Raw genomic sequence first — 72,089 nt, 5'->3', positions numbered from 1 at the left:
CTGCGGAGTGCTGAGAAAAAACTTTTTTTGGGAGGTGATTTTGTGTCTGGGGTCAGTTTGTATCTCCATGTCACTGGGCTTCCATTGAAAATGGCTTGTAGCCTATCGCTTTGTCGCTGCTAGTGTGAAGGCAGCATTACAGAGATTCACAGCTCATGCATGGCATTCAATGACAACGTTACAGTGCAAGGGGAGGACACTGCATGGTATTACCACAGGGCTATGCAGATCACATTCACCACATTATTTAGATTGAAGGGTTTGTTCAACTTGCTGTCAGCAGTTTAATTCCACTGGGACTCATTCAACTGATTTGCTCTGAATGTTTTGTTTGACAGGTATGTCATTGTGTGAGAGCTAGCTTGTTTAGTTCAAGATTTTTTTTTCCCTAACGTTTTGCCCAATAAACACACATCAGACCTTGTCAAAGAAAAAAGACATTGAACAAAAAATCTGTTTGAATATTTATCTACATCATTTCTAAACTGTAAAATATAAGCCTGTAACGATCATGAATTCACGCTGAGGCTGTTATATCGCTGACAAACGTTCCTGTTGTCGGTCCAGCGAAACTGAGAAACAGCGAGCTGTGTTTGTTCTATGTGGCATGGGAACAGGCGTCCTGAATACCAGACATTAGTGTACACACACACACAGACACACAAACAGTCTTCAATGAGCCGGCGGTCGGCCACTATGATATACACACAAAGCCCTGACGCAATCGATCTGTGTGGTGTCCAGTGCTGCCAGATTTTGCGAGAGAAACAAGCAACCAGGTCTATGAAAACAAGCCCAAAAGAAGGGACTATAGGCCATATGAGCACACACACACATACAAGCTATTTGAGCTTGTAGATGGGCAGTTTAAAAAAATGTCTAACACAAAAATGTGAGAAATGTGGAATGTTTTTGAAACCGTAGACAAATACATATTAATTTGGGGGTTCTTGACATGAAAATGTTTCGCGGAAGCACTGGTTTAAACAACATTAGGAAGCAAGCCCAAATAAGCAACTATACACTTTAGAAACAAGCCAAAAAAACGCAACCACTAATATTTACAAGCGATCGACTTTCCAGAAAGACAAGCCCAAAGTCGCAGATAATTAGCAGACATGGCAACGCTGGTGCTGTCTCCTTGAGTCATGCGGTCAGGCTGACCGATTTATGCTCCTTCACATGACGGTGTCGCGCACCAAAAACAGACGATCTACAAGCTCTCAGCGCATCACCGTGCGATGCGTTGTGAGCTTGTAGGTATAGGCTTGTATTGTTGGTGCACGACGAGTGTCGACGACACCGCCATACGACGGAGCATATCGTCCATCGGGTGGAAAACTCATATGTCCAAAACTGTAACTTTTCAGCATTCAAATTCAAAAACAGCAAAGGTGGCAGATCCACAAGCTTGAAACGTGGTGCGAAGCGACGCGTTTTGAGCTTGTAGATCTGCTACTTTTGCTGATGCTTGTGTGTAAAATATGGAGATAAGAGGTTTCCTTCCCAGACAATATATTAAGCATGAGGCTCCCACACCAAACCACCCAGTCACGTCCATTATATGCAAATACAGACATACACAGTTCCACTTCCATGACCATGCATGGCACAACCTCATAAACACACACACACATCCATTAAAAACAAACACATACACGGGGCTCCTGGCTCCGTTTGTCTGCTCCTGATCCAAAGGGCCAACAGACGCCTCTGTGTCCTTCTCTCATCATCAGGGCCAGTGTGTGTACACACACACACACACACACACACACACACACTAGATTTATGAGGCTGCAGAGTACAGCCAAAACACTGCCTCCGACCCTTTCCCACAATCCTCTCTGCTCCTCTGTCTTCTTCCCACTCCCTCGTTGAGTGATATGCAGCCGCTGAGTCGGGAGCCTTTTTACAGTGGGGTCGATGACACCGGGCCTTGGTCAAATAGAATTTGAAGAATAGTTTGTAAAAGTTTGTTTTAGAGCATTTTATTGCCAGTTGGGAGGGGAGGGGAGGGGAGGGGCTGGCACCGACCACACAATACGAGAGACGCGAGGCCGCCAGAAAAGCCAGATATTGACTGGAAAAGTGTTTGGAAGACGATTTATCTCACACACACACGACTGTACGGGACGTGTGCTGATGTGGTACGCGGCGTACACTAGGGGTGGGACGATATGGGTATCTCACGATACGATATCTATTGCGATATTAGGCCCTTGATAACGATAATATCACGATATTCGATATATTGCATGAAATTTCACCAACGATATATTACGATAGTCCTTGTATTCAATTCATAAACACTTAAAATAGCACCAAACAGTTCAAAATCATCATTACAGAAATACAGAGTCGGAAAAACAACGTATCACAAATATCGATTATTTATCGCGGGACAAAGTATCGTGATATATCGCGATAACGATATATCGTCCCACCCCTAGCGTACACTCCATGCATCTGAAGGTGAAATATTATTTTGGTCATGTCAAAATAATTTGTACAATTTTCAAGAGTTTTCGAAAACACAAGTGACATTTCATGCAACAAGTTGCGAGCTTGTATCTACTTTGGCTATTCTCAAACACCCGAAGTATAAAAGAACTTAAGTGGTGAATCATTATAATATGAATATAACAATGTAATAATATTAAGTCAGCGCAGCAATGAACACATTTATTCATCTCTGAGCTGAGCTGGTAGCAAGACAGTGGCCACGGTATTTATACAATACTATAATATAACTGACAGTATTCTAAATATCCTAATATTTAATACTGTAGTACAGCAACACTGGGGGTCAGTCACAATTTACAATTTAGGCATTTAGCAGACGCTCTTAATCCAGAGCGGTTTACAGTAAGCAAGGTAAACACGTGGTTAACAGTCAGTAGGTAGACTGGCCGCTTGGGAATCAAAAGGTTCCCAGGTAAGGTAACCCCGGTTACTGTCAAAAGTGTCCTTGAGCAAGACACTGAACCCCTAACTGCTCCTGATGAGCAGGTTGATGCCTTGCATGGTTTCCTATCCGCAATCAGTGTGTGAATGGATGAACGTAATGCACATTGTAAAGCACTTTGGATAACAGCAGCATTTACCATTTAACCCATTAAAACCGGGAACGCATCTGTGTAACCACTTTAACCATTATTTTATTTTTAAAAAATAGCAGGCTATGAGCCGAGTGCATCACTATGAGCTTGTAGATCTGCAATTGTTTGTGAAAAATCGTAAAATTTTGAGCAAATCTATTTTCTAAAGCTAACATTTGCAACTCAAATCTTTGCTTCTGGGGGTCCCTAGAACTAAATATTTTGAGATGGGGGTCCACGTAAACAGCACACAGGTAGACAAATCTTGGCTTGGTTTCAAAACCAAATTCATTCAAATTTTGGACAGTGTGGCTCCCATGAAAACCATCAGGGTCAAAACCCGCTCGGTACCATGGATGAATTCGGACATCCTTACTGCCATTAAAGTCAGAAACAAAAAGTGCTTCATAAAGGTAGGATCAAACTCGCCAAATGTTTTAACAAAGGTCTCGAATCCCACGTAGCTAAACTTGAAAAAGAAAAAAAAAAGCTAAGAAACGAGGTTAATGGCATGCTCCTATTAGCAGAAAAAAGCTTCCTCGATGACAAAATTGAGGAAAATCAAAGCAAACCACGAGAGCTTTGGAAACTATTCAACAACCTACTAGGCTGCAGCAAGAAATTGAAAACCAGGTTTACAAACATAAGCCTCAAGGTAAATGACACTCTCATCACATCCAAACATGAAGTGAGTAAAATCCTCAACATATTCTTCACGACCATAACCTCAGATTTGGTTGAAAAACTCTCCCCTCACTCTGGGTGCTATGGTGAAGAGTATCTTGACTCATTTTACGAAAAACAGGGTGTACGCAAAGATGATTTTAAACTCTCCCCTGTGAAAACTGAAGAGGTGTTTAAAAAATTGAGTGCTCTTCATCAACACAAAGCCACAGGCCTCGACAATATCCCCGCCAAATTTGTAAAAGACTCAGCCGCCTCCATTGCTCCAATCATTACCCACATAATAAACCTCTCCATCATACAGGGACGGGTCCCTAACGATTTAAAAAAAGCAAGGGTGACCCCTCTGTACAAAAAAGGAAACAAATTAGACCCTGGCAACTACCGCCCTATTTCTATTCTTAGCTCCATCTCGAAAGTCATGGAAAAAATAGTCTATGAACAGGTCGATAAGTATCTTGCCGAGAAAAACCTAATCTACAAATTCCAATCTGGTTTCAGAACAAACCACTCCACTGACACATGCCTTCTCTATTTGAACGACTCTATCAAACAAGATGTCGACAAGGGCAAATATTGCGGCATGGTCATGCTGGACCTCCAGAAGGCCTTTGACACCGTTAATCACCCAATTATGATCAATAAGCTCAAAGCAATAGGTTTTGATGATACGTCAGTGAACTGGATGAGATCCTACCTGGAAGGGAGGGAGCAAGTGGTGGAAGTAAACGACACCCAGTTCCCCCCCCTCCCTGTGACTTGTGGTGTCCCACAAGGAAGTATACTAGGACCTTTACTGTTCCTGATATATGTGAATGATATGTCATCAGCCTGCGACTGCAAACTGTTCCTGTTTGCAGATGACTCTGCCCTGCTAGTCTCGGACAGGGACAGGCTGCAGGTTGAGAAAACTCTCAGCTCCGAACTCAACAAGATCTGCATCTGGCTCTCTGACAACAAACTTTCATTACACCTGGGTAAAACTGAATCCATCCTCTTTGGGTCCAGTCCTAACCTTAGCAAGGCAGAGAGTTTCACGATCAAAGTGGGTGATGATGTCATCAAAAGAAAGGATGAAATTACCTACCTGGGCTCCATCTTGGAGGCAAACCTCTCTGGTAACAAAAACGCTGGTGATCTGGTGATCAAAAATATCAACCAAACAACACGCTATTTGTGGAGGATTGATCGTCTAGTCAGTAAGAATACTCTGAAGATTCTTGCAGGGGCCCTCATTCAAAGTCATTATGATTATGCATGCACTTCATGGTATCACAACACCTCCAAGGCCTTAAAAACAAGGCTCCAAACATCCCAAAACAAACTTGTAAGGCTACTTCTTGGCCTCAATCACAAAACCCATCTAACCCCTGCTCATTTTGCTAGGATTGGATGGCTTAGGGTTGAGGACAGAGTACAGCAACTTGCTATGGGCCTGGTCTTCAAGATACACCACAACATTGGGATCCCCCTGTATTTGTCAAAATACTTCCAAAATGTTAATGTCCATGATCATAACACCAGAGGCAGCTCCACAAATCATGTTCAACCCAGATTTGGCTCAACTAAGGGAATGAACTCGTTCTCATGCTATTCATCAATGTGGAATGCCCTACCAAAAGGAGTAAAGGAGTGTAAAACCCTACTCACTTTCAAAACTGCCCTAAAGATACACCGTCAGGAGGCTGCAATTCGAAAATGGCCCCTGTCTAAGTCTTAACCTACCCCCCCCCCCTCCTTCATTTTCCTCTTTTGTATATATATATATTTTTTTCTCTCTTCATACCAGTAACCTGAAAGCTGATTGTATGACATTCTGTATAGTAGTGTGTATATCTGTCTGCCTCTTATATGTCATCATGATTTGTGTGCATTCTCATCTTAAACAAGCTGCGTGCTTAATGAGCGTTCCAGTTTAGTAGACCTTGTATTGTGAATTTGTACTTCCATGTACTGTTATGTACTGTCATGTACTATTCTCATGTCTTACTAAATAAAATACATCAATCAATCAATCAAACGGCTAAATACATATAATTTTGGGGGTCCTTGACATGAATATATATAGCAACATACGTTTTTTTTAAAAACTGTTAGGATTTAGAAGACATTTGTAGATGCGTTCCCGGATTGAATGGGTTAAAGGAGTAGTTCACCCCAAAAAATACTTATTTTCAATCAATCACACACCCCAAGAAGCCTTGAATTCATGAAGATTTTTTTGTTTTTGTCGCTAAGCCAATAATGTGATGACCATTGAGTCTCCTACTGACCGATGACCAAATCGTTTACCATTGAGCCAATAGAGCATGCCTGCTTGCTCAGGGGATAAATTGAATCTTGACCATCAGGTCAAGATTCGTGTCAGACTCTGTGTCTAGGTGAGAAATGACCTTTGACACAATCTAAATGTCTCAATAGAAGAGCAGGGAGATAAATACAACCATCCCAATAGTATAAGTTATATTGTATAAACATACTAACAGATTGGACAAAATTACATTGTATTCATTAAAAGACAAGTTACATAGTGGCAAAAAAAATCGGGACCCCACTTTGTGAACCACTGCTGTAAAAATATAAACCACAAAAAAAGCTAAAATATGCGACACATTGTTATTAGCTCACAGATCGACTATTTTCACTGATAGGCCGTACGTCTAAGCCAAGGGGCAAACCCCCTTTGCTGGAATTGAAGCTCACTTCCGGGTTCTCGCTCAGCCTGCTGTTCCTATTAATGGCCCAGCAGATGTCGCTATTCCACCTCCTACCGTTTGCAATACATTATAATAACTTTACACTTGATTTTATTACCTTAGTAAACCTTTTCTGTTTCTAGGGTTTATACTGGTTCTACCGAGAGAAGACCCCCCCTCGCTGCGGTTGCAGCCAATAGACCATATTCACACGGCGGCCATGTTGGCATTTTGCATTGAGAAAATGGGGTGGCAACGGGGTGGCATTTCATTAACTTCATTGCAAAATGGCCGCTGTGTGAATATGGTCTATAGCATTAATTTCCGGTTGCATTTCGGACTGATATTGTCAGGATTGAGTAGCGGGTAGGGCCCAAAAGCAGACGAGCAAGGCAGAAGTATTCAAATCAAAGGATTTATTAAATAAACTGAGGTTTCCAAAAGCAGGGATATAGAACAGTAGGCATCAAGCACTAAGCATGAACTCACGTGACACAGGTCTATGGACCAACAAGAACACAGTGCAAACTCAGGACTTAAATAGACAGGGGATAACAGGACGCAGGTGAACTCAAACTACAATCAACACTGGGATTGGCTGGGGCACAACAGGACACAGGTGGAGAACAATTACAGATACATACTGGTGAGACAAGACGGGAAGCGATAACAAGGCAGACAGGAAACAAGACTACAAAATAAGGTACACAACATCAGGGCAGAAGGCAACAGCAACCACCAATACAAATATACAATTAAAACGTGAAGTATTCAGAAACATACAGTATGCACTTTAGGCCTAACCGGCCTAAAGTGTCCACGACCTGCATAAACGGGCATTCAAGGTCTAAATAATAACGTCGGCCTAACCGGCCTAAAGTGTCCATGACCATATAAGGGCATTCAAGCTCTAAATAATAAAGTCAAAGTCCACGGCCCGAGGAGCGGACCGTGACAGATATAGAAAGATGGCGGATTTGAAATCGCTGAAAAACAGGCTTCATTTACGGTCTATAGAAACCAATGGCGTCACATTGTCCATATTTTTTTTACGGCCTATGGTCTAAGTATAATAGGGCTTAAGTGGTTAAAGCACTTGCGAGGCTGGATGCCGAGGTTTCACATGCAGTTCAGAGGATGTTCCCTGCCAAGGCTGGCGCTGAACGTACAGTAGAGGTCGTCCTGGGAAAGCGCCGTGGGTCAACAATACAACTCGGAGGAATTCCGACAAAGGGCGTGAATGAAGGTTCATGCTGGCTCGCGTGTCACCCCCCCCCCCACCCCCACCCCTGTGATTCACAGTTTGGATGTCAACACCACACACCCACCCACCCACAGACACACACACGCAATCATTTCTCTTGATCTTTGTCCATCTATTTCCCTTCTGGTGCCGTTCTTTTGTTTTGCTTTAATGACATATTTTTCTCTTGTTTCTCTGCCATACAGTTTGCACGCGCCAATGCATTTTTACAATCTCTAGGGTAGCTCTATATCGTCTCTGTCGGGTGGAAATGTCCAAAACTGTTACTTTTAGGGATTCAATTTTTTTTTTTTAATAGCAAAAGTAGCAGATCTACAAGCTCGAAACGCTTTGCACCACGTTTCGAGCTTGCGGATCTGCTACTTTTGATGCTTTTGTGTGATGCTGTTGTATGATCAAGGAAAGCGTTAATTCACGAAAAAACACAAAAAGTTAAAATATGGAGATAAGAGGTTTCTGCTCGACAGCGACGATATCTATCACTAAGATCTATCCTTCTCACACGTGTGCCAAAGTACACTCACACGGACACACACACACACGACACAAGGTCATACACACACACACACACGTCTACATCATTATCTCAGAAACATCTGTCATGGGTGGAGACCTCATGGAGCCAAAAAAAATTAACACTGAGAAGAAACAAAATATTGTGATGATTATCATGAGCCGTGAATATTATGTATCAAGGAGACAAGAGAGCAAAACGACAACGATCTTTATTATGTTTTGCCAGTCTCACCAGAGGCAAAGAAATAAACACGAACCTTCACATCAACTCAATTTCTCCTCTTTAAAAAATACAAAATGAGGGAATTTTTGGCGGCGTTACAGGAAATTACGAGTTGAATTAAACTCTTAAACTTAGACTCTGTCCAAAAACAGAAGGCCATGAGAGTGGAAACAGAAATTGAGGGAATGTTGGCAGCAACATCTTAGCTACCCCCCTCGCAATTTTTTTTTTTTTTAATGTCTTTATTATTTCACTAAAATGGCTGGCCTCCCTCGTTTGGCTTTTCTCTTCGCGTTTCTCAACCTCTTCTCTTAATGGAAGTCATTTGTCAAACGGGAGACAGATAAACATACTTTTTGGCCGTGGGGTTTGAAAAGTGAAGATTATTCTGTCCCTTCATCATCTCCCCTGAAAAAAGGGCTATAGTTGTTAGTCCTCTGTCTACATTCATTCAACCATTCTTTATTCCTCCCTTCAGTTCCAGTTCTTCTCCCCCATCATCGTCCACGGAGCCTGCTTGGCAGGCAGCTGCCCCGGCTGACAGACTTCCAACCAAAATGACAGCTTGTCTGTCTGTCTGTCCTCCCTGCAAGTGCTCAGATGCACATGCACACACACAATCACACTTAAATTGCAGGTTCATGCACATAAACAGTACACAATACTTGCACACACATTGATGACAAACATGCCACACTGATCAGTGTGGCATGTGTGATCACACACAGTCACACAGTCACACACACACACACACACACACACACACACACACACACACACACACAGTGACTGTGATTAACTTGGCTTGACTACAGCAATCTGGCTCAGCTGATGGCCCGTATTTGACAATCAATGAGGGCTCCAACAAATGACAAACACAGGGCCAATGGAGCTGCTCCGCATATGAAGAGAAGCGACATGTACAGTACGTTTCTCGCCAAGCTCTGCATATAAGTAGGGACATGCTCTATCTGCCACAGTTTCTCTCTCTCTCTCTCTCTCTCTCTCTCGCTCTCTATCAGTGTTGCCATGTCCGCTTATTATAAGCGCATTTGGGATTGTTTTTCTGTAGTCACATGTAAATATTGGTAGTTGTGAGTTGCATTTTTTTGTTTTGTTTGTTTTTTGTTTCTAAAGTGTAGTTACTTATTTTTGTTTTGTTTAAACAAGTGGTTCTCTAACACGCGCCCCCCCCTCCCCACGCCCTTATGCCAGGGACCCCCAGCCCATACTAGATTTGTGTTGTCAAAATGTTTCAAAAAATATTCAAAATCTTCCACTTCTTTCAAGATTTTCTTTTGAAAATAGCTGATCTACAAGCTCACAACGCGCCGCATCGCGATGCGTTGTGAGCTTGTAGATCTGCAATTTTCAGGTGGGTCAGTAGGCTACAACAACAGAAATGTGTGTGGGGAGGAATTAATTGGCATAATGACTAAATTGGGTAGAAAAAGGGGGTAAAAAGTATTGGCTAATCTAAATTAAAAATCAAACAAAAAATGATCTGCTTTTTTCAAATATATAGGTTTAAAGTGCTCACATGGCCTATAATAGTCTTTGGGGCTTGTTTTCATAGACCTGGTTGCTTATTTCTCACACAAAATTTGGCAAAACTAGTCTCTCTCTCTCTCTCTCTCTCTCTAATTAGAAGCAGTGTCCATCCTGGGAAGCTGGAGTTGTGTGTCATCACTGCGTTTCTTCCTGACAGATAGTGACAGCAGACACCTCCAGCCCATCAGCCGCTCTGCAGGGCTCAGCGGGACCCAGATTCACAACATCAGGCTGTCTCTGTAAAGTGGCAGAAACCTCTTATCTCCATATTTTAACTTTGTGTGTTTTTTCCCCCATAAACTAACCCATTCAATACGGGAACATATCTGTGTCATTTTAGATTTTAGCTATAACCATCCATTCAAAAATAGCAGATATACAAGCTCATAGCACGGCACAGAGTGCCGCGCTTGTAGATCTGCTTTATTTTTTTATCGGGATTTTTTGCAAATCATTGAATATATGTTTTTTAAAGCAAACATTTGTAACTCAAATCTTTGCTTCTGGGGGTCCCTGGAACTAAATATTTTGAGATGGTGGTCAGCGGCCAAATACATAATTATCATTTTGGGGGTCCTTGACATGAAAAAGTTTGAGCACCAATGATATAGCAACATACGTTTTTCAGAAACCTGTTAGGATTTAGTAGACATTTGAAGATGCATTCCCGGATTGAATGGGTTAACGCCCTAGTTGATCCTACTACAGCGTCACACAAAAGCATCAAAAGTAGCAGATCCACAAGCTGGAAACGTTTTGAGCTTGTAGATCTGCTACTTTTGCTATTGAAAATGAATCCTGAAAAGTAACAGTTTTGGACATATGAGGTTTCCGACCCGACAAAGACGGTTTGCCGTTTTTATTTTTGAAGACATATTGGCTTCCTTCCACTAAACCCATCCTCACAGTTATGAGTGTGGTTATATTATTATATTAAAAAAAGGATGCCAGAAACGGAGCCATTATTTATTTCCCTGACCCTGTATCCATCTTTCCATCCACACATTTCCTTCCTCTGGAGAAGAACCTGGAGAAGAACCACAGAGCAGGAGATAAAGGCGCAAGGGCTGTCATGGCAACAACTGGAACGGAAGGCACAAGACCGAAGGGGATGGAGGAGTTTCATCAATGGCCTATGTTCCTCAGGGAATTTAAAGGCCTAATCATTGAACAAAATGCATTTCTTTGGGATAACTTGTCTTAAAGTATACTACATTAGTTCCATTGATCCAAGCCGGAACACAATCAATTGATCATTAAAATAAACATGCTCTGAAAATGCACAGAGCTATCCAAAGCGTTCGCGGCCCACCCATCTGACCACTTAACACGTTAAGTGGTCATGCGCGCTATGAGCTTGTAGATGTGCTTTTTTTGGTGATTTTTTTTTCAAATCTTTGAATATACATATTTTTTACTCAAATCTTTGCTTTTGGGGGTCCCTGGAACAAAGTATTTTGAGATGGGGGTCCGCGGCCAAACACAATTGTGGGGGTCCTTGACATGGAAAGGTTTGAAGACTGCCTCAGGTCTTAATGGGTTAACTAGAAGAGAGCGAGCGCTCAGGAGAGCAGAACTGGGCCAGGCTCATGCCTACCCAGAGCTGAGTAAGTTGTGGACATACCACACTGCAGTAATACCACTGTAGGCTGAATGACAGCAATATAAATAATGTTCTCTTTGTACAAATGCGAAACACCACAAACGCAAAAAGGTTGTACCACATGTATGTCACATAAATGCTATTCCCCCCGCAGCTTCCTCTGGTCCTGATGGCTGCTGCAACCCACTGATGGCTGCTGGACCCCCCACCCTGACAAGCACATAACCTAACTACAAGCTCACAACGCCTCGCAGTGTGTGACGCGTTGTGAGCTTGTAGATCGGCTATTTTCACAATGTTTGCCTCTTTCTTATACAATTGGGCCAATTTGGTATTAAAAAGGTCTAAAATCATTAAATTGAAACTTTAGAAATGTGCAGATACCCTGTATTCACTTATACTTTATGTTGGTTTGTTTACTGTTGAGTAAGAAAACAATGTTGCATGACCCCCGAAAATAAGTTGGGGACCCCCCTGGGTTCACAGTCCCGACCCCCAGTTTGGGATCCACTGCATTATTCCATAACCTATGCGACACAGAATTCCGTCAAAGTATTTTTCCGTGGAAAGGCTCCATGAGAGAAACTCACCAAATGTCTCAATGCCCCACAGGCTTTCTGAATGCCCCTTAGCTACAATTCTATGCTAGACTGTTATAACAGAAAACCTCAACGATTCACCACCAGGTCTCTCTCCTCCTAGTCTCTACAGTTCTCTGTGATGCGGTGGTTTCAGTAAATCTGGTCTGTCCAAATCGATTTGCCGCCACTGTTAAGTGTCTCACTCGTCTAGCAGCTTTGAAACCCTGCAGTGCTTTCCCACCTGTTCAGCACAGATAGGCCGCCATCATGACACACGCGTCGTTGCAGTGAGTCCCGAGCCTTCTGCTTTAAAAGGTCCTGTGTGCTAATGAGTGAATGTTTTAATGAATTCACGCTGACAGCTTTTTATTATTTGTTTTAACTGGAGAGTTTTATGGGTCCAATGGGAGTAAAGAGTGTGGATGCTGCCGTTCATGATGGAGGCCCCATGAAGCACAGACGCTCTGAAACCAACTGATAACGGCTGAGAAGACGGCGAGCGACAATGGGGGCTTACGAAACGTCTGTGTGCGCCTCCTCCTCCCCAGGTTTACTCCCCATTGTGCCGAGCATCCCTTTTGTTTCTGTGCAGGTTTCTTTTTTTTTCTTATTCTTTTAAGAACCTGAGCACTTCTGCAATTTAGTTTCTGTTTAAAAGTTATTTTACTTTTCTTTTGTTTTTAGAGGAGACTTTATCCTTGAAGTGCATTTTATTTTGAATACAAATTAGTGCATTATACGTGGATAGAGCATTTCTAGAGAGGAAAGGGAGTGAGAGGCAAGTGGAAAATAACTGATGGTATTGGGTCTCACCTCTAACTGATAATGAGCTCCTAATCTGCTGAGCAACTCAATAAAATGGTAGGACCTCTCAAGCGGTAAGAAGAAGCCAAATCAAGTAATAATAGCCACCCCAGTTTCCGCTGAACACGGTTTAGAATCACACACAGGGACCTGTCATTTGTCAACCTGTGTAACAGATTAGAAACATTTTTGTAAGGTGTGAGAGCCCCATTAGGGCCGGCATCAAATTCCGACATCTTGGCCGCGAGGCTGGTTGAGGCTATGTGTGCATTATACACCCGGGCCTGTCCCGGAGTCAGGAGGAGATGGATTAATCCTAGCAGCTTCGCTTGGCAGTGGATAAAGTGGCTGGCGAGACAGCTGAGAGAGTGTGTGGGGGGGGTGTCTCACAAAACCAAATTCAAGATGGAGTCCTGGAATCGCTTTCGATAAAGCCATGCGTTGGAATGAACACTAAAGGGGAAAACTCGTTATGGTCTGACAAATTCAGCTCCAAGTGTCCAACGAATGTCAAAACAGCCCTCTCTCAAATGGAAGTCTAAATAAACACAATGAAGGACACAGGGGCGGAGAGGGGAGGGGGTGTTAGTAACTTAGCCGCATTAACCCCGGTGTCCCTATTTTTGACACATTTTCCCAATTTCACAAAAAGTTGCAAAGATAACAGATCTACAAGCTCACAGCAGATCTACAAGTAGGCAGGCTGTTTTCTCTATTTGTAGTAGGACAAGGTATATCGTTGCTGTCGGGCAGAAACCTCTTATCTCCATATTTTTACGAGTGCCCTACTTGATCATACTACAGTGTCACACAAAAGCATAAAAAGTAGCAGATCCACACGCTTTGACTGAGGCTTACGTTACGATTGTGCCACACTGTACCAAGTGGGAGAGTGCACAATAGAACTCCATTCTTTTACAGGTCCATTCTGTCGACCCGTTCTGTCGGTCTGGCTGTCTCCCATTTATATCCATGTACGTCATCACCATTCAGTGGCAGCTCAGTGGCCTTGTGGCTAGAGTGTCCGCCTTGATACTGCAATTAACAATTTAGGCATTTAGGAGACGCTCTTAATCCAGAGCGATTTACAGAGCAAGGTAAACACAAGGTAATTCATCAAATGCATAGACAGTGTAGTGCATTGGTTCTCAAAGAGGGGTCCGGGGACCCCCAGGGGTCCTTGAGGGAGTTCCAGGGGGTCCCCAGCTAAATTATGGATAGTTAGGAACAAAATGGACCCTTAAGGGTTTGTAACTCTGAGAGTGTACGAGTTAAATTAACATTGATTTTATGTAAATTGGGGTCTCAGAGATAGACATGCCATGAAATGGGGGCTGTAAAATGGTTGAGCCGTAAAAAAGAGCGGTAAAAATGTCTTACGGGGGTCCTTAGCATATCTTTTCAAATGGGGGTCTGCAGGCAAATAAGTGTCACTTTGGGGGTCCTTGACATGAAAAGGTTTGAGAACCACTGGTGCAGTGCCTCAGTAATCTGGATCATAGGTAAACCAAGAATATCAGTCTACGATTTACAATTGTCGGGGTCCTATCCCCAGCCAAGTCATGCCAAAGACTATAAAAATGGTACCCTATGCCTCCCTGCTTGGCACTCAAGGGTTGGACTCAGCAGGGTACCTGCGACATACTAGCGTCATGCCCAGGGGTTCCCAAGGCTACTACTGACTTACTATGTCATCAACACGACGTCAACGCGACATCATGGACCCCGGCCGTATCTCCATATTTAGCTGATCGGTCGTATGGTGGTGGGTACCGCACTGGTTACTCTGACAATGGGTACAACGGGTACTCCGACAAGAAGTACAACAAGTAGGCATCGTTCCCGAGAAGGCCGGTGCCCATTTATAAATAACCCAATAATGGGTAATGGGGTACGGCACTGGTACACTAACAACCGGTACAGCGAGTACTGTGACATCAGGTACAACGGGTGTTGCATAATAATAACAGGGTGGTGCATGCATTCCCAACTTGCATCGTTGCCGACTGATCCCTGAGTAGAGTGTAGGTCAGGGGTCTTCAACAGAGGGTCCGGGACCCCTAGGGGTCCTCAGAGTTACTATAGTTACCACAAACTCTTTGTGTGGTAGGAACCATTCTTCTTTCTTTTTATACATTAAACACTTGAACCCTAGCATCCCAACTCTGAGGGGAACATAAGCCGAAAATAGCCGATCTACAAGCTTACAACGCCGTTGTGAGCTTGTAGAGTGGCTATTTTCGGCAAAGAGGTTTGGTGTAGGGTGGGGAGCAGAACGCGTACACGTTTTTGTGGGTTTAAGTGGTTAACTGTCTGAAAATACACATTAACATGAATCCAACACAACCCAACACTACACAATGATAGTGCTGTCAAAAATGTCTATGAGAATGAAGCAATCTATTACATCTATGAACAAGTTTAATCTGCAACACAATTTTATACAATATACGGGGGGTCCCTGCTTCATCTCTCTCTCTCTCTCAGCTAAGGGGTCCTTGGCCTGAAAGACCCCTGGTATAGGTAAGTTACCAGACCTTTGCAATTGAGGTCCTCCGGCTATGAAATGATTTGCCTGGGGCCCTGAGGCCTGCAGACCGGCCTCCTCTGAACTGTTTCCAGAAACTCACTTTTACTGCATAGCTTAGCAATGCTACGTTAGGCTGCATTGCACCACGTGATTGCATCACGTAGTAACCTTTGTTTAGAAAAGTGCTTATTATCATCATAATATCCTTCCAAAGGGCCAGCAATAGGCGCACAGTCACATTTTGAAACCTATCAACGTCTGAAAAAGGTTGTGGATGTGTGGTCTTTGGAGTGCAAATTTAATTCCTCTGCTGTATTTTAAAAAGGCAGACCCCGAGCGCTCTGTTTTTTGAAATGCCAAGAGGATTTATGATGGCCATAAGTGGGGTCGGTGCATTAGGGCCGACTCCTTTGAGTTTTGCCATTTCCATTTCAACTCGCAATTTGTGGAGCAGAGAATTAAAGTATTACAGAGGAACGATAGAGCGAGCACAGGACAAAGAGAGAAAGAGAGTGAGAGAAGGTGGTGCGGTGTGGGGGGGGGGCGGTGGGTGGGGGGTGGGGGGAGAGTTGGATGAGGAAAAGGGAATAGCAAGAAATTATATTGAGAGAGAGAGAGAGAGAGAGAGGCATGGTATAGCACTTGTGATATATACACTGCAGACAGATTTGTAAATAACCCATTAAGCTGAAGCCGATTCTTAATGCCTTATAAATCAGTATAGTTCTCAAACTTTTTCGTGCCAAGGACCCCCAAATTGATATGTATTTGGACCCCCATCTGAAAATGTTTTGTGCCAGGGACCCCCAGGAGAGAAGAATTTGTGTTAGAAAAAAAGAAATCTAAATTATAAAAAAAAATGTCAAACACTTTCAAGATTTTAATTTTTTTTTCAGAAATAGCAGATGTACAAGCTCACAGTGAGCTTGTACATCTGCTTTCCCTCAATGACCCTTGGGGGTCCCCGGACCCCACTTTAAGAACCAATGCAGCACAGTTCTTGTGAAGGATATACAGTGCAGAGAGATTTTTGTAAATAAGCCACTTTCAGGCCGGTTGAGCCTGGATGTCAATAACTTGTGGCGAAGGCACAGATGGAGAGCAGCACAAAAAACAAACAGCCTCACTGGGAGTTTTACTGCATGACTGGACGGAACACACGACAAGCTGCATGGAGGCTGCTGGGGCAGAGGGCAGATGGTGCTATACTTTGAGGTGGGGGAGGGAGGAGGGTGAAACATATGATAGACCCGTTGAGAGAACGAGTGAACATGCATTGATTGTTGCCAGGGAAGCTGTCAGAACCTTCCCTAAAACATCCGGGACAACGCTCCACACGTCCCCAGACTCTCCATTGCAGTTAGAACTGCAGACGCACTCCCAATTTTCCCGGTGTAATCTGAAGACTCACCTCTTCAGACTCCACTTTAGACCGTTGCACTTGCCGTAGCACTTGCCCTAGCCTTGACAACCTTGCAGGCTTATGCAAAGGTTAAAATGCAATTTAGATAGCATGTTACTTCAACAGATGCCAGGTTCCTTTGTTGCCCTGGCATCCTATATTTGTATAGTTTCAATGTACACATTTATTTTTGATATTATAATGTTTAGACTGATGATTACTGAGGCACTACACTGTCTCTATGCATTTGATGTATTACCTTGTGTTTACCTTGCTTACTGTAAATCACTCTGGATTAAGAGCATCTGCTAAATGCCTGGCTAAATTGTAAATTGTTTGTGTGAGAGGGCATGCAAAACAGCATTGCGTGCATCTTTGCATGCATTGCAAATAGGGTTGGGATCCGGTTCCTTAACAGTCCAAAGGTTCCCTTTAATATATGACTGGTATTATTTATATTTTTTTTGACAAACACAAATTCAATCATATATACAATATTGCATACAGTACATATTGTAGTGGTTCTCAAAGTGAGGTCCAGGGACCATCTGGGTTACTTGAGGGGGTTCCAAATGGACCCTTACAGGTCTGTAACTCTGGGAGTGTACAGATGGAAACAAATGGACCCGTAAGGGTCCATTTGTTTCCATCTGTACACTCCCAGAGTTATGGTGATCCTTGAAATTTAAAAGTTTGAGAACCACTGGTATTGTAATTGTAGCTTTTTGCTGTATTATTTTAAGAGAGCTTGAGAGAGGAGAGGACAGTGCAAGGCCATCGGAGGCCTGTCAGAGCCAGAGCCATCTTCTTCATGCACACTCCTAAATGTCACGCTGGGGGCGACTCCTCCGAGACATTATCATGGTTTATTCAGTGAAAAAAGAATATAACTTCAAAGTGTGTGCCTATATGCACTTTCTCTTCATTACTCGCTTAGCCTGGTGGTTACACTAGACGCTCGCCTCTCCTCCGATACGTGGGTGGCGAGCACGTCTACATCAGCTAATGATGACCACTGTACAACCATATCGTTGCTGTCGGGCAGAAACCTCTTATATCCATATTACTTTTTGTGTTTTGTTCATAAATTAACGCCCTACTTGATCATACTATAGTGTCACATAAAAAGTAGCAGATCTACAAGCTTGAAACGCAGTGCTTTGCGCCGCGGTTCGAGCTTGTAGATCGGCTACTTTTGCTATTTTTGAATTTGAATCCGGAAAAGTAAACAGTTTTGGACGTATGAGGTTTCCACCCAAAAGAGACAATATTCATATTGCCACTGTAACCTACTCTTGATCCGATATGGAACTTTCCAGAAAGAAACTATAACCCATTCTGGTCAAATCGGTAGAATTAGTAAAGTGTAGAAGGACCAAAGGGTGTGAAAACAAAGACACAATGACCAGTACCATAAATAGACATACCATAAACACAATGACCAGTAGTTACACACCATCATAGGCATCCGTCCGTCGGTGATGACGATGGGTTGCGCCTGAGGGGTACATTTTTCTTGCAGCGGCGACTGTGGCTGTACAGCCCCACTCTGTAGTGACAGTCTCTATTGCAGTTGGCGCAGACGAATGGGGAAGGGTCTGGTACTGGAACAGGCATGGAAAAGGAAGGCAAAAAGAATAGTTGAAGCTTGCGTTTTTGTTCATTTAAATATCATCTAATTATCAGTAAGTGATTATTCGATTCATTGTCCATATATGTGCTGTAAAATAAACCAGAAAGCCAGTGGTGGACAGTAGCAATGTAGCCTACCTTTACTTGAATACTGTACTTAAGTGTATCTTTTGTATATTTGTACTTTACTTGATTTTTTTAAGTATCAGTGTTGATACTCCAAAAATGTACAGTAATCAAGTGTACTTTATGTGACTGTCCACCACTGCAAGTTTGACTAATTTGACCAGGCTGATAATTCTCACCTGTCATTTGAGATACCTGTCAGAGTAAGGGTTAAGGCTAATTGGGAATCTTGTGAACATTCAGGTAGAACATAGGATCACACTTTTTGATTGCCTGCTCCTGCAGAAGCCATAGAAGAGTACATCAGATGAAACATGCTGCTCCTCTTCTTGACCACATCACCACACAGTTTGATGCCCAATTTACTTCCCTGAGTCATCTCCTCAGCCCTGCTTGGGCTAGTTCCATCTGTCTAGTGACAGCGCTACCGACTGCGTCACCGTGCCAGTTTACATTTCTGACTAATTAAGTATTAAATCAATGAAAAATCAAGCCATCACCAGAGATGACTGTAGAGGAGCAGAAAGAAATAAAGGCCAAGCTTTCTCAAGAAGTGTGATCTTCTGAGGTGGGAATGTTCACATGTTTCTCAATTAGTCTGAACTATTCCGTGACTATAACAGGCTCCAGAGATGATTTCACTTGATTATACAGTGTGTGCATGAGGGCGTGTGTGAGGGTGGGATGTGCTCCCCTAGTGGTTGTGCCCCTAAGCAACCAGCCTGCCATGGCCATACTAATATCACTGTGTCTATGCAAAGGGCTATTCATTTTTGGCAGATTTGTCTGGTTTCCACGCTAATAAACAACCGCATGGGCTGCTTATGCCAGCGGCCGGCCCTGGACACGTGACCAGTGTACAGGGCCACACGTGACAATGACCAGTACCATACAAACACAACCATCCAACAGTCAGAGAACAGGTGAAAATGTTATGAAACATAATGATAATGAATAATATGAAATAAGAAAGCACGCCATTCATTTCCCTTCTTCCCCGTCTGTCTCATGTCTGAATGAATCCTGGAGGCAACAGAACCAACCAACCGTCTGAGTGGAATCACACCAACAACAACAGTAGCCTACAATAAACTGGACCTGAAAATAATGGCTGTGTGCTGTAGGTGTTGTTTTACATGGAGGTTGAGTGACATCTAGTGGTGAAATGCCGGTATGACGTCTAGTCTACCTGTAGAACGGCTTATATTTTTTCATTGCACAAGTTCACATTAAAATATCCATTTAGGCCTAATGGCTACTATGTCCACAATGCAAATCGTTAATAATAAAGCTAGTAGCCTACTAGCTCCATAAATAACCTCTCACTCCGCTATACAGCTCCGGAGCTGTATAGCGGAGTGAGAGGTTCTTTATGGAGCTAGTAGCCTACCAAAGCGACTTGCTAACAGTGGTGTAAAGTAACTAAGTACATGTACTCAAGTACTGTACTTAAGTACAATTTTGAGGTATTTTTTACTTTACTGGAGTATTTTAAATTCAATGCTTTTACTTCTACTCCACTACATCTAAAGTGCAAATATTGTACTTTCACTCAACTATAATTATTTGAAAGGTTTAGTTACTAATTACTTTGTAGATTTAGACTATTATTACAAAACACACAATCACTTCAGGCAGCCCTATACCTTAGGCCATCTACTGTACAAGATCACAATGCGTCACATCTGCTATTTGAAAACTTGTGAAATGGTACCTTCTGCATAATGAGTACTTTCTACTTTTGGTACTTTGAGTACATTTTGATACTAATACTTTTGTTCTTTTACACAATTACATTTTTAATTCTGGACTTTTACTTGTAAGGGGGTAGGCTATTGATACTTTTACTTAAGATAAAGAATGCAGTACTTTTTCCACCACTGCTTGCCAACATAAAGATATAATCTGTCAATTAGAACCATAGCCCAATTAATTAAATAACAAGCAAATTAGGCCTATTATCTCCTTATATTACAGAACTAGGGTCTTTATCGGAGGGGAACATATTTATTCAATAGCTACGCCATGTCACACCACAGCAAATGTGACAAAATCGTATAACAGGCACAGGCTGACAAATAAAACCCAAACCCTTGACAGTTGACACCCAGTCTAGATTAAGGCTAGGCTAGCCTCAATTAAATGGCTACTGCTACAACAACAAAGGCTACAATGTAACCTACTTACCAGATGTTGTCTTCTTGAGGAGGCATTTCATTCTAAATCCACAAGTTTTGAAGCAACAGCTGAACTCCCTGCTTAACTGAACTGTTGCATAACTTCTTTCTTTCGGTGTTGACAAACTTGTTTGTATTAAAAAGTAGTATGAGCCGACCGACAGTTGTGTTTAAAAATTTAAACAATGTCAGCCTACAAAATAATAAACAGGAGGGGTTTTTTTACGTTTGGGGAAGGTTGAAGTCCCAGTCTTATAATCAGACCAGTAGGGTTGTTATTATTAAGTTTTTCACATCTTGGCGTGTATAGGCCTACAACCGACTGCACACTGCAGTGCACACAGGTGATGCTTGATGATGGATAGCAGTATAGAGTCCTATTGGTGTTGCCAGATCTTGCGAGGGAATCAAGTTCTACAAAAAACAAGCCCTACCAGGAAGCGACTATAGAGCGTCGCAGTTCCCGCCCACTTCCTGTTTTTTTTGGTGCCGGAAGAAAAAACTCAATGCATTTTTCCATTGACATTTCCAAAAATATTTATATCTATTAATTTAAGCCTCGAATCAAGCCATCATGACATGACATGAATCATGACCATAAACGTTTGATTCTGTGATTTATTTTTTGTTGAAAACGGCAAAACAAAGGGTATTTATTAAATATAGTATATCATATAATTAAATATAAAATAAAAAAAAATCACAGAAAAAAACGTTTTATGGTCATGATTCATGTCATCTCGTGATGGCTTGATTCGAGGCTTAAATTAATAGATATAAATATTTTTGGAAATGTCAATGGAAAAATGCATTGAGTTTTTTCTTCCGGCACCAAAAAAAACAGGAAGTGGGCGGGAACTGCGACGCTCTATAGCTAGGCCACACGAGCGCACATGCACGCACGCGCACACAGGCACACAAGAGTGGACACCAAGGAAGAGTGGGCCTCAATATTACATTAGCTACTGTGTCTTAATTGTTAACATGATTTGAACATGCATGGTGCATCATTATCAGACCTATATGGCTATAAACACACCATATATTTAGGCCTACATGAACTTATACTTATAGCTGAACACTGATGCCTAAAAGCTTAATGAAACACATTATGATAATATAATTATTTCCATCATAAATGATAAAACATCTACTATCTCTCTCTCTCTCTCTCTCTCTCTCTCTCTCTCTCTCTCTCTCTCTCTCTCTCTCTCTCTCTCTCTCTCTCTCTCTCTCTCTCTCTCTCTCTCTCTCTCTCTCTCTCTCTCTCACACACACACACACACACACACACACACACACACACACACACACACACACACACACACACACACACACACACACACACACACACACACACACACACACACTTGGGTGCATGCTGAAGTTATTAATGGACTTTTCTAGTGTAGCCCATGTTAAAGTCATTAATTAGAGAATCAGAACTGTAGCACTTACAAGCAGGTGCAAAAATGAATGCTATTTTGACAATCTTTATGTTCTTCAACTAATGTAGCCTATTTTACTAGCAGGGGAGAATAAAGGTGCAAAGTGTGTTCTGTCACAGCTTTGAAGTCTCAGCAACTGTTTTGAAGATGAGGGATCTGTTAGTTGTAAAACAATGTACATGGGGTTTAGCTGGCTCCAGCCCCTTGAAACGAAATGAAAATTCAGGCTGAGTGTCAGGCTACATTGGTTTACTTACATGTATCCTCTGCAGAGATGTTTACAAACTTGACCTCTTTAGCTTAGCCTACCTAAAAATCTGTGTTGGAAAAAGCACTCATCTTTTTCAATACTGCGATGTAGAAACATTGTAAAAGTCCAGTATTCAAAAAGTTAAAAGTAGTAAAAGTACAAAAGTATTGGTATCAAAATATACTTAAAGTACAAAAGTAAGAGTAGTCATTATGCAGAATGTCCCGTTTCACAAGTTTTTTAATTTAAAATGTATACAAATCTTTTGAAAATAGCCGATCTACAAGCTCATAATGCATCGTATCGCAACGCATTGTGAGCTTGTAGATTGGATCAAATGGACAAAATGTATATAGGGCTGAAGTGGTTAATGTATGTTTTGTAATAATAATCAAAATCTACAAAGTAAGTTGTAACTCAAGTTTTCAAATAATAGTGGAGTAAAAGTATAATATTTGCCTCTGAGATGTAGTGGAGTAGAAGTAAAAGTACTGAAAATTGGAAATACTCCAGTAAAGTAAAAAATAAAGTAAAGTAAAAAATACTTAAGTACAGTAGCCTATACTTGAGTAACGGAGGTTACTAAAAATACAGAAAATGGAATTGTATCCTGCTTCACACACAGGCTCACATGTTGCAACTCAACCCGTCTTTTCATGGGTTTCTACCTCTTGCCTTCACCGGTGAAAGCTCTGTTAAATATTGCAAACCAGTCATTCCATTTGAGACTGACAGTGCCAGTGGTTGTTATTCATAGTTACCTACATACACACATTTGAACCTTCCCCTGCTAATACATAGATGTGTTTGCCAGTGCTTCTGGAAATGCATAATTCATTTAATTAATTCAGCCATAAAACAGCAGGTCAGGTGACATGCGCTTGAATATCACTATTTTGTTAGCTATTATTGTTATGAGAATTTAAAGCCTAAAATGTATTTGCTACCAACAAAAGTCACTCAGAATCATATCATAAATAATATTATAAACACTAATGTAACCTCACTTGCAGTCAAAATACTGCTAGGCCTACTACTACATGGTTTTATATCTGCCTTTTTTAGTATTGCTCAGCGCCATTTAATGAAAATCATACATCCTCTGCACTCTTTTAGGATCTACGTAATTGTGGCCTGCCCACATTTAAAACAGAATGCTTTCCTTCTCTCATTCATAGATTTCAGCATAAATACTCAATGAGGTTGCCAAAGGGTGTACTCTGATGTAATACTAATTGTGGCCAGACGGTGGCATCAAATGATAAGATATAACAGCTCCCACACATGGGCTGTAATGGGTGTCTAGTTAAGTCTAATGTCTACCAACTCCATGTAAGAAAATGAGAGTCAAGGAGAAAGTAGGATGAGATGCACTCAGTAGAGTGAACACATAGGGAGTGTGCGTGTGTGTGTGTGTGTGTGTGTGTGTGTGTGTGTGTGTGTGTGTGTGTGTGTGTGTGTGTGTGTGTGTGTGTGTGTGTGTGTGTGTGTGTGTGTGTGTGTGTGTGTGTGCTCTGTGCACTAGGCTACTACCATACACACATCGGAGATGGACAACGTAGTGAAAAGACTCATCTCTGAGGGCGCTGTTGTTTCCTTTGTTTTGACTATGGGTTCCCAGATTGTGAAAAGACTAACCATAAACAACACTGAAGACAGGAAGACAGACATCTCTGTGAAACCACAGTGCTGTGCGGATCTGTGCATCTCATCATTCTATTCTTGGTTGGCATGAGTTTACACAGCATCACTGTGAGATTGATAATGTCGTTTTTGATTGAACTGCAAATACAGAAAAAACTTCACAATCAAAACATGCTTTTTTATTGTCATTCTGCATAATGTGAATGATTGCATGATAGTACACAAAATGTTGTGTTCTCTAACATGACCCACTGACATCGACTAAAAAGAACTGAGGTTGTACGCCTTCGCGTCTTGGAACCACTTCCTTTCCACTTCCTGCTTCCCCAGCCCCCAGAGTTTGTGCAGAAGACTTGTTCCACTGCTGCTCGTCGTCAGGAAATACTCCTTGTTGTCTGGGTATTTTGAGGCATTGTATCGGCCCATAACCAGAGACTGGCAAAGCCGACAGAGCACCAGAATGTAGAGGGAGTCCCTCTCGGCCTCTTTCAGAGGCCAGACACTTTCCCAGCCGGACAGCACCGCTCCTCCCACGTCCAGGGGACTGGGATTCTCCAGCGACAAGTACATGATGGAGATGGCGACATCAAACACGCAGCAGTTTATGCTCAACTGGCCAAAGTCCAGGATACCGGAAACTTCGTAACCACCATTGGTAGTAGGTTGCACGACGATATTCTGGTCACTGAGGTCCCCATGAATTACTCCTGTGGGGGGGGGGGGGGGTGAGATAGAGAGAGAGAGAGAGAGAGAGAGAGAGAGAGAGAGAGAGAGAGAGAGAGAGAGCGAGAGCGAGAGAGAGGTTTCTTTAAATTAACAATAAATAATGCCATACTATGCAGAAATATTAGCATAAAGTATACAGACAGAATACAGACAACAAACGCCATTCAATAAGTGGGCCAAATGACAGCATCAAAAATATGGATATTTATTTAAAAAAAAGAGACTTCACATTTTGAATTTAGAAGTCAGAAGCTCAAGTTAAGAGAACTGGTTTGAGAGACGACAACAGAGTTTGTTAAATGGATCTTGAACTTGTCTTTACCCTTTTGAAAGGAGCTGAATTTGGGCTGCACACAAGTCTTGTACTGTTTTATGATGGCCTTTATCACCTCCTGCAGGGGGTCTCCATCCATCACATGGAGGTACGGCTCCAGGAGATGGACGTTGGACAGGCTACAGAACATCTCATCTTGTTGTAGAACGCCAAGGTGTGGAGATGTCATCTGAGAATATAGCAGATTATTTAACCACTTGAGTCCTATGCTTCTTTGTATGACGGTGTCGCATGGCCTAAATAATAAAGCTGATATACAAGCTCATTTCATATTTCATATTCTTTCAATCACAAAGTGGTTGCATACTATAATGTATTGTGGGGTCTGCTGTCTGGCTTTAATATTTGTTTACCTAATGTTATTCAGATTTGATACGGTAGAAAGGAATGGACATAATCCAATGGCAGAGTCAAAAATAAATAAATGTACAATAAACATACAGATGATAAACCTTTGATTTCTCTGCTGTGGGGCAGAAACCACCTATGTCCAAAATATAAACTTTTCAGGAAATGAAAAAACAACATGTTTTTAGAACACAATACTACCTCATCAAAGTTGTAAACCCACACACAGATGTAAAGGGTGTTCAATAGCACTGATTTATTTTTAAAACATTGCTGGAGATAGCTGGTTTCTGCCCGACAGCGACGGTTTACCTGTTGCAAGACTTTATCCATGGTGGCCCCCAGCCTGCCCACTTCATGGAGAATCTGTGGCGAGGCAGGGATCCGTGAGAGAGTTGTTCCAGACATGTAGCTCAACAGCCGGACACAATATGTCTGGCAGCCAAATCCACAGTCTAACGAGAGAGGTATACAGTACATTAGGGATGGGGCGATAATCGTTATTATCGTTTACCGTGATAAAAAAACGCACACAATAATCGTATCACGCAGATTTTAATGTATCGTGAAATTCCGTTATGCTCTAGGAATAATTCGCTTTTATTGAGCTGCAAATTCAGTACCACTTAAACCCTCTATACTTAATAAAACAGACCAGTAAAGAACACATTTGGTACGCTCTTATTTCACTCTACACAAATAGATCCGCTTCACTTGTTTAATCTGTATCCTGACTGAGTTCTCTATCCTGATTGGATAAAATTGGTATCCTGAACTGAAAACGCATTTTCTGTTTATTGAAGAGCTGGAGAGACATGGAGGCTCCTGTTACTGAACAAACACTCTATAGCAATGAGTACTATCAGAATATAGAACTATTTAACACTTATTTTGACCAAAGAAAATCACTTACCCTACCTTTAATTTACACACAAAAAGTCACAATATGGAGATATTTTCTGCCCGAAAGCGAAAGCGACAATACGTAACGCATGTATCCCGTCAGATATGTACCCCTGAACCATGTGATTGAGTTGTCCTACCTATTTCCTCCAGACTCATGAGCTGTCCCGTGGTGGTGGGCAGTGTTGTTTGAGTAGGAAGGCCCTGCTGCTGTAGGAAGCCCATGGCCTGCCTATGTACCTCCAGCAGCCTGGGGTTCTGGCTCTCTGCAGAATTAATGACCTTGAGGACGTAATCCCTGCCATCTTGGTCCACCACACGGAAGTTCTGGTCCATGTAGCTGGTTAGATCACTGACCTCACTCACCGTCAACCCGTACAGGCGGGCGACCAGCTCTGTAGCCTGGGACTGGGTGAGGTGAGGTTGAGAAGCTGTTGGCGGATGTGCAATTGGGATGAAAATTAATAACTGTATACTGTAACTTTTTTTTCTTCTATTATACTCTTTTATGCACCACATATCTGGAACAAACTCCAAGAAAACTGCAGGTCTGCCCCCACTCTTATTGTCTCCGCCAGGCCGAAAGGCATGGCCGAGACTATTTTTGCACCCTGTCCATCCGTGTGTGTGTGTGTGTGTGTGTGTGTGTGTGTGTGTGTGTGTGTGTGTGTGTGTGTGTGTGTGTGTGTGTGTGTGTGTGTGTGTGTGTCATAGACTGTATGAAAAGAATGGACGAAGCTACGCCATTGGTTTCTACAGGCCATAAATGAAGCCGATTGTCCAGGAATTTCAAATCCGCCATCTTTCATTATCGCGTCATATCGCGTCATATCCTGCATAAAACAAAAGAAGTAAAAAACAGATACCTACTGTACAGTTACAGTGTAGAAGAGAAAGAAAAAGAAAAAAGAAAAGTAACTCAATCAAAGGCAGTGTTCTGTGTAAAGCACATTTGAATTGCAGTGTTGTTGAAATGTGCTACACAATTAAAACTGCCTTACCTGCCTTGTCTACAAGATCTGAATCAGTTATGCAATGACACAAGTTGCTGATGGAAAAGCAGTAAGTACACTTAACACTCATCTTGTGTAGATGCAGACTACAGTCAGTGGTAGACTGTGGTAAGAGCTTCCTGAAGGTTGAATATATCTCAAGGCTTCAGTGTTAACTTTGTCTTACTGGAAAGGAGGATGTCCTTGTAGGAAAGAAGCCAGTCAAACAACATTGTAACATTTTTGTCCATGGTGGCCCCTGGCCTGCCGACTTCAAGCCTATAAGGAAAACTGACACAAAAATTACAAATATAATAATAATTATGCTTTAGGCTTATGTATTTAACTCAGTGAAACATGTGGACATGGAAGCACACAAAAACTTGTTTTTTTCTTCCATTCAGAGTGATAGATCTGATAAAGATATATTTCATTTGTATGTATTCACATGCCCCTTATGTGTGAATTTGGTAAAAAGGGCCTCTCTTGCGTCAAATCGCTGAGGAAGATTTGACACCGAAACACTGAAATGCGTACTGCCATGCCTTTATCCATTAAGACCGGGAACGCATCTGTGTCATTTCAAGATTTATTTGGCTATTCAAAGATAGCAGATATACAAGCTCATAGCTATGAGCTTGTATATCTGCTTTTTTTTTTTTAATCATGAAAAAAATTGCAAATCTTAAGCGAACATTTGTAACTCAAATCTTTGCTTCTGGGGGTCACTGGAACAAAATATTTTGAGATGGGGGTCCGCGGCCAAATACATATAATTTTGGGGGTCCTTGACATGAAAAAGTTTGAGCACCACTCATCTAGCATCACACGTTTTTCAGAAACCTGCCAGGATTTAGAAGACATTTTGTAAAATCGGTCTCAGGTCTTAATGGGTTAAGAACTTTCCAGCACTGGGTCTGGGTCACTTCAACACTTCAGGTCAGAGCCAGGGCCAAAGTGTTATTGGAGACACTCGGACACTGTACCAATGTACCACCACCACCATCATCATCATCATCCACCTTCATAATAATAATAATAATAATAAATTTTATTTGTAACGCACTTTATATTTGAAACAAATCTCAAAGTGCTACAGGATTAAAAACATAAAAAGAAAAAAAAAGAAAACAACAATAAAAGTAAAACAGTGAAATGAATAAACTTCAGATCAAGTCAGCAGGCACAGTAGAAGTTTAAAAGGATAAAACAACTACATCTCTGTCTAAGCAAATGCCTTGTTAAAAAGGAAGGTTTTTAGGCCCTTTTTAAAAGTGTCAATCGACTGTGGTGCTCTCAGATGGTCCGGGAGGGCATTCCACAGTCGAGGAGCAGCTGAGCAGAAAGCCCGATCCCCCATAGTGCGGAGATTCGTCGTGCGGGGCTCCAGTACGTTTGAGTTTCTGGAGCGGAGTGAGCGGGTGGAGCGGGTGGAGTTCGGGGGTTTGATGAGTTCCTTTAGGTAGGAGGGGGCATTGCTGTAGATGCACTGATGAGTGAGGAGGGAGACCTTGTATTCGATTCTGACGGAGATGGGGAGCCAGTGTAGTGAATGGAGGATGGGTGTGATGTGTTCGTATTTCCGCACTCTCATCAGGATCCTAGCAGCACTGTTCTGGATGTACTGGAGCTTTTGGATGCTCTTGCTAGGGATCCCGATGAGAAGTGCGTTGCAGTAGTCAAGCCTTGAGGAGACAAAGGCGTGGATGAGTTTTTCGGCATCTGGCAGAGTGAGTGTGGGGCGGAGTCTGGCTATATTTCGGAGGTGGAAAAATGAGGTTTTACAGAGGTTTTTAATATGGGAATCGAAAGTCAGGTGGGGGTCCATTTTAACACCGAGGTTGGTGACTATGGGTGAGAGTGAAAGGATCTGGCTGGAGAAAGTGATGCTAGTTATTGGGGATGATTTGACCTGGTGTGGGGTGCCGATTTGAATGGCCTCTGTTTTTGTACTGTTTAGTTGTAGGAAATTTTGAGTCATCCACGCCTTTATCTCCTCAAGGCAGGTGGTCAGTGTGGATGATGGTGTTGAAGATGGTGACGGCAAGGAGGCAGAGTGGGTTGGGTTGGTCCTGATGTAAAGTTGGGTGTCATCAGCGTAGCAGTGGTAGGAAATCCCATGCCGGCTGATGACACGACCAAGGGGGAGTATGTATAGTGTGAAGAGGGTGGGGCCGAGAACAGAACCTTGGGGGACGCCACAGGTGACAGGCTGTGTCCGGGAACTTGCCCCTCCCAGGGAGACACGCTCGGTTCTGTCTGTGAGGTAGGATCATCATCTACCATCATCATATTCATCCTTCTCATCATCACCTTCCCTCTCATCCAATGACAGGAGTCCACATGTGCCCCGGAAGCTCACCACTGTCATATCCATTATGTCATATCTCTGCTGTCCGGCAGAAACCAGCTAACTCCAAAATTTTCATTTTTCAGGAAATGAAAACATTGGAGTTAGGAGGTTTTGTTCATCATTGATAAGAACAGCTGAATGGACCTCCAAGCTCACAATGAGGTTGGAGGTCAAAAGGGGGTGGAGCCTGGAGTCAGCGAAACCAGCTAACTCTGGTGGACTTCACTGGTTTAGCAGAAAATGTGAGGATCCAATGGAGTTAGCTGGTTTTGTCAGAAGCGCTTTTTAATGCTTTTCGTTGGTTCAATATTTTTTTTACCAACACACAGTCGTAAAGGGTGTTCAATGGCCCTGATTTATGGAAAAAAAATGCAAAAGCGTCAAAATGGAGTTAGCTGGTTTCTGCCGAACAGCAACGATATGTTTATGTTACCGTCCAGATAAGGGTCAGTTTATAACTCCCTGCAATTGACTGTTTGAGGAGGGAGAGCAATTAGCCTAGTATCTCTGTGTGTCCGCTAACCTCTGTCCAGCTCTCTGGAATAAAAATGTAGTCCAATTACTTTACACAATGGCTGCCTGTGTCTCTGAAGTTTTCTTATGATCTCTGTGAAATTAATCTGAATCTCATAAGGGTGATAAGAAAACATCTCTATCATACTCCTTTAAGTAAGTATCAATACTGCAATGTAGAAACACTCTGTTACAAGTAAAAGTCCCGTAATCAAAATTTACTTGAGTAAAAGTACAAAAGTGTTGACATCAAAATATACTTACAGGACCAAAACTAAAAGCACTCATTATGCAGAATGTCCCATTTCACAGGTTTTCAAATGTCTAAAATGTATAGGCAACGCGTTGTGAGCTTGTAGATCGGCTATTTTCAAATAGCCAAAGTTTAAATAGAGCTGAAGTGGTTAATGTATGTTTTTCTTTATATAATTCAAATCTACAATTAACTAACTACGTTTTCAAATCATTTCATTGGAGTAAGTACAATAAAAAAGTACTTAGTTACTTTCCACCACTGAATAAGATGAAGAAAAGACAAGAGGAGGAGGAGAAGTGGCAGCATACTGATTATTCTCCCAAGTTTCATGAAAATACACCTTTGGTTCTCAATTTTGACCTTGAGGCTTCACTGAGACCTGGACCTTTGACCTTTTTGATCTAAAAAGTAATAGAGTCTTTGGGACAGCCTACTGATCACTCCTAACACCTATCATGATTTACTAACATCAATCTATTTTTCTGCATTTCACACAGCAGTATCTAAATTCTATGATACTATAGACCACTTAGGGGAAGAAAACAGTTGAGAATGATCACACAGCAGTGTCCTTAACAGTACTATGTATTTACTATTTACTATTTGCCAAATAAGTCAGCAGCCGCACAAGATACTTGTGGGCCGAACCCACAATCTGTCAGGAGAGAGGACAAAAGAAAATGACTTTTTTAGAGCAGTGGTTCCCAAAATCTCCCCGGGACCGGATTATCAAAATGTACATATACTGTGCAGTATGACGACAAGTCGACAAGAATACAAGTGTTTGACCTAGACACGAGTTATTTCTAAAACGCTTAACACATCATAACTGCATTGTTTTGGTCCAGGTTTTTGCTTTAAAAAACATCCTCTGCCACGGCAACTTCCTATACTTCCTATAGTACACAACATTCACATTCCCATCAGTAGAGAGTACCAATCTTCAAGTTATCTTGTAAAACTTGTTCATAATTACACAAACGTTCCAAAACGGTTACAGTTCAATGTCAGAGTCAAGAAGGATTGCCTTAAGAGGATTGCTCAAATACCATAAAAAGCCCTGAGGGCTAGATACGAGGTGGAAACCTCCTCATAACCTAACATTTCGCCAATGGGCTTTAACATTTTTAGATATTGTTTATTTAGAACTGTCAACGGCGAGGTTACATGGAGCAAGTGAGAGGAACATTGATATGTGGTCTAACGTCGCAGATAAGCTTAAGGGCTTGGTTTAAGTGTTGTACACAGTGTTGTGACCTTGCACAGGTATAGGCATGGTGTTTGGCCCTTGCATTGCGAGACATTGTTGGTCCTGGGAGGGGTGGGTGGGTTTATTATTATTTATTTTTTTATTATTATTTTATTTAACCTTCTGTGTTGTTTTCAAGTTGTGTACAGTATGTGTTTGTATCTTGTTTTTGTTGAAAATGTATTAATTTAAACATAATTATATTGCTGATATGATAATAAAAACAATTGATAACAAACAAAAAAAGCCCTGAGGGCTCAGGGCTTGTTTCCATTGTGGTCAAAGTCAAAGTCCTACCTATGTCCTCCAGGCTCATCAGCTGTCCCGTGGTTGTGGGTAGTGCAGTCTGTGCAGGGAGCCCCCTCTGGTGGAGGAAAGACATGGCGTGGGTATGCACGTCCAGCAGAGTGGGGTTCTTACTGTCCTCTGAGTTCATGAACTTCAGGACGTACTCTCCAGTGACTATTTTTGGGGCTTTTCTGCCTTTATTCAGATAATTCCGTAGAGTGTGACAGGAAACAGGGAGAGAGAGACAAGGGAGTGACATGCAGCAAAGGCTGTCGGGCTCAGGAATCGAACGCGGGAATCGAACGCTGTTGGGCATTAGAGCCTATATGTGGTAGGTGTTACGGATAACATCTCAGCTAAAGATCGCATAGTGGACATCATCGCTGAGAGACTCAACGCTCTGCGAGGCGAAGTGAATATGTTGAGTGTGGAAGAGCCAGAAGGGAGAGGCAAATAAATTGTATTGCCTCGCTTAAACGGATCGAATATGGATTAATTGGATTAATTTGGACCAATTTGTTTATTTCTGAATCAATACATATTCTGTTCTTAACAATACATGTTGAATATAGGCCTATGTAAACCCCTTTCTGTGTCCTGGTTCATTTCTCCCATTACCAGGTTGTCAGCATTCATATACTGTATGCCTATAGCTCCTAATCTGATCTCAGTCACGTTGTAATGATTGTCAAAGCCATTTATGTAAATGTGTTTGCAGCCTCTACCCCATTAGCTATATCATTATGGAAATGGAACATATTCACTAGATATTTGACCAATTATGTTCTGCTTGGTTGCCGTTCTTATTTTCTATAGAACCACACACACACACAGCGTTGCTTCATCTTTCATCTCGTTAATTCTACTTGCAGGCTACAAGTAAACAGTTCCCTGTTTGTTCAATGTGAGGTACTTGAGAAACATAATCATTATTGTAATACTTTTTATAATGACACACACACACAGTGCTCTCTGACCGGAGTGCCATCGGCAGGTGAACACAACTCTCCACCATCAGTTATAAGACTTCAGTTACACTCCAACATATTATTGCTGTCAACAAAAACGGCAGAAACCTCTTATCTCCATGTTTTAACTTGAGATCTACAAGCTCAAAACGCAGCGCAAAGCAATGCATTTTGAGCTTGTAGATCTGCTACTTTTGATGCTTTTGAATCCTGAAAAGTAACAGTTTTGGACATATGAGAGACTATCAACTGTCGGGTGGAAACTTTGTCCAAAGCAGTTACTTTAACTTTGTCCAAAGCAGTTACTTTTCAGGAAAAAAATAACCTGTGTTTTAAAGGATCCATACTTTTCATTGGCTCAATATGTATATAAAAAAGCCACAGACACACATCAACAATTTCAATGTTTAATTTTTTTTAAATGGTAGCAAAAAAAACCTCAGAGCTTGTAGATCGGCTATTCTACAGTGTAGAGTAGACATATGATGAGGTAGAGCATTCATTTACTAAAGAAACAGTTGAAATATGGAGATTGGATAATTATGGAGGTTTCTGCCCGACAGCGACGACTTTCTTGTCTTCATGGCATGAAACATAAATTAAGTATACTACTCATGCTGATGTAGTGTAGTAATCTAGTTGATGAAAGATGTCTCCTCAGATGTACTGTATGTACATCAAGTAGCCGATCGACAAGCTCAAAATGCGTCGCTTCACGCCGTGTTTCGAGCTTGCAGATCTGCTATACTTTTGATACTTTTGTGTGACGCTGTAGTATGATCAGGGCAATGTATAAGTAGGGAATGAATTTACGAAAAATCACAAAAAGTTTAAATACGGAGGTAAGAGGTTTCTGCCCGACAGCAACGATATACAATGTCAAATTAAGACACTATCTTAAAGACTTTATTAAAACTATACTCTCCTCACACACTACCCTCAACAAGACAGTTCTCAATTAGAGCGCAATATTTGAATGTGTTGTGATACCAAATCTCTCCAGCAGGGGGCACAGCACTATCTAAAAAAGTATAGGGCACCTTGGTGTCACACACAACATAAGACAGACAAAAAGAAGGGTAGATTTATAACTTTGGTTTGGGGGGAAAAGGTTGAGAACTACTAGGCTAAAAGTTACATTCTATCATCAGAACATTCTGTTCCAAACTACAATTCAAATCTCTTTGAAGGATATAAGAAAGGGAATGACTTTTGTTAACAGAATTGAACAATTACAGACTGGATTTGACTGACAAGCTTTAAGTATGTTATTTCTTCCCTAAACCATTGCTCTTAAAATGGTAAATGGCTGTAGGGAACAGTTTTTCTTTTTTTGAGAGCAATATGACCATATGAGAGCAACCTACATTGCTCTCATATGGGCCACGGCAGCAGTGTTACAGCAGCTGCCTGAAAATCTAGTATTTCAGATAAAAGAACAGATTTGAAATAGGGCTTAAGTGGTTAATTCATAATATATTTACGTTACGGTCCAAAGGGTCCCTTCTTAGAAATGCAGTGGAGTCAAAAATACAATATTTCAACTTAAAACGTAGCAGAGTGAAAGCCATCAGCTTGCAAAAAAGACAAAAATCTAATACTTTTTATTTTTTACCTAAGTACAGTACCAAAGTAAATGTACTTGTAAGTTACTGTCCACCAGTGCTTTTACACAGACAGAAATACCTCCATGTGCCCTTCTCTTCCTGCATTTACTGTATCAAAGCTCTGTTTGAACTTTCAAAGACTTGACCTCGTCAAATCATTTATTCGTTGTTGTTGCTTTCCCAACACAGGGCACGTGAGGTCCTATTAGTCTTGCTTGTATTGAACAATAAGCTGCAGATTCAGCTGATTAATGCCTGGTCACCTGTCATAAAGTAGATCATTAACTGGTGTGATCTTTGACTTGGATTATGAAACGACTCCCATTTAAAGGAGTATTTCACACCAAAAAGTACTTATTTTCCATCAATTACACACCCAATGAAGCTTTGAATTCATGGAGATTCTTTAGTTTTTGTCGCATTCGGGAGCCAATAATTTGATGACCAGCGGAGTGTGACTCAATTGAGTCTCCTACCGACCAGCCACCCCGTCATCAAATTGTTGACTCAGGAATGCAACAACAATTTTTTTATCTCAAAATATTCTTTTTTTTTTGGTGAACTGCTCCTTTAACGGAACTATTTCTGCACTTGCCCAACTGGTAAAACAGGGGAGTAGAGGAGACTGGAAGAGGAGAAGGCATGACAACCAAGGAGAATAGAAGGCTTAACAAGAGAAGGGTGTATACCGTTGTGTATGTTTAATATCTGACGATCAAATGCAGTGAGAAAATATTCACCTTAATGATTGACTACATGTAATTTAATTTATAATTTGCCCTTTGTTCTCAAGACCTTTCCTCCTACAGTATTGTAAGATCTAATTTAAAGCCAAATGTACATTCACATAGGCTACGGAATGCTATTAATACAATACTCCCTCTAACAAAACTGGGGAAAAGCTTACACCTCACACAGCTTAATTCACAATATAATCACAGAGCTATTAAGAAGAATAACTATGCTGATGCCAAGAGGGACATTTTCTTGCTGACTACCAGTTGAGGAATGGATGTGCGACGTATAGTGTCAACAACAGAACAGACTGTTTACATTCACCTGTAAAAGCTCAGAGAAATTAAATTAAAACCATTGGAAAACCATTAATGTCTTTGTAAGATTACAAAAATACATACTTGGCGCTTGGGTGGCACAGTGGTTAAGTGCCTGCCCACCGTGGTTCGAATCCACCGCGGTGCACCCGGCTTTGTTGAGCATCTCTATACGAACACAATTGGCCCGTGTTCAGGGGAGGGCAGCCGGGCGAGGAAGGTGATGTTTGTTACTACACGTACTCCTACGGGCTGGGGCGGCACCTGTCAGCAGGGAGTGTTGGGCGGGGGAAGTAGGACGGAGGCCCTACGTCCTCCCGGTGGGGGCTCCTCACTGGTAGGTGAGTCAGTAGGATACAACAGCAGTGACAACACACAAATGTGTGTGCGGAGGAATTGGTCATGTCAAAATAAAAATATATTTAAAAAAATACATACATAAAGCTCACTTCAGAGGCCATCCTCAGACATAGGACCAGAGACAAGGGCATGGCTATATGTTGTCCAGACAAGGACCCTTTATTGATTCTTTCTTTGCCGACCCAATGGCAGGTCCAATTTGGTTCCACTCTCAGAATTATGGGGGTCCTTGAAATTAAAAAGTTTGACAACCACTGCTCTAGTGTCGCCATTTATAATTGCACAAATGCTTTCCAAAAATTGAATGGGTGGATTTCCACGAAACTTAATGTGCTCAGCCTACTGAGAGCACACACTACGTATGTTATTATCAAAATATGGATTCTTCTATGTGGAACGTTGTATCTAAAAATCACAGCACAATCATTTTCTATTTTTGGCATTACATTTATAATGGTAAGCAATGAGATGTTACTTTGTTCCTCTCCTACACACCTGAGGCCAAGTGTAATTATTTATTAAGCATTTTAGTTTTTTCTCAATTAGTTTGGCAAATCTCTTGGAACTATGAGTTAACACAGCCGTCTGAACAGACTAGAATTTTTCAAAACAGCCTAACCCCACTGCTAAATGAAGCATAGCTTTCATTTCAGATAGCAACTTTATAAAAAATTAAAATTATTTTGTAATCACAACTATACACACAATATCTTGAGCTATATCCACAGAGGAGTACTGAAGCTAAAATGAGTTTATCAGAATGTTCAGCAATCTTTTTTTTTTAAGTAATTAAAAACGAATAATCATTATCATAATTTGTTCATGAACAATGATTTTATCTATATGCAAAAATATACTCTGTTCATCAAACTTTGGGAAATACCGCAGTATGTAATATTTCACATCTTTACACATCCGTCTCTGTCAGGCGGAAACCTCATATGTCCACAACTGTTACTTTTCAGGATACAAATGTAGCAAAAGTAGCAGATCTACAAGCTCAAAACGTGGCGATTCGCGCCGCGTTTCGAGCTTGCCGATCTGCTACTTTTGATGCTTGTGTGACGCTGCCGTATGATCAAGTAGGGCGTTAATTTACGAAAAAACACAAAAAAGTTAGAATATGGAGATAAGAGGTTTCTGCCCGACAGCAGCGATGTGAAAAGTGCATTAATTCTGATAATGTCATACAGTATCTGTCACAGTTACAATATTATATAAACATGACAATTTCTTCAAAAGAAAAACCACAATGCATGTTTACTCTTGTGTCCACATTGATTATTCATCACCCACCCTTTCATCATCACAGAGAATGGTTTCTCTGGCCATGACCCCTAGGGAACGGACTCTCGAAGCTATAGATTCCTCTTAGTTGTTAGTATATGCTTTTTATGATTTATAGATCCGCTGCTCCAGCTACTCTCAGGCGACTTGACATACAGTCTGTTATTCTGCCCTTATAGATGGATTACTGGTGATTGTTAAGGTTGTGCACTTTATGAGAAGGTGTGATAAACATTGGTTTATCTTTTAAGGCCTGTGTTGCAATGCTACTTCCTGATATTTCATCAAAAGAAAACCTTTCGCACACCTACAGTATATCTCGTCTGTCGGGTGGAAACCTCATATGTTCAAAACTGTAACTTTTCAGGATTCAAAAGTAGCAAAACCACAAGCTCAAAACGCGTCGCTTCGTGCCGCATTTCGAGCTTGTATATCTGCTTCTTTTGATGCTTTTGAGTGACGCTGGAGTATGGATCAAGTAGGGCGTTCATTTACGAAAAAAGACAGTTAGAATAAGAGGTTCTGCCCGACAACAACGATATTAAAAGTCTTAAGCAAGTGCGTAGGCAATAAAAAAACAAACAGTGAACAGCATCGACAACAAAGAATACCCACGCACTTCCCCGGCAGTGCGCAAGTAATCTTTTATTGTTGATGCTATTGCCTATGAGTGGAAATGTAACTCTTATTTCCTGTCTGACCTGCGTGGGCGACTTGGGTCCATCATGGTCAAACAGAGCTTTGTAAATGAGTCAGCATTCTCTGTCGGTGGCCCCAACAACCTCCTGGAATAAGTCTCAAAACTCTAAAAATCTGTTCCCTATATACCAGTGGTTCTCAACCTGTGGGTAAGGACAGGGGTGTCCCAAATTATTTTGGGGGGTTCCCAGATGATTAGCTTAATGTGCAATATTGTTTTCTCACTCAACAGTAAACAAACCAACATACAGTATAAGTATATACAGGGTATCTGCACGTTTCTGAAGGGACTATTTAAGGACTTACCAAATTGGGCAAAGTGTCAAATATTACATAAGAAAGGGGGGGGGGATTCACGGCCTGAAAAGGTTGAGAACCACTGCCCTATACCACCATTTACCATTTCAGAGCAACCGTTTTGAATATTTCTGCTCCTGGTAGTATAACTGCTTTAATTAACTTATCTATGGATTCAGGTGAAGCAATCTTATTGTATTTATTTATTTATTTATTTTAATTTGCATTTATAGTGTATTGGATTGTTATTGTCATTTAATTGCATTCTTGCATTTAATTGTATTATTGCATTCTAATTGAATTGCACATTGTAATATTTGTAATGGTTGTACCGTTTATTTTATTGTAGCTCAGCTACATTGTAAATGAAGGCTATAACTTAACCCTCAACCCTGGAATAAAGCCCAGAGGTATATTTACAGAGAAAGGAGGGGGCAGGGGGCAGAGATGTTCTTCTATTTTGAGGACAGGAATTATTTTAGGTTAGTATTCTACCTCCTGTTCCTCCTTCATGTCTCTACCTACCCCATCTCCCTCAACTGCTCCCACCTCCTCGATCTGGAAACACTCTCATTATCTTGCTCCATTCTTCAGGCTCCATAGCTTTCACAAAAACAAAATTGATTTTTAGCAGACACTCTTGTCCAGAGCGACTTAAATGCTAATTCTGAGTAAATGGCATGAACCCTGTAGCCAAGGAACAAAACTACTTCAGGTGACTGATTATTGAGTGAACAATTTCGCAATTACACTAGCACTCACTGGCACAACCTTCTTGTGATATCACGGCAAATACAAGGCAAGGAATCCTTTCTGCTATTTTGTGTGCACACCTTGTCTGAGCAAGCTCGCGATGGATCTTTTTGCTGGTTGCAGCCAGTGGAGTATTTACTCCACCACAGAAAGCTCCCGCAACATGTACTGTACAGATGTCCCTCCTTTTGAGATGGCTGTTGCAGATGACAAGTTCTTTACTGAAGGAAGACAGATGGAACTCAGCCCTTTGGATAGTCGTCATTACCGGCTGGAGAGTTGTTCCCTGTGTGCCAACCTGGAGTGTCTCAGTCAAGAAAAGGCCCTCATCACCCCTGGACATAAACTGGTTGCGTAGCTCATTCAGGGCATCACACAGAGGATGGAGAATGTGAGCTTGAGTGGGTTCTTTGGGAAATTTGGTTTTATGTGGCCTTCCTGTCCTCACAAGGAACAAGTGGGTACTCTATTAATATGTTTTGTTTGTGTATTTGTTGGCTGGTTCTCCCTGATGGAAGCCTTACCCACACCTGGTGTTGCATCCGGGTGGTATTGAGGAGAGGCGGTTGTCTTTTGCTGCCCTCCAGGTGTTGTAGCTCCATCGCTGTCCTTTCCTCCTGGCTGCCACAAACACATCAGCCAGTGACGCAGCCTCTGCAGCTGATGGAGGATCATGTTCCTTGATCCATATCTGCAGCTCAGGGGATAGCATTTGTAAATATTGTTCCAAACTGATAATTTCACCAACATTATTAACAGTTTTTCGGCTCCACTTTTGTTACGGCTCCTTTAACCTAACATACAGTTCCTGGCCCGGCTGGCGCAGCCGTCTGGGGACCTAGGCCACTAATGCCGCTTGACAGCGTGTCGCGGGTTCGACTCCCGATTCCGATGACTTTTGCTGCGTGTCACTCCCCATCTCTCTCTCTCCCCATTTCCTGTCGGTCTACTGTACCTATCAATAAAGGCAGAAAAAGCCCCCCCAAAAAGAAAAACCTTACATACAGTTCCTTGGGGTTTTCACCCGGTTCAACATCTGTATAGTGAAATCTCTGCCTATTAGGTCTCTGGATTCATGTAATATTTTCTTAGAATGGCATTTTTAACATTCTCGTAGTCATCATGAGTCTCATCAACATCCATATGTACATATAGACAAATCCACAGATGCGCTGCCTGTAGCTGCCTGTAGGCGGCCATTACTGCGGTGTCACGTCCGCGGAGCGTTGACACCGCAGCAATGGCTGCGCTCAGGGCAGCGCTCCGTGGATTTGTGTATAGGCACTTCTCGCCTTACCAGTAAGCAGTGGAATTAGACGGAAAACCCAATCAGATTTAGGCCACCTACATGCTGCTGAAATGTTTTCTAAAGTTATCAGAACATTTTCAATATCATCACTCTGTCTGGATAACCCTCTGGAGACAATGTTGCTTCGGCCTGTGGACCAGGTACATCACCTGCAGTGCGCTCTGGGCCTGGGGACGTATGAGCCTGCACCTCCAGCTGCTGGAACAAATTTTTCAGTGCATCATACAGTAGCGTTGAAAAATACCGGCCAGGTCCGCCGGTGTTGGCTCTCGGCTGGTCTCCTCAGTGTCCCCCTCCAGTGGCTCCAGAGTAAGGACTATCCTCCTCCTCCTGTGTTAGTTTTGGTGGTCCTCTTCCTCCTCTGCCACGATTCATGGCTCATCAGGGTTTGGAAAAACAAAAAAAGGTGAAAAAGAATTACTGAAAATCTCCTGTGTTCTCCACAGGCCACCATCTGTCAGGGACCGAGTTGGTCAGTTGGAGAGACACAGGGAGACTTCATGTTTGTTTAAAATACATTTTTTTCTTTCTTTTTTTTGTTTCAAATAAATTTCAAATAACAAAACTTAAATAACTGAACTGAGCAACACAACTGATGGACCAGATTGTCACATGCGGTGATGATCGTACTGTATATATGGGCCGGTCAGACCAAGCTGTGAACAAAAAGGGAGTAAAGACAAAGGCTACAACTTAAACACGCTACAGAGACTGTGGCGCAGTCCAATTGTCCCCATCAGCTGCAGATATGGAGCAGCTGGTTCCCCTTTCTTTGGCCAGCCAATCATCTCCATTCTCCAGCAGCATCCCGCAGAACTGGTAACTCAAAGACAACTCAGTCAACTCCAATGCAAATTAATAACTCACAGATAAAACAACTAAACAATAAACTATGTTATTTCGACTGGTGTGGTTATCTATATGTTTGCATGTGTGTATAATGTACTACTGAAAATAAATATAAACTAAATATGAATAAACCAAAAAGAAAAGTCACCATACAGTATAGGCCAGAGGTCTTCAACAGGGGGTCCGGGACCCCTAGGGGTCCTCAGAGTTACTACAGGGGGTCCGCCAAATCTTTGTGTGATTTTTACATTAACCACTTCAACCAAGCATCCCTATTCTGAGGAGAACTTTAGCTAAAAATAGCAGATCTACAAGCACACAACGCCTCGCGCTGCGAGGCGCTTGTATATTTGCTATTCAGTCAGCTAGTCAGGTTTACTAAGTATTGTTTAAGTGCATGGTTAAATGTCTGAAAATACACATTAACACGAATCCAACATGATAGTGCTGTGAAGTCTATGAAGTCTATGAAGCTGCCGATGAAATCTATGAAAAAAATAATATTTTATACAATATATAATGGGGGTCCCTGCTTTATCTCGCTTTCAGCCAAGGGGTCCTTGGCCTGAAAACGTTGAAGACCCCTGGTATAGGCTGTCTCAATGTGTGGCTGCTGAGGCTTTCAACACAAAAAATAAAGCCACAAACCAGTGAAACAGCGCCCTCTAGTGGCAGTGACGTCCGACTTCGGTGCTCTATAGACGGGTTTCCTGTTTGTAAACATGAGAGGATATGCGCGCGCAGTGGAGGGGTGAGCCTATAGAGGGCGCTATTACCCGCAGCAGCTCTGGTCAAATCTACATTCATAAAAGAAATGGTCTTCACCGGGTTTAATGAAAGTAGATTAAATTATGCAGTTTGTAATATCTTGTTTACTAAATAAAAATGATTTGTCGGAAGTTGGATTTGTTCGTCTTTTATATACAATAGCAGCATTATGCCTATTATGCCTATAATAGCAGCATTATGCCTATCTAACTCCCGAACACAACAACAGAGTGAAGGGCACTTCCGGGTTCGTTCTACCCCGGGCATGCGCAGATTGCGCATTCAGCTCTGTGATGACGTCGCGCGGAAACCTATGTATGGAGTTAGCTGGTTTTGTCAGAAGCGCTTTTTAATGCTTTTCGTTGGTTCAATATTTTTTTTACCAACACAGTCGTAAAGGGTGTTCAATGGCCCTGATTTAATCAACACATGGGCTGCAGTGGGTGTCTAGTCTTACTGTCTACCAACATGTAAGAACATGAGAGTCAAGGAGAAAGTAGGATGAGATGCACTCAGTAGAGTGAACACATAGGGATGCGTGTGCACACCCACACACACACACACACACACAATGGCCCTGATTTAATCATCACATGGGCTGGGCTAACCTCGCGTCACCAGTTTTTCCACCTCGGAGGAAAGCCTGGTATGCGTTACTAAAGACCCATATGATCCGGTCTAGGCCACGCCTACTGGGGAAAAAAAAGAAAAAGGATCCTCTTTCCGGATTGTCGCGATCCGGTTGTGCGGTGCCGCTTTGTTTTGGTTCCCCAATCCCTATTTAAATGGAATAGAATTTCCCCGTGGGATAATACGGATAATACAGACGCTAAATAGTCTCCGGAAAGTACACTTACATTTATGTTTAAAAAATAAGCGAAACTACGCCGCATCAAGGATTTTATAGGACGGACCTATTTTGGGAGAGACGTTTTTCCGGTTTGTCGCGATCCGGTCCGCTCCCGACTAGTCTCGCGTGGCCAGACTGTTGCCTCCCACAATTTACAAATGTTCCCGGCATACATATAGCATTTCTACCTTAAATACAGAGACACAGTAACCTGACACTAGACTTCAGGTTAGATCAGTGTGACGTCAGATGTTTTGAGTTTGAGGTAGTTAAAACCCACATTCCTCAGATGAACTCACACAGTTCAGATCAGCAGCGTCTTTTCTACATACACATGAAGGTAATATGTCTTTACTTTATATCCTACTAGTAGGAGATAATACAGTATATCTCTTGACATGTCCTGAGTCACACACATGAATCATAAATCATTGTTATTATTACAAGTTTGAGTCATTTATGTGACTGTAGAATCGTAACCTTGCATGTACAAAACTAGCACCATTAAGAACCTCTTATAGCAGAGTGAGAGGTTCTTAATGGAGCTTGTACAAAACCATACATTTTCAGGAAATGGAAAAAGGAGCCTGTGTTCCAATGGATCTATTGTAGTTAATCTTTTGTTAATTATTTTCATTGGTTACATTAAAGTTTGAATACTTTTTTAATAAGAATGGGAAGGCAACAAGAGTCAGGGCAGAAAAGAAACACCTCCATTGTCCGCTTGTGTGTGTGCGTGTGTGTGTGTGTTATTATTTAAAAAATTCAAATGGTAGCCAATATGTCCTAAGTAGGCCGAACATTGTACAGTTGGAACAGAGTTTGTAGCTAAAAATATGAAGGACTAGTTAGCCATCAAACAAGAATAAATGACAAGTCATATTATTACCAGCTGCATGCTGTATTTTCTCTCTCTGTGTGTGTGTGTGTGTGTGTGTGTGTGTGTGTGTGTGTGTGTGTGTGTGTGTGTGTGTGTGTGTGTGTGTGTGTGTGTGTGTGTGTGTGTAATGTTCTCACAAACATAGTATAATTTGAGAAATGGCCACTGTGAGGAAAATTTCCCTGGTCCTCACATGAGAAATGGTTTATATGGTTAAAATAGAAATCTCCTCACAACAAAACTATGTTGACAAGAAAATGTTGGTGTAACTAAGAGATTCACTGGGAAATATGTGTCTTATGTGTTTATATTATTAACTAGGATGCAATAGTTGCATGCTTGCATCTGATGGTCAGGAACTGTACATCCCATTTCCCGGACGGGTATAGTTGCACCCTATTGGCTGCTTCCTCGTGGACACGTATCTATCGAAGTCCTGGTGATGCTAGAAGGGCAATTGGTTGACGTGATTATTAATTCATATAGCCCTCAAATCTACAGCCACACTTGATTGGAACCCTCTCATTCTCCCTCCTCACCCAATCTGACTGGATCCCCAAGGTTTAAAGGTGTAAAAAAAATGGGTGATATTCAAGTAAAATGAAATAAAATTAACAAGCGTAACATTTCTTGGGAATCGTTTTGAATTGAGAATAGTTATGCATCGAAAATAGATTTTCATTCATCAAACACAAATTACTTGTCCTTAGGGCCTACACCGAGCTTAAGGTAAAACAGCCTTTGTTTTTAGCACTCCCTTTACCTAGAATGAATTGCAATGCACTTTAAATATTGACTCCATGATCTCACTGGGGCAATTTAGAAACTTGCTCGCCAATCTTGTTGTTTTAAATTGTTTTAATTAAGGTGTCTTTATTATTGTTTTCACAATACACAACTTATTTTATCCTGCTGTTCTTATTTCAATATTTTTACACTGTCGTATTATGCCTTCTGTAATCTCGGCATCATTGAAAATGAGGGCTCTGCCCTCAATGTATTTCTGAGAAAATAGATAAAAGGTTTAATGAATGAATTTTGGAATCGAGTTTAACCGTGGGATGCAAAAGATTCACACCCTTAGTGTGGGTTAGAGTTATGCCTGATTTAATACTTACCGTAGTTGCGCGCCAGTTTCGTGCACCGCAAATAGCCAATCTACAAGCTCACGATGTACAGTATTGTGAGCTTGTAGATCAGCTAATTCCGGTGCGAGTCACCAGTGCACAAACAGGTATAGTTTTCAGGTTTAGGGTTGAAAATGGCAAACAAGTGGTGTGTGTGTGTGTGTGTGTGTTAGTGCTGCACGATTCTTGCTCAAATGTGAATGACGATTTTCCTGCATAAGAATTGATTCTATAAGAAGATTCTCATTGTTTCAATGAAAATAGTAATTTATTATATATTATATATTATATATATATTATATATATGTATTTGTTTATATATATATATTTTTTAATATATAAATATTATGTTATATATATATAACATCTAACATATATATCTAATATATATATATATATATATATATATATATATATATATATATATATATATATATATTAAATTTATATGTAATATATAAATATTTATAATATTAATATATAATATATAATATTATTTTTTACTTTCTACTTGCGAATTCTGGGGCTGTACGAAGAAAAATGTCATACCTCAATGAGACAATCTTTTTTATTTATAAAGTGCTAGCCTGATCACTGTCATTCAAGCCTAAATGTATAGGACTATATCCTACCTATTGTGGTACAAAACATAAATCCTTCTGCAGTGAATTACAGTATTAGAATTGTGCTGAATGCAAGATTGAAGAAGTTTTTTTTGTTACTGACTTATAAAGATCCAAGCAGCAAAATGTTGTTGGAACTTGTACCACAGATTGTTCTACATACACAGTAAATGATCTAATGAAGAAAATAAAATATTAAGCAAGAAAATGAAATGGACTATTGTCCATTTCATTTTCTTGCTTAATATTTTAATATAATATTTTAATATAAAATTAGTCTACAGATATACAGTTTTAGGAATACTCTAATACAGGGGTCTTCAACGTGTTCAGGCCAAGGACCCCCTAGCTGAGAGAGAGATGAAGCAGGGACCCCCTCTATATTGTATGAAATTGTGCTTGCAGATTAAACTTTTTTCGTTCCAACTTGGTCTGCTCTGGCAAAAATAGCCGATCTACAAGCTCAGTTGTGTTTGTAGATCTGCTATGTTTGGCTAAAGTTCTCCACAGAAATAGGATGCTAGTGGTTATTGTAAAACTCTGTACTCTGAGGACCCCCTGTTGAAGACCCCTGCTCTAATAAGGGACTTGTCTTAGACAGGCATGTAGAGAAGGGCACTTCAGAGTTAAATTAACACTGAGGTTATTGAGAGTTCAAGTGACTGCGATGTCTATTGTGATGAGCGTGTAGAACGGCTGTTGTAAATCACAGATGCTGCGCTTTAAAACTGGCCTACTTTTTATGATTAAATGACTTTATGACTCTCAGCCCCTCGATCTGTCCCTTAGAGGCAGAAGGAACGGCACTGTGTTGTGTTAGCATGTAGCTAACGCATCAGTACAGACAGTTGAATGCGACGTTGCCTTCAGAAGGAAAACAACAACAAACATATCTATACTACAATTGGCATGCAGGCACATGCGCGAGAGCTAACTGGTTTGACTTGTCTGGTTTGACTTGTCCTGGTTTGATTTGTCTTTAACTGGTTTGACTTCGTCTTTCACTGCTGTTGCCAGATTGTGCGCGAGCAACAAGCAACCAGCTTCATGAAAAAACACAAAGCTGCGCACTGCGGCATGGCAACCCAACCTCACTCTCCGAGCCTATCAGCGTCGTCGTTCATCGTTCTGTGATTGACAGCAAAAGTTGGCCAATCAGGTGGCGAGTTCGAGTGAGCCCGAATGGATCCGAGTGCAGCCTCAGTGCAGCCGACCAAACACGAACGGCAGCCATTGTTTCTCTGGGCAGTTTTCTCCGCACTTCTCTCTGCTGTTTTAGAACTTCAACAAGCTCTCAAACTTCTTCTTTGAGGCACGGAATTTACTTTTAAGATATCGTTTGGATAGAATTTAGTTGTTTCACTTCATATATGTGGTCAATTAATCATGACAGAGCCTATTTAAAAATAAAAATTCAGAGAACCGGCAGGGGCGGGCAGTCACACGCATGTATCCAAATAAGGCAACCTATTTTGGGCATGGCCATCTCAAAAGTCCCGTTGCGTCACATTAGTCGCGGAGGTGGCAAAAATGCACTGCAATTGGCTGAAGGGGAAAAACGATCAATCTTCATGAAAAAAAAAAAACAGCCGATGGGGTCCGCAATGTTTCACGGGGGTCCACGATGTCTCGCAGGGGTCCCAAGACTCCCAGGGGGTCCGCGGATTTTAAAAAATGTAAAAAAAAATTGGGGGAAATTTTTATCCCACGATTTTTGAACCCCAAAATAAGCTAGCCCTCGCTTACTTTTGCGCGGACGTAATTTGTTTGTCATTGTGGTGAATGTTGTGTGAAGCTTAATGTCAGAGTGTTTGTGTTGGAGTGCCTCAGTGCGGCTGCAGAGTTCATGTGCAACATCTCGCATGCGTGGCTGTGGCTTTACAGTTTTCCTTCGCCGTGTCTGTAGGTCACGGCCTGGAGACCCCAGGGTCTCCAGGGACCCCTAAGGGGGGGGGGGGGGGGGGGGGGACCCTCTGGGAATATTTTTTGGGCGGTGAAACCGCCCCTACATGTGAGGTTTGGATATTTGCACACCAAATCCTGCGCTGTGATTGGCCACAAATGTACCCCCCTAACCCTGCACCGTGATTGGCCAATCACAGTCTATTCAGGACTGTGATTGGCTAGGGAAACATGACACATGTGCATAGTCCTATATAAGAAACCATAAAAAAACGATAAATTCGTTTTTTTAAAGTTATGGTTTCTTCCATCACTTCTTCCATCACTTCTTCCATCACTTCTTCCATCACTGTGATGACCACACCGCCCACTTCACACTGGGTGTGATTTTTTATTTATTTTTATCCCATGATTTTGTACCCCCAAACAATATTTTCTTTTGGGGGGGGGGGGTTAGGGGGGGCCGAACTTCTAGTAGGCTATAATTGCGGATGGGATGCATGCAACCGTTGTGAGCTTGTAGATAAGCTGTTTTCAACTGAGCTGGTGTGTGCGTGACTGCGTGTGCGTGTGTGTGTGTGAGGAACTACGGAGAGGGGTAGACGAGCGGAGCTGTTCAGACGATCTGCAAGACCACAACGCATCGCTGATGGAAGCGGTGTGGGCTTGTAGGTCAGCTCATCTGTGTTGCTTGCGCTAGACAGGGGAGGGGGCGTATGATCCCATAGCATGGGAGTACGGCCCGTCTCCCCATAATAAATAATAATAAATAGTGAAGATAACACTAGAAAGTACTGTTTCTGAAGAAACAGTGTGGGATCGCAAAGAATGTTGATGGTATTCAGTATTGATGGTTTTAAAGGTGGGGTCAAACTATTATTATTATTATTGTTACCCCTATTATTATTATTACGGGGCCAGAGCTCAGCTCTGGACCTGTTTTAATGTTGCCTGTATTCTTCTGTTTCTGCCACTTTTCGCAGTTCTGGGTGAACCGTGCTGTCGCTTTTTACGAAACTCGGCCATATATCTCCTCCAGGGATTTTGGAGTAATCTGCACAAAACTTTTTACGCATGAACTTTGGACCTACGCTGACTCAACGATGCAGTTTCCATAAGTGAAAAAATGAAGCTTTAATGAGCCAATGCATATTGCAGTTTTATGACAATTATTCATCTGCCCCTAATACATACATGCAGACTCACATTTCTTTGAAGATTTGCAGTAATGTACAGGGTCATTCCAAATATCACTGAAACCAATCTTACTCCAATTGGTCAAACGGGGGCGCTATAGCAATTTTTTTTAAATGGAAACTTTAAACAGGCAAAAGTCATGCCTTGTTTGGCCGACAGCCATTAAACCTGCTTACACATGTGCCTTGACTCATGAGGAACACATGTATCACTTTTACCAGTTAGCTCCGCCCTTAGATTGCCCGCAATTTTGAGCAGTTTGAAAAACACTTAAACCCAGGATTTTCAGCTATTTGCGTGAAATGGTATCATCTTTCTGACCTCCGTTTTCACTAGATCAGGTCTATTGGTCCAATGGCTTCCCGCTTAAGTGAATGTCTCACAACATCCCGGTTTAAGCCTCACTTGGTGCAGACTTCATTTAAAGTGCATTGCAAACAACAAGACTGTATCAATGAACACATGTGCAATTGATAAAGATAACATGAAAAGCTTATTTGAGAGGGTATGTTTTTGCAATGTATGACATACTTCATTCTGAAAATAGCCGATCTACAATCTCAAAACTTTTCAGATAGCAACGTGTTTCTGAGCTTGTAGATCGGCTGCTTTCACTGGTTCACTTTTATCTTCAACAGACAACCTCAGCCTGGACAAAGCTATAGCACTATAGGTAGTGTTGCAGCCTGTCAATCCGAAGGTTGAGGGTTCGATTCCTGTTAATGGCTATAGGTTGAGATGTCCAATCAATCCATTCTGCTTCCATCTCTCTTCAATCTATTCCCCCTCTCTCTCTCTCTCTCTCGGTGAGAGGTGGCATTGCAAAAAACATGACCTTAAGCTCAGTCTTCTATGACTTATTGTGCATATTACTTATAGTTTTGTCTCTCTTTTAATGTATGACATACTTCATTGTGAAAATAGCCGATCTACAACCTCACAACTTTTCAGATAGCAACGTTTTGTGAGCTTGTAGATTGGCTACTTTCACTAGTTTTCGTTCTGAGGAGACACAAAAATGCCTTTATTGGTAAATGGTTTGTGAACCAGTGATCTAGAGTAGTTCGGGACACAGAGGCCTGGTTCAAAATGAACGGAAATACTTATAAATATCAACAGACACTATCAGGGAGGCCATATATCTAGCTCAATGAGAAGAAAGGCAGTCTTGGAGTCCGTAGGTTGCTGGTTCGATCCCTGTCCACGACAATGTATTGAGGTGATCATGATTTGGCATTATTCGGATTACACATAGTGTGTCTTGAGGATAGGCTTAGGCGTTGTTTTACTGAGGTTAGGGTTAGTGAGGGTTTAAAATGCTCATGTTAATTGCATGGTCTTTCTCTCAAGTTCAGTCTTCTATGTTTCAATGGCTTATTGTGCATATTACTTATCATTGCTTCTTTCTTTTTTCTTTCTGCATTCCCTGGCCCCGCTTATCGCTGCTTGCAGCTATATTTATTATTATTATTATTTCATCGACTCATGGAGTCACCACCACACACCAATGAAATGTATTTTTGTACCTGATATTGCACCATACCAGTTGTAATACCCCACACAGGTATAGCTGTTATGTGCTATCATTTTCAAAATCTAACCCTCAATGATAAATTATTATTGAGGAAATTATTTGTAATTACTCACCTGCACCCTCTACAGATCTGGTCAATATAAATTTAAATTACCATTGACCAGATCTGTAGAGGATGCAGGTGAGTAATTAAAATATTTTCCGTCTGGCAGACATATTTTATTTTCTGCCCAAAAAGTGTATTATATAGAGACGGGTCCTGAGATGTTCCCCACCGTGGAGAATAGACTTTCATCAACACAAAACAGCCTTTGTTTTGATGAGTAGTGAAATTGTTTCCTTTATTTTTACTACAGTTGGAGACCTCGTACGGTAGTGGAATTTACAGTCCCTGGGAATAGCATCGCTCCTAACAGAGCTACGGGGACCCCGGAGTGAGAGGTGGTTGAAAAACGCGTTGACTGTCTTTGTAGATTAGTGCTTTTTGCTTTTAATGGCGATCCTCGTTGGATGCGGGCTGTCGAGGCGCATCGAGGGGTACATGCTCCGATCTGGTCCGTTTGGCATTAGTACAACATGGGACTTGGCTGTTGTTAGTCAGCATAAATTAACAACTCATTAATATCTGCAACATCCTCTGACATTTAGGCAGAAACATTTTAAACGTTAAAAACCTTTCTCATCTCCAGTTGAGCAGAAGGGAATTTATACGTTATACGATACATTGGATATTCCTAAATTCTTCTGTATCTTAAACAGACACGCAACAACACAAGCTCAGTTTATTGCTGCTACATGAATAGGCTTGTGACAATGGCCCCAACAATTTGACATACACCTCCCGGAGGTAGGAGTAAACACAACATAGTTTTTCCTAAGGTGACAGAGCTCTGTTTAGCACAATATAGGGCTGGATTTGAAGGCCTGTACAAATCTAGTACAAATAAAACTGCCTTGCCCATGGTGAAAAAACATAGTATTTCTGCTTTAACCACTGAGCCACTTAACCACAAAACAATCTAAATCATTTTGAAAAAAGCTGATCTACAAGTTCACAATGCATGGCATTGTGAACTTGTATGACGTGTTATGAACTTGTCGATCAGCTATTTTGAAACCTTTAAGACATTTGTTTTCCTTCTTTTTGCCTGTAATGACATGCCCAAAACTGGGATGCCAGGGATAAAAGTGGTTAGCTACAGTATTCTGAAGAAAATCTAGAGACTGGCAAGTCATTAACTTCATACTGGCAAGCAGGTGGCATGGTCCAAGTCTATTCACTGTATACTGGCAAGTGCGGCATTAAATGTGGCATGGTCCAAGTCTAGTCACTGTATACTGGCAGTTGGTATTAAATGATGCAGAATGGTCAGAGTCTATGTAGCATATATCCACGCTAGACACTTTGATTACGAGTGACTTCGAGTCCCGGTACGCAAGCTCTGTATATCTCAGTTAAACCCAGTCTATAACCTAATTTATAATCACCACATAATACGTGGTCCACTATGTCAATGTCCGATCAGACAACTACACTGGGAATATGCTTCCACAGAGACTATAGCTTCAACAGGGAGAATACTGTATATCCATTAGTAACTCTAAGAATGTACACATGTAACCAAATGGACCCTTTACCAGTTTTAATCAGCCTATGAAAGGTAAAAGTCAGATGACTGGATATTAATCATCACACAAATAAAATAGTGTGGTTTTTACCACATGGATCACTACAATCAGACCCAAAAAGAGGGCAATCAATACTCAGCTGTAAAACCGTAAGAGCATGTTTACACTGGCATACAGTATCATTAGCGCAATATGACATATTTTGTGAAGTGGACCTTAAAGGTAGTTTAAATGTTAATCATTTTTGTTCTATTTAGGATGGCTATGCTGTCACAAGAATGCGTTTAATGTAGGCTTTATTGTGGTGAAGAAATTGATACTAGGGATAGTTTTATAGTTTAGTCCTTAATTGCCTGGGTATAGTTGGTGCACTCACTGCGTGAGTAGGCTATATGTCACTGAAAATATTATATAATAAGACAATTTTCCAAGGCTACCCATAGCCACCTTTACAGAAAAAAAAGCTGGATACAGTGATTAACATGAGACCAATACACAAATTGCATAAGTCACACGCTCAAATTAACCAAAACATGAGAACGAATTACTGTATATTTTTTTTTGTGCGCTCAAAATAGTAGAACATGGCCTCAGTACATTATTTTATTTAATATATGGCCACTCCGGGGCTTAATAAAAATCTAATCCAAACAGATGTATTGAGCTCCCATTTTTGTCTCCCCACAGCTATTCTGAAGCAAAGAAATGGATCCGTCACCACCATCACGAAAATGGCACAGAGTCAGTGAAAAGTGGAGTCAACAGTTGGAGAAACTTGCGAACACTGACGATGACAATGTTGTCAAAGTTGGTAGTCTTGTGTTTGGGACAGATAAAGAATTCCTTATAGCAAAGGGAAGTGGTGGAACTGAGGTGTTCTTGGGGTTAAGAGATGACGGCACTGAAGTTGCAGTGAAGAGAATGACTAAGCACAATTATGCGGTGCTGAAGAACGAGGAAGGCTTTTTACGTCTTCCAGAGCTTGATGATCCTTCAATTGTACGATATGTGGACTTTACTGAGGATAAGAACTTTGGATACCTTGTTCTGCAGTTATGTGAATACACACTGGAAGAACACATCAAGAATACGTCAGATTCTGAAAGATTTCAGCTTGCAAAGCAGGCTCTTAAAGGCTTAATGGTGCTCCACTGTCAGAAACCTCCAATTCTCCACCGCGACATCAAGCCTCAGAATGTCTTGATTGGTAAGCTACAGAAGACAAATTAAACAAGCAGATAATGTCAGACATTTTAGGCACAATTTGCTGAATTTATTTAGATTAATCTAAAACCCCTTTGTTTTATTATATTTAACGACCCCATTTGCCCTGCAGATGTTAGAGGGAGGGGAAGACTGGCTGATTTTGGAATAAGCAGACGGTTGACCACAGGACAAACAGCATATTTCACAAGCAGTGCAGGAACAAAATGCTGGATGGCGAGGGAGACCTTGAATGAAGAGGGTGATAATAGTATACCTGTAAAGTATAAATGCAGCACCGACATCCAGGTTTGTTCTAATTCTGCATGAGAACAATTTAATCAACGAGAACAACATATACTGTACTATCACTAAATGTTCATGTTCATTCTAAAGGTGGCTGGAATGTTGTTATATTACACCCTGTCTGGAGGACACCATCCATTTGGCTCAGCAACTAGATGTGAAGGCAACATTCTGGATGGAAAGTACGAACTGCACCATGTTCAGGATGAGGTTGCCAAGGATCTCATCGAGAGGATGATCCATCCAGACCCAGAGAAAAGACCCACAGTGAAGTTATGCTTGGCTCATCCCTTCTTCTGCTCAGACAAAACGTACAAGAAACAGGCAAACATTTCCCACTGCACACATACAGTATTTTTTATGCATATTCACTAACATCTCAATGTTATTATATTTAATATCATTGCTTAATCACAGCCCCAGCTCGTCTTTAACATTTTGATCATAGCTATAGCTATATATATATATATATATATATATATATATACACACACAGAAAACGAACAAATTAACTCAATGAAAGTTCCCCAAATCAATAATGTCCCAGTTGGGGTGTAATCGTTTTTGCTGCACTCAACACTCATTATCATGAGGAAACTGGGATATTATATCCAAAGTTATGCATATTCCATATATATGAAATGTAATATTGTCACCTTTTGTATAATAGTGTAGCAAGCAACATAGCAATATAGGCTAACTAACAAGTTTTAGCCTATTTAATTACATGCATAAAATCATACTCAAGTTACAGTTTAGGCATTTTAGCAGACACTCATATCCAGAGCGACTTATGTGTGAGATCAAAGGTGATATGCCTGCATTGCTGCATAATCTTTATCTTGTACAAATGTCTCCTGTTCTTTCCTCTTTTTCCTAAACTGGGCAGCTGATGGTTTAGGTGTGTTAACCTATAGTCACCAAGATTCCAATGACTAATTAGTTGACTACGGTAGTTTACTAAGGGTGTTATGCCCTATCTGTTCTACTGTATTAACCAAGTGTAACTTCAGGAGTCAGATTGCACTTGACATTGTATGAATGTGTTAATACTTATATGTTGTTATTGAAGCAGGGAAGATGAGGGGGAAATTAAGGCCTCAGGCAAGATGGAGGAGAAACCAGAGGTGAGATACTTATTAACACAATGAGTATAACTAAAGCCCAATAGCCTGGGACCAGACGAATCTGCCAGTGCAACAAAAAAAAATGTGATCCACACAGTGATATAATCTGGCCACGCAAGGTTAAAAGCCCAGTGCATGCTCCACTAGGCGAGCTGAAAAAACATTGGTTTGGAATATGACGTCATCCAGAGTTTTGGGTGGGCGGGACCCGAGCTAAATTTGGGTGTTTGGTGTCTCTGAGATGTTGTAACTACCGGAGCCAAATTTGTCTGTTCCTCATTGTTTCCTCATTCATTCATTCAGCTCCAAGTACATTATGTCACTGCTTACAGCTGGCTGTAGTGTAGCCTACACACTGCTTACAGGTAGCTGTAGTGTAGCCTACACACTGCTTACAGTTGGCTGTAGTGTAGCCTACACACTGCTCACACTTGGCTGTAGTGTAGCCTACACACTGCTCAGTTGGCTGTAGTGTAGCCTACACACTGCTCACAGTTGGCTGTAGTGTAGCCTACACACTGCTTACAGGTGGTTGTAGTGTAGCCTTCACACTGCTTACAGTTGGCTGTAGTTCAGCCTACACACTGCTTACAGTTGGCTGTAGTGTAGCCTACAAACTGCTTACAGTTGGCTGTAGTGTAGCCTAAACACTGCTCACAGTTGGCTGTAGTGTAGTCTACAAATTGCTTACAGTTGGCTGTAGTGTAGCCTACACACTGCTTACAGGTGGTTGTAGTTCAGCCTACACACTGCTCACAGTTGGCTGTAGTGTAGCCTACAAATTGCTTACAGTTGGTTGTAGTGTAGCCTACACACTGCTTACAGGTGGTTGTAGTTCAGCCTACACACTGCTTACAGTTGGCTGTAGTGTAGCCTACAAACTGCTTACAGTTGGCTGCAGCCTGCACACTGCTTACAGTTGGCTGTAGTGTAGCCTACAAATTGCTTACAGTTGGCTGTAGTGTAGCCTACAAATTGCTTACAGTTGGCTGTAGTGTAGCCTACACACTGCTTACAGTTGGCTGTAGTGTAGCCTACACACTGCTTACAGTTGGCTGTAGTGTAGCCTACACTGCTTACAGTTGGTTGTAGTGTAGCCTACACACTGCTTACAGTTGACTGTAGTTCAGCCTACACACTGCTTACAGTTGGCTGTAGTGTAGCCTACACACTGCTAACAGTTGGCTGTAGTGTAGCCTACAAATTGCTTACAGTTGGCTGTAGTGTAGCCTACACACTGCTTCCAGTTGGTTGTAGTGTAGCCTACAAACTAGTTGGTTGTAGTGCAGCCTACACACTGCTTACAGCTGGCTGTAGTGTAGCCTACAAACTGCTTATAGCTGGCTGTAGTGTAGCCTACACACTGCTTACAGTTGGTTGTAGTGTAGCCTACAAACTGCTTATAGCTGGCTGTAGTGTAGCCCACACACTGCTTACAGCTGGCTGTAGTGCAGCCTACACACTGCTTGAGCCAGTCTCCACTTGTCACCAACAGAGGGAGCCGCGAGCACGAGACACAGGAATCTGAAATGTTTTTGTCAGTCCACACTTTACGGGGGAGCCCAACCGAACCAAACTCACATCGGCTTTTCTACCGGTGTATGCACTACCTTAAAAGGGCAAGACCACTTTGGTAGATGTTTGGGTTGTGTATTTATCTTGCCATGATGTAACTCCAAATGTGGACAAAAAATAATTGCTCCATTGATTAGAAATTGATAATTCAAAATATGCTCCTCATACACTTACATTGTACGGTAAAACAGCTCTCTTCTAGCACAGAAACGAACGAAAACAAAGTTGATTCAGACAATATAGAACATCACCAAACCCAGTAGCTACAGTTTTTTTTTTTTATAGAAATGTTATCTTCCTGTTGATTTTGCTATTTTTATTAAGAAGACCACCTGGATCCGCGGATCGGGACCTTCAAAAAGTATTGCATTGCGTATTGCTTTGCTCACTTAGGACTTTCTTTCTTTCTTGTTTCACTCCTAGACTTCCTCATTTTCAGAAAGGAACACTTTTATGGACCACGCCTTGCTTTGCTCTTATTAAAATATCATCTTCAACACTACTAATGAAGTAATTGTTTTCAAGCGTTTTTATATATATTTGTGTCTGATAAAGAAAGAGCAGCCGTCAGGAGGTGGGTGTGAAGGCTGGTCCATGGACACATCTTCATCATCATCATCATTATCATCTGTGTCGACTAGCGAGGGCAGGAAGCCGGAGGTGAAGAAACAGATCAGAGAGGAGAGGAAGAGGAGCAGAGAGGAAGAGGAGCAGCTGAAGTTAACCTCAGGTGACTATTTGAAAATAGCAGATCTACAAGCTCACAATGTGTTCACATCGCGACGCATTGTGAGCTTGTAGATTGGCTATTTTTAAATGGCAGAAATGTATACAGGGCTGAAGTGGTTAATGTGTGTTTTGTAATAATAATCAAAATCTACAAAGTAACTAAAGGTTTCAAATAATTGTAGTGGAGTAAAAGTACAATATTTGCCTCTGAGATCTAGTGGAGTAAAGGTACTAAACATTTTAAATACTCCAGTAAAGTAAAAATACCTCAACATTTTACTTAAGTACAGTACTTGAGTAAATGTACTTCGTTATTTTACACCACTGGGCGCGTTATTTATTAATTTCTTCTAATTCTTTTTCAGGTTTTTCTCGTTTTTTGAATTAATTTATTATTCTTTTTTACCTCAAAACATTAAGTCGGTGTCTTTGCGCGATTTCACGTTGGCCACTTTAGCCACTTCAAGCCAATATATAGTCAGTTCTGTTCATAACCAGTGGTGGAAAAAGTCAATTTAAAATGTATTTCAGTAACGGCCGATCTACACCAGACTTTTCAAAGCGAGCGTATATGCGTGGTGCGTACAGCGCGTTTGTATAGATCCAATTGATTATCAATGATACCGGCTACACCAGGTGCGCGGATACGCGAGTCCCCCTACGCAGACCTTTAAAATAGGACTGGATCTAAAAGTGCGCGTGTGCGTATATGCGAGTGTGTGCATCGTGTGTGCGAAAAAAGTCTGGTGTGTTTCCACAGTAAAGGTACAAAAGTATTGGTATAAAAATGTACTTTGAGTACCAAAAGTAAAAGTCCTCCAGTCCTTGTGAGTACTTTTACTCACAATTGTTTTATGTTTTGTCATAATAATTTAAATCTACAAAGTATGTAGTAACTAAAGCTTTCAAATAATTGTAGTGGAGTAAAAGTATAATATTTGCCTCTGAGATGTATTGGAATAGAAGTAAAAATATTGCAAATTGGAAATACTCCAGTCAAGTAAAAATACCTTAAAATTATACTCAAGTACAGTACTTGAGTACATGTACTTGGGTACTGTTAGGTTGTGCTGGCTATACTTATAATAGTAGTAACAATGAGAGCTCGGTACGACGACGTGCTATTCCAATGCTGGCTTTATTTCCATCTGCTTACATACATGTCATTTCCCATTATATCCGCTAGGCGGCGGTGCTGCATCAATGACACACAAAACCTCATGACACAACATCCCCCTTTCTGAGTATAAACAATAAATGGAAATGTTTGTTTTTACTTAACTTTTTTTCTTTTCAGTACACATTCCCCCCAGTCATGTTAAATCAATATTCTTTTAGGAATTCAACTTTTCTTTCTTTTACTTTCCCAAACTTAACAACCATGACATATATTTTTTTTCTTTTTTTTTCTCCAAACAATGAAATATTCACCTATCTATGAAGGTGGGGTTGACTGCCCAAACCTTCAGCTGAGTGTGGGGGTTATTCTGCCCCAGTAATCACTCATACAATCGAGAGTACCTGCTATTTAGCCTCAAAGTCTTTCAGGTACCTCAGTGGTTCTCTCACTCTCGCTGGGTAGCGTCTCCCCGCCTCAGGACTCCGTGGCTGAGTATGGCCCTGCTCCACTGGTTGGTGTGTCTCTGCATCGCCGTCTGGTAGGTCGATCGCTAGCGGTGTGATGTCTGGAAGATCGGCTGGTTTGGCGGGGCCCACAGGTGTGCTGACAAGGTGGCTGCGATTCCGACGCAAGATTCCCCTGGGCGTCTCGATGACGTAGGATCGTGGCATGTCCGTCCTCGCCAACACTGTCCCTTTCTCTTTGGTGTCTGCGACCCATACATGATCACCTTGTTGTAGACCTGGCAGATCACGTGCTCTGTGTCTTTCCGCTGTTTCTGTCTGCTGTTTTCTTCCTGTTCCTTCAGATTTGGGATGTCTGCCCATTTTGGATCAAGGGAGGATGGGATGACAGGAACAGTAGTTCTAATTCTCCTGCCCATGAGTAGTTCTGCGGGACTGTACCCATTTGGCCAATGGTGTAGCTCGGTAAGCCATCAGGGCCATGTATGGGTCTTCTGCTTTGTCCAGGAGGTCCTTTATTGTCCTCACAGCACGCTCTGGCCCTCCATTACTTTGGGGAAACCTGGGACTAGAAGTGATATGAGTGAATCCCCATTTAGCTGCAAACTGTCTAAAGTTATCAGAAGAGTATTGGGGACCATTATCAGATTTCAGAATGAACGGACAGCCAAACTTGGAAAAAATGGATTTGAGGTGTTCAATAACTGCTACTGATGTTGTTGAGGTGAGTTTAGCAATCTCTATGTAGCGAGAAAAGTAATCTACCACTAACAAGTAATGGTTGCTCTTCCACTCAAAAAATCAGTTCCCACTGTAGCCCATGGCCTGTCAGGAAACTCAGTTGGCAGTAGAGTCTCTTTGAAGTTGACCCTCTCCTTTGCACAAGTGTCACAATTCTCCACCATCTTCTGTAGCTACGTGCTCAGTCCGGGCCACCAGACGGACTGTTTGGCTCGTGCTCGGCACTTTGTTATGCCCTGGTGTCCTACATGCAGTTTCTGTAGTATGTCTTTTTGCAGTGACTTTGGTATGACTAGTCTACTACCCTTCAGTAACAGTCCATCATGCACAGTAAGCTCGCCTGCAAATTGTTGGGAGGTAGGAATGCTCTGTCTAATGAGAATCTGTCTGGCCACCCCTCAGTGCAGTACCTTCTCACTTCTCTGAGCATGTCATCACTCTCCTGGTGTCTTTTAATCTCCCTTAACCTCCCATCTGTTGCTGGCAGGCTAGACATCACCATGTTCACATACAGGTCCAGCTCTGTCTCCTGCTGTGTGTTGTTTACACTCTTTGTTGAATGGGCGCTGTTGCCTATGAACACTGTCCATATTAGCTCCTGCGGTTTCTGCCCTGAAGTTGCTCTTAAGCATCTCCTGCTGCTTTTTAACTAGTTCACTTTGGCGGACACGAGTGACAGCTTTCTCCAAAGTTAGTTCAGGATCCATTTGAAGTTGCTCAGACAGTCTTTTGTCCTTCAAGCCTACAACTAATCTGTCCCGTATCATCTCGTCATGTAGCTGTCCATAACCACAGTGCTCTGATAAACAATGCAGTGCTGTGATAAAGCTCTCCACAGATTCTCCAGCGTCTTGCTGTCTCTGGTTGAATTTAGCTCTTTCAAAAATCACATTTCTGCGCACTACAAAGTGTGCGTTCAGTTTGTCTTTGACTGTACTGTACACATTCAACTCCTCCGCCGTCATGCGAAGTGAAGTTATCACATCTTCACCTGATTTTCCTCTGACTGTAGCTCTAAGCCAGATGCAATCCGGAACCTCTCGAATCTTCTGATCCATTTGGGCCACTCTTCTGGCTTTGTGACATCAAAGTGTGGTGGCGGCATAACTTGAAACCGGTCCATAATGGCGAAATCCGTGGTTCCCTTCTTCCCGAGGCGTCCACTCGCTCACATGCGGTCTTTTGTTAGCTTGTTAGCCACTTAGCTCCTCACTGTATCAGCCAAGCTGTACAAAAAATAATAATCCTCGCAGGTTCTCGTTCAAAAAAAAACTCTGGTTGTTTCTTACATGAACTACGGCTTCTGACACCATGTTAGGTTGTGCTGGCTATACTTATAATAGTAGTAACAATGAGAGCTCGGTACGACGACATGCTATTCCAATGCTGGCTTTATTTCCATCTGCTTACATACATGTCATTTCCCATTATATCCGCTAGGCGGCGGTGCTGCATCAGTGACACACAAAACCTCATAACACAACAGGTACTTTCCACCACTGTCAGCATTAGATTAATTACTCACCTTCTGCAAAGATGACAAAAGAGAACACACTTTTGTTCCATAGGCCCACATTGTCTTGGTTTCAGAGAGCATGGTGGTAAATATGAGCTTTTGCCCAAAAGTCTTTATATTCCATAATGTCCCACGACCCACGTCCGTGTTATTTACTTTTTACTCAAGCTAGCATGGAGTTTGAGAACGTAGACTTGACGCACGTTACTAGTCAAGCAAGCGGCCCCCAGAAATCTGGTTTCCTTTCAAAACGATGTGCATTTCAAAATCTATACTTGTAATGTTACAATTCAACATACGTTTTATTTTGAAATAGAAGTAGAAGTACTCAGGTAGCCTAGTTGAAACTACTTCATGGATGAAAGCAGCAGCTTATATGGAACGGGGGGAGAAAAAAAAAAGTCAGACAAAAAGTGGTGGGAAATCACAGATCTGTGAGAGTGAGGGTGTCCCGTTTTACGCACAATGAATGGTCGTGACGCCATGTATGTTAATCTGACGTTAGTAGATTAAGTTTTCTTCTTGAACATGGCCATGGGTCTGTGGCAGGTTATTTAATATGGGATTTTCACAGCCGCCTTTGACTTTTTCTTAACGGAACGGCGTTCCGATGCCGAATCTTTTACCGGAACGCTGTTCCTGACCGTTCCGGCCCACTTTCACCACTGACACACACGTACACACACACACAGACACGTCGCGACGCACGCAGCGCGCTTACACAGTTTGATTACTAGCTAGCTCAGCTGTGTGATCACCCCCCCCAGCGCGGCGCAGTGCAGCGCTCAGTTACAGTACACCCGTCCAGTGACCGTCGTCGCCACTCGCCACACAAATATAAATAAATAAACTTGCGACGTCTCTGTTACGGCGGAGCCCCCCCCCCACCTGAGCCCCCCCCCCTCCGGGTGGGGGGACAACTGTCCCCTTTAGCCCCGCCTGTCAGCGGGCCTGAGTACCGCCACAACCCAAATATTTCAAATCAGCTTCATTGTGGCGCTATAACAGCCAGTGGTGTTAAGTAATTAAGTATACATTTACTCAAGTACTGTACTTAAGTACAATTTTGAGGTATTTCTACTTTACTGGAGTATTTCCAATTTTCTGTACTTTTACTTCTACACCAGAGGCAAATATTGTACTTTTACTCCACTACAATTATTAGAAACCTTTAGTTACTAGAAACTTTGTAGATTTTGATTATTATTACAAAACATACATTAACCACTTCAACCCTATACATTTCGGCCATTTGAAAGTAGCCGATCTACAAGCTCACAATGTGTCGCATCGCAACGCATTGTGAGCTTGTAGATCGGCTATTTTCAAAAGATTTGTATACATTTTATTCATTTGAAAACTTGTGAAATGCATGGGACATTCTGCATAACCAGTACTTTCTACTTTTGGTACTTTAAGTACATTTTGATACCAATACCTTTGTACTTTTACTTGAGTATTTTTTTAATTCCGGACTTTTACTTGTAACAGAGTATTTCTACATTACAGTATTGATACTTTTACTTAAGTAAAAAAATATGAGTACTTTTTCCACCACTGGTCCTGACTGCATTTTACCAAGAGAAGATGTATTCTTTTCAGTTAGGGACTAGTCGAAATTTACAGAAGGGGGTCCCTGGAGGAAAATAGGGGAGGGTCATGCCTTTCTAAATGTAGTCCAAGGGAGGGTCAGCTAATTTGAATTAATAAAATAGTCCGTTTGAATAATAATACCTTTTTAGTACAGCAGAACAGTGGTCAATGACCCCTCTCTATTTTAAAGGATACAAAGTATTCAAATCAAGTAACACCTTTTGCTGATTGCGTCGCCGTGGTAACTCGAAACGGCAAGAAAAGTAATAGCCTGGTTGGCCCGGCCGTTCCGCACACATTTTGATACGTACATTGCCGGGGACGTGTAAACCGTGTGGGAGGAGTAGCATTTGGGGCACCACGTGCGGCCAAAAGGGGCGGGGTTTCGTCGTTTTTTGCGAATAACGTACAATGGTAACGCGTAACGGCAAAAAACGTCCGCGCACACCATTCCCGGCCAAGCCGCACGTTTTGATGTATATATTGCCGCGGTAGTGTAAACCGCGAGGCAGTTACGGACGGACAAAATTTGCAAGGATAAATAAATAATAAGTATGGCGGATTAAGTGTTTTGCCATTATATGGCAGGCACACTTAACAAGGACTTGGCTACGACAAGCAGGTCAAAAGTTATAGCAAAATATAGGAGTTTACAAATATCAACCAATCAGAAAAGGGGGTTGAGCCAAGTTAAACCAATGAAAGACAAGGACTCTGATCTGATTCCAATGACACCACCCTCAAGTCTATATGGCTATCTGCTCAAAAGTTATAGAAAAAAGGAAAAACATGACCTTGTAGATCGGCTATTTTCACTTCCTGTTTGGCGGTGAAACAAGGAAGTTTGACGCTTCACCACGGTCACGCCGTTTTATAAAAACTCGCGTTTTTGATAAGTTTTCATCGTTAAGATCTCTTGGGTACGTTGAACGAGTTTGAGGTGATACTGACCATCCTCCTAGGAGTTCGTTAAAGTACGAACCGTGAAAATGGCAACAAAAAATGCTTAAACGCCACAATAAATTCAAAATGGCTGACTTCCTGCTGGGTTTAGGTCATGGCTCCAAGAGACTATTTTGTAAGTCTGGACATGATAGAGGTATGTACCAATTTTCATACATGTAGGTGAACCATATTGTGGGGCATCAACGTTGAAAGTTTGTAAGTGGCGCTTACAGTATCTCCCCCTTTCAATGAAAGATTTAATTTCTTCTTTGCTTGTCAGCTGTGCCTCATCCAGAGAAGACCATGGCTTCCATTGACGTAGATAATCTACAGGTAGGTTTACTGGCAAATAGCAACTCAAAAGAAGGTGTCATTGTTACAATTGTTGCATATTGAAAAAAAATATAATACCTGCTACTCATTTCTATAGGGCTCGTCTGTGAACATATTGGTCGCCAACAAGGTGAACCTTGTCGAGTGGCTCAGCTCAGATCTCCATATTCTACAGCATGCACAATCTGATGGAGTTATTGATGGAAGACTTTATCGAAAACTGAAGAATACAGCACAGCCAGAAGATGCTTGTATTCTCCTTTTAGATACAATGATTGATAGAGGAGAGGGAACTTCATCTCAGTTCCTTAAACTTCTAAAGAAAACAAAGATTCTCAACACATATCCACAACTAAAGAAATGGAATTCTTCTTTTGCGTTGCCAGGTAAAAAAAAAAGAAGTTTAGATTGTATGTCTCTCAGTTATGAAATTGCCATCTTATTTGGTCAGCTGTTGCACCTTGCAACATTACACACAGACCTTAAGAAAATGAAAATGAGAACACTGCAAAGAATTTTACTTCTCTCTTCCACAGGACCACCTGAACCAAAGATCACAAACAGCCTAGATAGATAAACTGTTTAAAAGTTATCGCAAACTATGAAATATTGAATAGGGGGTGGGGCTAAGTAGCTACAATCAAGGACAAGGACTCTCAATTCGAATCAAGTGACGTGACTCACAAGTCTGTACAACAAACCGTTCAAAGGTTATAGCAAAAAAATAGGGACAATCAAATATCAACCAATGCCACTTGTGATGTGTGTGCAAAGTAGCGCAACTTTTTGAGTATGTTGGTGCCTCATGCGCTTCATTATTGCAAAGAATAATGATAATCTTTGCAATTTCAATAGGGCTTCGCACTGTGCAGTGCTCGGGCCCTAATAATAATCATTGCAGTTTCAATAGGGCTTCGCACTGTGCAGTGCTCGGGCCCTAATAATACTGCATAAATATAAATTCCACAAACCTCATATTTTTGTCATCTGCACATTACCAACTAAGTGCAGCCTAGTTATTTCCAACAGGCCTATTTGAGAGTGCAGAGACATAATTGCTTTGATGCATGTAACATTAACAAGTGTCAACAAGCATCAGCTGGACACATACACACCCTCTGCAGTGCTCTAAACTGAAAGTTTCATTTCTCTCCAAAATACCTTGACTATGGAAGACATGATTAATAATTACTGTGATTATGATAAGCTTACATTTAATATCATACACCATACAGTAAGAGCTCCTATGACTTTTTTTATAATAAAAAATATTTAACAAATATTACGATACAGTATGACATCATGACAATACCTAGCATCACATTTTAATATCACAATAGGCTATATCGTGGGACAATATATCGTGACACTTCTAGGGAGGGTTACTCTTTTTTTTTTAATCACTTGGGGAGGGTCATTGATTTTTTTTCCCAGCGAAATGGAGGGTCATCATGGGATTTTAGATCAGGGCACATACATTTTCTCCAGGGGTACACTTCGAGAAAAAAAATCGACCTGTCCCTTAAATGTGTTATGCTAGCATTGTATCTTTATACACTACACAAGTAGCCACTGATGCTATACTTTGTGATTTTCAGCTCTGCCCCAGAATGCAAAGGGTAGTGAAACGGCCCCCACAATCACTATGCCGTCTCAGGATGCAAAGGGTAGTGAAATGGCCCCCACAATCACTATGCCGTCTCAGGATGCAAAGGGTAGTGAAATGGCCCCCACAATCACTATGCCGTCTCAGGATGCTAAGGGTTGTGAAATGGCCCCCACAATCACTATGCCGTCTCAGGATGCAAAGGGTAGTGAAATGGCTGAAATGCCCCACAAACTCATCCTTAGCACTGATGCATTCAAGAGGGAGAAACTAAGCAATCCAGACGTAAGTTATTCTAACAACACAATTTTAAAGGCCAAGTATTTTTTTTATAACACAATTAAGAGATGTATAAGCTAGCTGTATGTATTCTAAATATTCTAATTCTGTTCAAAACTGTTTTCTTCACAGATTTACCCTGTGCGTAATAAGTACTCTAGGAACCGCCTGGCCTTATTAATCACTAATATAGAGTTTACTCTACCTCAGATGAGAAGGAATGGTGCTGATAAAGATGAGGAGAACATGTTGCTGTTGCTCAATGAGTTGGGATACGATGTGCAGAAACACAGAAATCTCTGTGCGAAGGTACTGTAGGCTTAACAAGGGAAATTGTTGTCTCCAATTGAAGGATTTTCATCCTTAACTGAGTGATGTAGTGAGCGACTGACTTAATGTGATGTGATTTAGTGATTAATTGATTGATTTAATGTTTTGTCACAGGAGATGGACTCGACTGTCGAGAAGTTTTCGCAAGATCCGCGTCTCTATGGCACAGACAGCGTTTTTGTCGTCATCATGACACATGGGAATTTGGGAGTCCTCAAAGGCGTCCACTGGACACCGAGCAATAATGACGTTTTCCAAATTGATAAGCTCTACACACACTTGAACACACAGAACTGTCCGGCTCTGCTGAACAAACCCAAAGTTTTCATCCTCCAGGCCTGCAGAGGAGGTGATGCTCTGGTTACAATAGGAATGCCCCTGAAGTTGCGCTGCAATGTTTTCCTACCTATTGTCCTGGCCAGTGTTATGACAACTGTTTTCTGTGTAACTGAATTCAGGCTTGTTGACTTTCAGTGAGTGAAGTTAAAAATAAGACATTCTTGTTTCAGTGGTGGCTGGATCCGCAATTGTCCATGATGGTGCCACTGTTTATGATGCTGACATTGTTAGTGATGCTTACCTTGACACAGAAGGCATAGAGGCTGATGGAGAATCCACCATTGCACACAACGAAAAGGACTTCATCTCCCTCCTTTCATGCACCGCACGTGAGTGTGTCTTAACATTTAATAGTTAATAGGGGGAAGGAAAAAATGTTTTGATTAAAAGAGCTTTGTAAATTAAATCCTAGATGATACTTAAATACTTTCAAAACATTTACTGTATGTGATGTCCATTCTATTATTTTATCCTGCAGATTCTGTTTCATACAGACATCAAGTAACTGGATCCTTTCTAATCCAGTTCATTTTTGAGATATTCCACAAGCATGCCCATGAGGAGCACATTGAGGTTCTGTTCATGAAGGCAAGTGTTGACTACAATTTCACTGCTTTGCATTGTGATTTATCTAACTGAAAGCATGAACAATAATTGAGTGCAAATGCATGTATGATCTGCTCTATTGACTACAGTCCAACTACTGTACCTTTAATACACTGTTTTAACCACACAGGTCATGCAACGCTTTGAAGGAGCCTTTGACAAAATAAGACAGATGCCCACCAAAGACAGATGCACGTTGACAAAATACTTCTACCTCTTTCCAGGCTATTGAGACACCACTGTTTAAACAGATTTGTAAAATACATGTTCAGAAATTGCAGAGGCTATATACATTATATAACCCACATTGTACTTCTGCCCAGTTTCTAGTGGGGGGAAAGTAGTTTTGCTTTGGTTCAAAAGTTATTCAAAAGTTTCTATTCACAATTTGTGATGGTGTTCTATGTAAATAAAACTAAACTTTTCAACATGAATACCAATAAAGACTTAATGTTACTCTGACTGTAGTCTCGCGTAGCCAGACAACTATTCCACAATCTCTGAATGCTATATAGAGTCTGGGACTACAACTCCCGAAATCCGAGAGAGGACACTGGCACTTCCGTTCACGAAAATATATTTTAAAATATCTTTAAATTTTATTTTTTAATTTCAATTTCTGCTAGGCAGCAAGCTAAATATACTTAGATGATTTTGATTTATATTAGGATAAATTAGTGTGACTGTAAAGACGAAACGGAAGTGGGTCGGAGGCTTCACAATCACATCCGGTTTATATTCTAATCATGATCAGAGCTCAGAGATCAGAGAGAGTCTCAGACTGTATGACCGGAAACATTTGAAAATTGTGGGAGGCAACAGTCTGGCCACGCGAGACTACTCTGACTGTATTTGTACAGGTGAATCATTTTCAACCATGGCAGCTTTAAAACCAACAAACTCATACCTGTTGATATCAGTTAATTTCAGTGAACATCACCATTGTAGCTAATAGCAAAATACTAGTATTGTTTCAATGTTTAATATGTGTTTGGTTTGTGTAATATCTTTGTTTAGGCCTACATTTGGAAATTAATTTACATGATTTACATTACAAACCCACTACCTAAATAAAGTAAAGATCTTTAGGAAGATTTTTATGTATTTTAGTAACGCCAATTTCGGCCAGGGTGTTACACATGTCACAATAATTTCCCAGATCCAGTTGGTTGTCACCTCCTGCACCTCTGCAATTGAGCCCCTCCATACAGCCTGCAACACACAAACAACAAAGGTCACTAAAGAGGAAACATTACATCACCACATCTAATTAGGTTTATAGAATTTAATCTCAAGTGTTCTGTACAAATACTTGGGCTCTGTAGATTATTTTAAGTCAAAACTGTGTTATCTAGTTTAAAATCTGTACTGTATCAATACATTGTGTCCCATTAACATGTTTAGAAGAACCAGTCAGATTCTGTGATGAGCATAATTCTTCCTAAATGTAGCTTCACAACACTGATTAATATTATTCAAGTGATTTTGTCTGGTGTTGATTCATTAAATAGCATCTGATTTATGTATATTTTTTGTCTAGTGTTTTGAAGGTCTTATGAAATGGTACCTACATGTCTAGTCAGGACATATATGAAGCAGGATTTGCTTCTGTTTGTGGTGATTGCACACAAACATAAGATAGAGATAACAAACACCATTTAAACCATACAATAAACCTTACAAATTAGTATTTTAAAACTATGCATTTAACCAAAAGATATAAACGGGCTCTGAACAGTAGGCCTACTGTACAAAATAATGAATGCTAGTGCACACACACTTACTTGACAGACAAACGCAATTTAACCCAACTCGCCCAACTAAATACATTAACAACTGTGGTTACTTTAGCTTAGAAATTGTCAAGAGAGAAAGAACAAATCACCAACCGTAACTAAACAATCTAAACACCAACTTTGGCAACGGATGCACATCCGCAGTGACTGGAGATCTGAACAGAAATGATACCACTATGGTACTCATGCTGATGTAGTGTAGTAATCTAGCTGATGAAAGATGTCTCCTCAGATGTACTGTATATCAAGTAGCCGATCGACAAGCTCAAAATGTGCCGCTTCACGCCGCGTTTCGAGCTTGCAGATCTGCTACTTTTGATACTTTTGTGTGACGCTGTAGTATGATCAGGGCAATGAATAATTAGGGAATGAATTTACAAAAAAATCACAAAAAGTTTAAATATGGAGATAAGAGGTTTCTGCCCGACAGCAACCATATACAATGTCAAATTAAGACACTATCTTAAAGACTTTGACAGTTCTCAATTAGAGCACAATATTTGAATGTGTTGTGATACCAAATCTCTCCAGCAGGGGGCACAGCACTATCTAAAAAAGTAAAGGGCACCTTGGTGTCACACACAACATAAGACAGACAAACAGAAGGGTACATTTATAAATTTGGTTTGTGTGCTAAAGTTTAACCCAAACTACATGTGATGCCTCAACTCCTACATTCCAAGTGCTTGTCATGGTGGAAGGGTCCCCACTTCATATATGATTATTTTGGGAGATCCCCAGTTCAAATATGATTATTTTGGGGGGTCACGGCCTGAAAAGGTTGAGAATCATCAGCAGAACATTCTGTTCCAAACTACAATTCAAATCTCTTTGAAGGATATAAGAAAGGGAATGACTTTTGTTAACAGAATTGAACAATTACAGACTGGATTTGACAAGCTTTAAGTATGTTATTTCTTCCCAAAACCATTAAATGGTAAATGGCTGTAGGGAAATGTTTTTGTTTTGTTTTGAAACTTTGCCACCGACAAACCTACATTGCACTCATATGGGCCACGGCAGCAGTGTTACAGCAGTGTTTAGCACTTCAAATGGCCATTACTTTGGTGGCCATTGCTCTGATGCGCAACATAGGACTAGGTTTGACGGCTGAGTAGCTGCCTGAAAATCTAGTATAGTTAACAGATTTGAAATAGGGCTTAAGTGGTTAATTCATAATATATTTACGTTACGGTCCAAAGGGTCCCTTCCTAGAAATGCAGTGGAGTCAAAAGTACAATATTTCAACTTAAAACGTAGCGGAGTGAAAGCCATCAGCCTGCAAAAAAGACAAAAATCAAATACTTAAAATTGACCTAAGTACAGTACCAAAGTAAATGTACTTGTAAGTTACTGTCCACCAGTGCTTTTACACAGACAGAAATACCTCCATGTGCCCTTCTCTTCCTGCATTTACTGTATCAAAGCTCTGTTTGAACTTTCAAAGACTTGACCTCGTCAAATCATTTATTCGTTGTTGTTGCTTTCCCAACACAGGGCACGTGAGGTCCTATTAGTAGTCTTGGTTGTATTGAACAATAAGCTGCCGATTCAGCTGATTAATGCCTGGTCACCTGTCATAAAGTAGATCATTAACTGGTGTGATCTTTGACTTGGATTATGAAACGACTCCCATTTAAAGGAGTATTTCACCCAAAAAAGTACTTATTTTCCATCAATTACACACCCAATGAAGCTTTGAATTCATGGAGATTCTTTAGTTTTTGTCGCATTCGGGAGCCAATAATTTGATGACCAGCGGAGTGTGACTCAATTGAGTCTCCTACCGACCAGCCACCCCGTCATCAAATTGTTGACTCAGGAATGCAACAACAATTTTTTTATCTCAAAATATTCTTTTTTTTTTGGTGAACTGCTCCTTTAACGGAACTATTTCTGCACTTGCCCAACAGGTAAAACAGGGGAGTAGAGGAGACTGGAAGAGGAGAAGGCATGACAACCAAGGAGAATAGAAGGCTTAACAAGAGAAGGGTGTATACCGTGTATGTTTAATATCTGACAATCAAATGCAGTGAGAAAATATTCACCTTAATGATTGACTACATGTAATTTAATTTATAATTTGCCCTTTGTTCTCAAGACCTTTCCTCCTACAGTATTGTAAGATCTGATTTAAAGAAAAATGTACATTCACATAGGCTGCGGAATGCTATTAATACAATACTCCCTCTAACAAAACTGGGGAAAAGCTGACACCTCACACAGCTTAATTCACAATATAATCACAGAGCTATTAAGAAGAATAACTATGCTGATGCCAAGAGGGACATTTTCTTGCTGACTACCAGTTGAGGAATGGATGTGCGACGTATACAGTGTCAACAACAGAACAGACCGTTTACATTCACCTGTAAAAGCTCAGAGAAATTAAATTAAAACCATTGGAAAACCATTAATGTCTTTGTAAGATTACAAAAATACATACTTGGCGCTTGGGTGGCACAGTGGTTAAGTGCCTGCCCACCGTGGTTCGAATCCACCGCGGTGCACCCGGCTTTGTTGAGCATCTCTATACGAACACAATTGGCCCGTGTTCAGGGGAGGGCAGCCGGGCGAGGAAGGTGATGTTTGTTACTACACGTACTCCTACTGGGCTGGGACGGCACCTGTCAGCAGGGAGTGTTGGGCGGGGGAAGTAGGACGGAGGCCCTACGTCTTCCCGGTGGGGGCTCCTCACTGGTAGGTGAGTCAGTAGGATACAACAGCAGTGACAACAAACAAATGTGTGTGCGGAGGAATTGGCCATGTCAAAATAAAAATATATATTAAAAAAATCACACCCTGTGTGAAGTGGGCGGTGTCTTGCTAGCTAATCACAATACTGAATGGAGTCAACCAATCATGTACAAAAGATAAATACATTTATTGAAACACTCTTTATGATGGACGAAACCATAACTTGAAAAAAACAAATTTTTGGTTTTTTTCAAGTTATGGTTTCTTATATAGGGCTATGCACATGTGTCATGTGACACTGGCCAATCACAGTCCTGAATAGACTGTGATTGGCCAATCACAGCGCAGGATAATTGTACAAATTTCCTGGGCCCAGATCACAGCGCAGGAAAATGTACATTTTTCCAAATCTCACTTATAGGGGCGGTTTCACCGCCCAAAAATACATACATAAAGCTCACTTCAGAGGCCATCCTCAGACGTAGGACCAGCGACAAGGGCATGGCTACATGTTGTCCAGACAAGGACCCTTTATTGATTATTTCTTTCCCGACCCAATGTCGGGTCTAATTTGGTTCCATTTGTACTCTCAGAATTATGGGGGTCCTTGAAATTAAAAAGTTTGACAACCACTGCTCTAGTGTCGCCATTTATAATTGCACAAATGCGTTCCAAAAATTGAAAGATTGATTTTCCACGAAACTTAATGTGCTCAGCCTACTGAGATCACACATTAAGATACATTACTACGTATGTTATTATAAAAATCTGGTATGTATCTAAGAATCACAGCACAATCATTTTCTATTTTTGGCATTACATTTATAATGGTAAGCAATGAGATGTTACTTTGTTCCTCTCCTACACACCTGAGGCCAAGTGTAATTATTTATTAAAGACGG

The 72,089-nt window shown here is 41.3% G+C and overlaps 2 protein-coding genes across 3 annotated transcripts; one reads left to right on the top strand and one right to left on the bottom strand.

Moving 5' to 3' along the window:
- Window positions 1-24,490: 24,490 nt before the first annotated feature.
- Window positions 24,491-39,889, bottom strand: LOC308086973 (hydroxylysine kinase-like; the record flags this gene model as incomplete). Its single annotated transcript, XM_080430614.1, has 6 exons — window positions 24,491-24,936; window positions 25,278-25,458; window positions 25,950-26,092; window positions 26,681-26,971; window positions 32,201-32,386; window positions 39,739-39,889. The coding sequence occupies 6 exons, from the start codon at window positions 39,887-39,889 to the stop codon at window positions 24,491-24,493; spliced, it is 1,398 nt and encodes a 465-aa protein (XP_080286740.1).
- Window positions 39,890-43,241: 3,352 nt separating this feature from the next.
- On the top strand, window positions 43,242-68,111 carry LOC308087428 (caspase-1-like). 2 transcript variants are annotated; one of them, XM_080431272.1, is made up of 13 exons: window positions 43,242-43,330; window positions 52,570-53,089; window positions 53,219-53,394; window positions 53,482-53,702; window positions 56,649-56,823; window positions 63,482-63,534; window positions 63,632-63,920; window positions 65,133-65,425; window positions 65,552-65,728; window positions 65,864-66,098; window positions 66,259-66,417; window positions 66,567-66,676; window positions 66,825-68,111. In XM_080431272.1, the coding sequence occupies exons 4-13, from the start codon at window positions 53,667-53,669 to the stop codon at window positions 66,924-66,926; spliced, it is 1,629 nt and encodes a 542-aa protein (XP_080287398.1). In that variant the 5' UTR covers window positions 43,242-43,330; window positions 52,570-53,089; window positions 53,219-53,394; window positions 53,482-53,666; the 3' UTR covers window positions 66,927-68,111. The 2 variants fall into 2 exon arrangements, with proteins under 2 accessions (XP_080287398.1, XP_080287399.1); XM_080431273.1 differs by lacking the exons at window positions 43,242-43,330; window positions 52,570-53,089; window positions 53,219-53,394; window positions 53,482-53,702 and adding an exon at window positions 54,474-54,518.
- The last annotated feature ends 3,978 nt before the right edge of the window (window positions 68,112-72,089 follow it).

The sequence above is a fragment of the Gymnoscopelus braueri genome (genome assembly GCF_963280865.1).
Source record: "Gymnoscopelus braueri genome assembly, chromosome: 6".
In the NCBI taxonomy this organism is placed as follows: domain Eukaryota; kingdom Metazoa; phylum Chordata; class Actinopteri; order Myctophiformes; family Myctophidae; genus Gymnoscopelus; species Gymnoscopelus braueri.
The sequence above is the reverse complement of the archived record's forward strand: the minus strand, read 5'-3'. Positions and strand labels throughout refer to the sequence as shown.

Bases quoted from the DNA above. Each gene is read 5' to 3' on its own strand.
- LOC308087428 (XM_080431272.1), top strand. From the start codon at position 53,667: ATGCTTGGCTCATCCCTTCTTCTGCTCAGACAAAAC. The intron at 63,535-63,631 runs GTAGGTTTACTG...TCATTTCTATAG, and splicing joins TTGACGTAGATAATCTACAG to GGCTCGTCTGTGAACATATT. The intron at 65,729-65,863 runs GTACTGTAGGCT...GTTTTGTCACAG, and splicing joins ACAGAAATCTCTGTGCGAAG to GAGATGGACTCGACTGTCGA.